The sequence below is a fragment of the Staurois parvus genome, unplaced genomic scaffold (assembly GCF_062004578.1).
Source record: "Staurois parvus isolate SC_StPar_1 unplaced genomic scaffold, SC_StPar_1.0 ptg000078l, whole genome shotgun sequence".
NCBI classification, from domain to species: Eukaryota; Metazoa; Chordata; class Amphibia; order Anura; family Ranidae; genus Staurois; species Staurois parvus.
Window position 1 is genome coordinate 11,155,629 of NW_028317874.1, and position 72,089 is coordinate 11,227,717.

The following is a 72,089-nucleotide window of genomic DNA, read 5'->3' on the forward strand; positions in this document are numbered from 1 at the left end:
CTCCTTGATCCCACTGCTCCCTGGCCTTGATCCTGTCCATGCTGTGATGCTGAATGGATCCTCTTGAGCCAGCCTGAGCCCAGCCTGGAGGCCAGCCCCTCCCTACTGTAGACCTAGGGGACCTCTGCCAGGCCACCAACAGTCTCCTCAGAACTCCATCTTCCACCCAACTTCCCTGCCAGCCTGACTATCCCATATTTATGGGTTGGTCTCACCAATCTACCAGGTTTCCAAACCTGGGGTTGATTAGACTCCCATAAACATGCAGATTAGTTCTCCACCTCTTCTGTCCACTGGCTTTGGGAACATTCTATGGTCTTCCAGAACCAGGTGGAAGTGATAGAGTCCCAAGCTGTTAAGCCATCCAGCTTGACCTGCAGTAACCTGACCTTAATCACAGACTCATACAGTTAGCATGAGTCATACACAATAGATTTACCTGCACTACACTAATAGCACACTAGAGGGTGCTACATTACAATATTGCTGACATGTAGGCAAATGGCTTGATCATTGTACGCAATGCTTTCTATGTATGATAGCTTGTGAGACCACCAGGGCAAGGACTAATTGTGAATTTAAAAAGTAGAGCTTACAATGTTTGAAAATCAGTCACAAGGATTTTGAATATTGGCATAATAATTTGTTTTAAAAAAAGTTTTTTCAGACAAAAACACTTCCATTTTAAGAGAAAAGCCAAATTAGATATTGGCCTGCTAGAAGATAGATAATGCAGAGCAGACTTGAGGGAGGGATGTGTGAATGAAAGGAGAAATAAAGAATAAAGAAATAGATGGAGAAGGCTAGGAGGGGAAGTAAGGACTTGATGGATGGAGAGATGAAAAAAGGAAGAGCAAGGTGCATGTAAAAATATTGGTTTTACAAAAAATTGCCTGGACTGTTCTATTCAAACCTATTGTCCTCATTATCAATTTCTACTTCTTTAGCATCACAGATGGTACCCTTAGTGGATAAATACAATATAAAAAAAATATTTAGAGTATTTACGCATTTCAGACTTCAAACCAACCCAAAGTATATCTAAAGCCAAAGCATTTTTTCAGTTTAAAATAAAGGTAGGAATAAACCCTCCTGTCTGTTTTTCTTCATGTCTGTAGCCTTACCATCTCTATCCAAAATTGTACAGTTGTTATTGGAACAGGAATACAGGGTAATATTCCACTGGGGACACCTGTTCCAATTACAACTTTCTAAGAGAGAATGTTCCCTCACTTTGGTGAATTTTTTTCTAATTTCCTTTGTGTCTCTGAGATAATTAAGATATAGAAAAAAACATATTTCTCCATTTACATGAAGGTCAGTTTAATATAACTGAACACAGGGTTCTCCTTTACAGTGTAAGGGGGAACTCTGTGGACCTTGATGTAAAAGGGTACATTGTGGACCCTGATGTAAGAAATTCATCACAGTCTTCTCATTACACAAGAGTCCACAGAGCTCCCCCTTAAATCACAGTCCACAGAGACTGCTGGCATGCTACAGGAGATGGTTGGAGACTGTAGGCATACTACAGTAGACATCCAGAGACTGCAGACATACTACAGGAGACAGTCATAGACTGCATACATGGCACAAGAGATGATCAGAGGCTGCATACATGGCACAAGAGATGATCAGAGACTGCGTACATGACACAAGAGATGATCAGAGACTGCGTACATGACACAAGAGATGATCAGAGACTGTGGACATAGCACAAGGGATGGTCAGAGACTGCAGACATGGCACAAGGGATGATCATAGACTGCAGACACAGCACAAGAGATGATTAGAAACTGCATACATGGTACGAGGGATGGTCAGAGACTGTGGACATGGTGCAAGAGATGATCAGAGACTGTGGACATTGCACAAGGGATGGTCAGAGACTGCGGACATAGCACAAGAGATGATTAGAGACTGCGGACATGATGCAAGGGATGGTCAGAGAATGCAAACATGACACAAGAGAAGATCAGAGACTTCGTACATTGCACAATATATGATCAGACACTGCGGACATGGCACAAGGGACATTTACAGACAGTTTGCAAGTTTCCTGAAATTTACAAACTGTCCTTAAAGTGTTACTAAACCCAGGACCCTGCATTCACTATATCTGGTCTCCCACAGTACACAGGACATGGAAGTGCAATTATTTTAGTAAATGTAAACTTATAAATATCTTTTCTCATTAGCAGTTAGAGCAGTCTTGTGACTTTTATCAGGATGCAGGAACCCTGACTTCTGTCTGGGTGGTGTTGATTGGCCCTGTGCTGATCATATGCACCCTCCCAAGAAAACAAAAACTTCTCTAGCAATAAACACCAAACTGAGCATGTGCAGAGTGACTCCACATGATATGTCTTATCAGGAGATAAGAGGGGGACACTTGAAGAAGGGGAGGATCAGAGAAGACGGGATCAAACAGCGTTTTTACACAATGCAGAGGATTAACGCCTTAGGTTCCACAGTGAGTATAACAAGCATGCTTTACTGCATATACAGACTGATTTTACTGTTGTGAGTTTAGTGACACTTTAAATTTACAGGTGGTCAGCAACCCTGGTACTAGATACAAGTTCTGCCTGACCCTAGTGCATCGGAAGTTAATATAGAAGAGTAGAGTCTTTATTTTGGAACAACTGACACTACTGTGGCAACTTTTTACATCTCCAGGCAAGCAAGGGCCACTATAATGTCTTGCAATTTTAGCTTGCACTGCAGCCTTCCCACCACTGCATGGCTCAACATTTGTCAGTGGTGTTGTCTTTAAGATTCTGTGCTAGTAGTGAGGTAAGGATTGAGCTATCACAGCTGTGGTTGGGATTTGGGATTCTTAATCGAGCACCTTAGATGTAAAAAAATACCAAGGTCCACCGTAAAACATGTAAGTATACATTCAGTCACCTCTATGGGTTTGCAATTCTAATATGCTGCACATGCAACACTTTTAATGTGACCAAAAGGTCGGCTTAATTATTAATAACCCTGACTTGCAAAGGAAAAAAAAATTTGGATAAATGTTTTTCACTTCTGCAACAGAAGTTTCAAATAAATAGTTTACTTTGTCCCTGGCTAAATGAACCTTTGAACAAATGTAAGTTATTTTAATAATGACTTTGCTGGCCTATTATATTGTCAAAGGTTTTTACTTATGCATTGCCATATAAATGCTGGAAATTAAAAATTAATCAACACAATTTATGTAACTAAAAGCTGCCATTTAATGGCATACTTTTTCAATACTAACACAGCAGTAATTATGCCAAAAAAATACTTGTTCCTGTAGTTTGAAAGATTATTGCAATTTCACAGTCAGATTCTAGTTCTGGGCAACAGTGATTAATATTATGATTATTAATGAGAAGTCATTCTGAACATGTTAGGGTGTTTAGGTGCCAATGACAGGAGAGCAATATTTAACATGTTAGAGAAGGACTAAGTAAGCATATTGATTTCTGAGCCTTTCTGGGATGTGAAAGGTCAATTAGACCTTGAGAAACAATGGAGATTTTCACAGCAGGTCTTATGATTTCACTGTGCTGACATATTTTTAACCATGTACAAAGTTCATTAACTGAGCAAAAGTAGTAAAATTGAATAAAGAAAGTGATTGGATCAAGGGTCACAAACTATGGCAAGCCAGTGGTTTCATGCAGTTTACACAGCAGGAGTTACACGTTGGTGAGAATTGTCTTTTTTCGGTTGCCCACTGATAGTGAAGTCATAAACAGCTCATAGGATTGTGTTAATTATACCGGATATTGAGAGCTTTGTTTAACATCAAGTTGCATTTCTGCTAATGAACTATCCAATATGCGTGCATAGAAGTGTTCATTGCTGACATTTTCCTTAATTGATGCTCTACAAATGTATTATTTCCCATGGGGGAACCAACTTGCAAGTGGTTGATTTGTAAATTAATTTATAGAGTAGTATCATTAAACACATAACTTATATCACAAAACAACTTAAGTCACATTATAAAGAGACTCATACCATACGAAATGACAAACCTTTTCTAACAAAGGATCCATTATAGTATATAAAAAAAAACCTTTTCTATTGCTTATTTTTCTTTTTACCACAAGAAGACTTATTACAGTTTTTTCTTGTGAGTGCAGCAAATTGAACCAGTATGTAGACAGGAAGTCTATCTTGCTAGTTTCCCCCTGGGGGGAAAGCCAGAGGTAGCTGGAGAACTTGTACATATTGGGGCTACTGCCAGACTCTGCCAGACTCTGGGACATGGGCCTCTCATTTTACCTCTGCTCTTTGGACTATAGTATATCTAACTTACATAATAAATTTGCTTACTCTGTACATTGCTACAATACTGTTTGGAACTGTAAATTGTATGCTACTGTCCAACATTGGGAGACTGGCCTGTATCTTGCTTACCCGAATTTAGTAGACGTTTGAAAAGAGACTTCATGTGTGAACTTCTTCCGCTAGTCTATACGGGGACATTTACTCTTCCTACGAATTAGGATCACAGTGGGGTCCATTGCTGGCAAAGCCTGTATTGGTACCAGAGAACTCCAGGAAGAACTGGTTAGGCAAGGTTGGGTTTCCCTGCAGGTGTTCCCTAAGCAACCTAAGCAACCAGTGCTGGGATTCTGGGCACCCCATGCTGATAGTACTCATTCATACCAGGGAAATCACCCAGACAAGGCCAGACAGGATTTGGTTAAAAAGTTGATGTACACTGTGCAACAGTCAGTATACACTAAGAAAACTACCCACCTTGCTTCCCTGTTTGACTTATATATACACCTTGTAATTTTTTAAAAACACCAAAGTACCTATAACATATTATAACAAACTATCCTTCCCTATAATCTAGTCATTTAAAAGAGTTTAAAACTGAATTTCAGTCAAGAAGCTAAATATAATTAGGATTTACGTGCTATAAATAAACATATTTATCTGGTAATAGATTTATAGATCCCTTTGGCAAGGTTTGTGATCCAGGTTCCTTTAAGTTATGATTTGTGGACACACAGCATGTAGTCTTCTAATGCTTGTGGACAGCTTAAAGCTGGCCATACATTGTTAGCTTTTTTTTAGCTCTTTTATTCAGCCCACTAACAGATTCCTCTATCCACATGAAAAAAGGTGGATGAAGGAATCCCCCCCACGGACACATCATATTCTGACAGTGGGACCTACAATATTTACACAGCTTTCACCTGAGATTCCCACATTTTCTCAACAGGATGCAATTAGAAAACTGAATTATGGGTGAAATTTGTGCAAACCTTGTATGAAATGATTTATAAATAAAACCCTATGTATTGGTTCCTGAACAATGTATCTTTCCAAAATAGGCACCCCAGTCTAGAAGACCAGTCTTTGATTTCAAAGAATGTTTTTCTAGGTGCAAAGATTTTCACACCTCAAAACAACTAAACAGAAATGTAGCGGGGAAGGATGTATAGTAATTATCTACTGGTAGCACTTACCCATCAGGTTACAAGGGTATCAGTAGGCTTCTGTGTGTCTTAATGAAAGTATCTACCCTATAAATATTCCTCCTAGACTGCCTGCCTTGGTTTGGGTCTCCCATTAATACCACTAGACTGTATCTACAGTTGCAAGAAAACGTATGTGAACCCCTTGGGATTACGTGGAGTTTTGCATGAATTGGGCATAAAATGTGCTCTGAACGTCATCTAAGTCACAACAATAGAAGAACACAGTCTGCTGAACAGAATACTACACAAACATTAGATGTTGCCTTGGTTTAATTGCACATAACATGTAAACATTCACAGTACAGGGAGGAAAAAGTATGTGGGGCCCTAGCTTAATGACTTCTCCCAGAGCTAATTGGAGCCAGGAGTGAGCCAACCTTGACTCCAATCAGTGTGATGATATTGGATGTGTTGCTGACAGCTGTCCTGCCCTTAAAAAACACACACCTGTTTTGGGTTTACTGGTTTCAAGAAGCACTGTCTGATGTGAACCATGCCTCGCAGAAAAGAGCTCTCAGAAGACCTACGATCAAGAATTGTTGACTTGCATGAAGCTGGAAAGGGTTACAAAAGTATCTCCAAAAGCCTTGATGTAGGTCTTTAGCTGACACTCTAGGATTCGTCTTTACCTCATGCAGCATTCTGCGCTGTGCTCTTGCAGTCATTTTTACAGGATGACCACGCCTAGGGAGATTAGCAACAGTGCTAAACTTTCTCCATTTGTAGACAGTCTGTCTTACCGTGGACACATGAACATCAAGGCTTTTGGAGATACTTTTGTTTTTCTTGTTACTACCATAGCCTACTACCAAAGAACAACCCCAAATACATTTTCCAGCTCTTTTTTTTCTAAACTGTTCTAAACACTTTTTCTGCACTGTGCCTTTTAGGGCCAGGCCTTTTGGCTAAGTCCAGGGCAATTTTTTGCTATGGGCCTCAGGGCCTAGCCAGTGCACAATTGCATGGCCACTTATTTATTGATTTATTTTTCTCCCACCGTTTTGTCACTTTTCACTTTTGTGTGTGTTTTTTCTCACTAGGATGAAGGGTGTTGGTCCTCGGGCCTGCCCTGAAGTCTAGGGGGAGGATGCTTGGCCATTAGATTCCTTCCTCACCTGTTCCTGGGGGGTCTCTGTTCGTGAAAGCTTCTTGACCTAGTACTTGGTGGTCGGCTTCGGTTAGCCCCAAGGAAAGGGGTCCACCAGGCCTTTTGGCTAGGTGGACCATGTGAAAACCTTTATCCCTGTCAGGAGCCTTGTGCCCCAGGGGATCAGGGTAGAGGTCTTACCCCTTCAGGGGGTGGATTAAAGCACACCCCTAAGTGCACTTTTTTGTGTTTTGCACTTTCACATTTTTTGTTCACTTACAGGTTTTTGTTGTTTTGCACCAGTATTTGTAGCTGCTGACCTTTAATTTTGTTTTTTTTTTTCGTTTTTGTTTTTTTTTGGGGGGGGGGGGGCAGAACTCTGCTTTAAGTTCTAGCATTGTCACTAAGTTCTGGGGAAAATTCCTTTGCAAAGTGCAACTTCCCTATTTGCCTCTAGTATGTCAATTCTTTAGAGTCAAAGTTCAAATATAAAAAGGAGAGATTAAAAAATAGGGAATAAGGTATAGAGTCAAGGTTAAAGCTGATTAAAAGTAAAGGATTTCTATAAATGAGCAGCTGCTCATATTAATATATGTGTCCCCACATAAATACAAATAATAATTAAAAAAATGTGGCACTTGCTCAATATTTACCAATACAATAAATGTAGTCAAAACATGTTAACTACGTATACTTGTATATTAGGTATTTATGATTCAGAATTCATAGTTTATGTATTGGTAAATATTAAGCAAGCGCCACCTTTTTGGGAATTATTAAAAGTTTAGAAATGTTCTCCAATACGGACACCTGTTCCAGTAATAACTTTGAAGATATTTCTTCTTACTTTCGGTTGTGTCCCTAGGACAGGTATTGAAGGGAAATCTCTAGAATGTGCAATAGACAGAAACAGCCCTTACAGGAGTTTTATTCATTTAACCATACCACCCTACCATACCAAAAAAAAAGGTTTAGCTGGGATATACTTTAGGTTATTTAGCCATGATTTTATTACAACACTAAACAATAAGGCTACACTACACCTGTTCTCCATAACTGCTTACTTACTTCCATTCCAGCACTGCAGCCTCCTCCAACCTGTCTGATGATAATCTGTTTGGTTCACTCTGTGCCTGTGCAATATGTTTGCACATGCTTGAATTGGTCATATAAGCAGTTATTTTGTTAGTTATAATTAACTGAGTAATGAGTCATGGTTAGCCTAACACTGTCATAACAGTTCCCTGCTCCACCACACCTGGAATACCTGCTTTGTAGTACACAGAATAAAGAAGGGAAAGCTGATGACATTGTTTGAGATTTCAGCTTCATGCACAGAAATGAATTGGTATCATGAATTTCTGACAGGACCAACAAGTAATTTTCTGTACTAGTAGAAAAATGTACTTACTCTCAAAACAATAGGAAAATGCAGCCACCACATCTAAGGACTGATAGGCTGCAATGTATTTACGTAAAGTGTAACTAATAATGGCATTGGTGTTTGCCAAAAAATATAATAAAACCCTATATGGTATAATTCGCCAGAGCTGTTAGGTATGAACAATTCCAGGGAGAGAAACTTTCAAATGTAATGACCCATTCAGACATTCATGTTTTGGTGCATTGTGTCCATGCATGTTAAAGTCTGTTGCATTTTTTAATTTGAATAAGCTGCCAACGTCCAGAATGTCCCTCCAAAAAAATGCAAAAAAAAAAATAAAAAGCCAGACATGCACCATTTTTCCTGACACAGATCACCACAAAGCACAGCATTTATTGTTGAACTAGTTCTTTTTAGTGGTCTTGAAGATGGATGGATGGATAGGTGTGAACAGGTCTTACAACTAGATTTAAATCTTTTACATTTGCACAGTTTATGTTTACCTTTGATATCAGTTGAAATCAGTTATTTGATGTCAATTGAAATCAATAGAAATACATAACAACGCACATTGCATCAAGTATGTTTTGAAGCATTTTCATTCATTTCAATGGATAATGGGGAAAAAGTATAGGTGTTAATACTGTAGGTCCTATGTCTTGGGGAAACCTTGGAAATGATACAGGTGGTAATCATCCACCTGCCAGTTAGATCCCAACTCACATGAAGCCCTCAACTATTTTCCTGCTTAAATACCACAAAATTCATTTTTATGGATCTGTTTTATTGTGCTCATTATTGGAATAATTTACTTAAGAAGTTATGTTAATATTAGGATATGCATATACTTGTACTTTTCTTTTCTCTATTATTTATTTTTTCTAACTTAGATTGTAAGCTCCAAGGAGACCTCCTAACCCTTTTGTATTGAACTGTATTGTTGCTGTATCTTCTCCCGTTATATTGTAAAGCGCTGAGCAAACTGTTGGCACTATATAAATCCTGTATAATAATAATAATATATAACACAATATATTTAACTGTCTCAGTGTTTTTCCAGTGGCCGCTGGCAATGGAGTTGCATCAGTTGACACCAGCCACTGCTATGAAGAGGGTTTTGTTACACCCACCCCAGGATTAAGTAGTGGCGGTTAATGGTTGTTTATGTCCTTTCAAAGCCTTGGATAATGTGCAGTAGCACAAAACAGTTTTTGAGTAAGGTAAAGGAATAGGCACTTTATGTGAAGTTTCTTTGATAAGTACTTTTAAAATCCAAGCTCTTTGCAAAGGTTTGGATTGTATGCATATTTGTGATGAATAAATGAGCAAACCAGTGTCTGACTCTTGTTCCTTCTTTGATATTGGCTATTTTTCCTGACTGCCCTGTAAAACCATTATTATGGCCCACCATAAAAAAAAAAAAATAAAGGACAACTCTTGTCTAAAAAAACATATAGTTCGGAATGCTTGCAGTAGTTTTCAATCAGCTTTATTATTACAGCACTTTCCGGCAAATCAACAGTGCTACAGTTTGTTCAAGAATAATAATACCATTTCTGTACTGTTACTAATGCATAAAAATGCCTTTACATTCTTTCAGGTTTTCAAAATGCCAGTTAGCATGAGGGAACAAGCAATGGTAATTATATACTTGAGTATGACTATTTTGCTTATAGTTCATCTAAATGACATTCATGCATTCTCTACTTTTTTCATTTTTGCTAAAAAAGAACTTAATGCAAAGTCTTTATGGAAAAACTGGCAGCTGATTGCTCGGAATTGTATGTGATTATTCCGTGATTCTGAAATTAGCTCTGAGCTTCACTGCAGTGCTAAAATATACAGATAGTCTCCAAAAGTTATTCTTTTTTAATGTTAGAAAAAAGCCCTCTCTTATTTCCTAATATGAGATGTAGAAAGTATGAATTTTCTAATAAAGAACAGAAAAATAAGTAGGAGTGAAAAGCTATTTATTTTTTAATTGGCACAATAAGTGTGAATTTATAATGCTGAGCATAGGGAGTCTTTATCAATAAATCAATAACAGGATTTTACCACTAAAAAGCCAAGTAAAAAAAAAGTGCAAAAATAATCGTTATCCCTTTCATGACCTACATTCTATAACACTTAATGGTTATGACCTATATTCTATAGCATTTAAATGGTCATTTTCTTCTAGGGTGACAATGGCATTGTAAAATCTGGCATCTGAAAGCTTGTCTTTGGTATTGATCACTTACGGGGTCGCTGGGTTTACTTCCGAACAAGATCACAATAAGCATGAAGTTGTATCTCCATTCTCAGTGCCATAGAATGATTCAAAGATTCTTGTGGAGATGGGTTGATATATAAAAAACAATGAATTAACCAGAGTTGAGTAACATTGTTGTCAAAGTGAGTGCCTGAAATTATGATCAAGATTTTATGTCTGTATTTGACAGCCATTATTAAAACAACCTCAACATAAAAATAAATGTGTTCTCTTATTTCCAGCAGTGGTAGCAAAGAATCTGGTCAGCAGAAAATGAAGTGAGTGCTAGTTGGGGGATGGAAGTTGAGCAAATACAAAGTTTGCAGTAGCAAAACAAAAGTGGCTACACTGAGAGAGGTCAGTATGCCTCTCAGGTCTCAGTCAGTTTCCTAAGGAATTGGAGAGAAATAGATTTCTGAGACAAGGCATGAGACCAATGGGTGAAATCATGTCTGTAGCTGTAGAGGAATAGGACTGAGCCTCAGAAATTCCTGTTGAAAGAGCTTGCTGTGACCTGATTCAATATTAAAACTTTACGAGACGTCTTTGCCTTGAGATCCCTACTCTTATTTAGAGACCTTCAGAATAAACTTAAGCTCCCTAGATGGATGTACTTCAGGTGCTTCCAGCTACAACTTGCAGCTAGAGCCAAGTTGCCAGTGCTCCCACAGTTAACCAATGACCCTATTGAGGATCTCCTGTCCCAGGACTCCCTCTCCAAACCACTTTCCTCCCTTTATTCAGCTTTATTCTGTGTGGACTCCCCCAAAATGGAGGCCCTCTGGGGGGCCTGGAAAGCAGATATCCCCACCCTAGATAGGGAGGACTTGGAGGACTGTTTTGAGGATATTTTGGAATTGGCGATCTCTTCTAGGGATGCATTGATCCAAATGAAATTCCTACACAGAGTGTATTATATGCCACAAAAGTTGCATAGGATATATCCCCTGAGGTCCTCAGACTGTCCTTGATGTCACATGTCCAAGGGCACTTGCTGCCATATGTTCTGGGATTGTCTGGAGGTATCCAGGTTCTGGGCAGCGTTGTTTGAGCTTGTCAATCGCTGCCTGCAGCTGACCTTGCTAGCCTTGCCAGCTTTGACACTGCTTGGTATCCAAGATAATAAGCAGAGGCCCATTTATCCTCTGCTCTTATGCTGTATTGTATTAGACCACCTGTATGTGATTCTAGTTGCATCACCTGTCTTTGTTTCAGACTTTTGAATGTCTACATACCTTGTGCCTCTGCCGTTCTTTTTCAATAGAGGAACATTTTGATTGTTATAAAAAAACCTACTGTGAGAGATGGCCTGGATCTGATGATAAGGATAGCCATACACACATAGATTGCTCCCAACAAGAGGAAATCAAAAGAATCCTTCATCCATGCTAACCAGCACAGAGAGAGGAATCTCCACTGCCAGCTATTGTATTCAGACAGCCACAGTTGCCTGAAGATCTTAACAGTGACCGGTATCCATGTTCAGCCAGGGCCCCATGGCTTGAAATTTGAACCATGTATGGCCCGCTTGACTGTTTAATGGTTCTTCCTTTTCTACACATTTGGTCATTCAGACTGGACATGGATATCTCCTACTCTCCAGATATAAGTCTGAACATACATGACCCCCTGCCAAACCAATAAAACAATTGTTGATTGTGAGAATGATTGTTACATGAGCAACTGGAGGTTGTACAAAGCACACATTGCAGACCAAGCTCAGTTTTTCTTGCCCTTTAGTTCCTCGTACTTTGTTTAAAATAAAGTTTAATGCAGTCTATGTGACATATACCTTGAAATGTTTTCTCCAAAGGAACAGTAGCATAAGAATTGGGACTGCAGTAGGTACAGATGCAACTGTGCACATACTCCCTGGAGATGGCAGGGCCTAGCCCTGTTGCTAGGCCATAATGGACTGACTGGAGATGCCAGATCCTGCTCAGAACCTGTATGGAAATTACATGGTCACCACCTCCTCAGACTCTTCCCCATATATCCCCTGCACTTGGTAATATGATATTAGATCCTGAGAAATTAAACATTACTGCATCCTGTACTGGCCCTGCAATTTCCCTGTGCAAATCTGCTAAGTGGAATTCAGCACGTCTAAAAGCACTTTGCTTGTAATTGCATTGCTTGGAGTGTGGATTTATGAACTAAAGAGACGTGGGATGCAAGAAGTTTACATGGACATTCAATGCACAGTGCATCCAGCAACTGAGGTATGCAAATTCTATCACTGAGGGGGTTATTTACTAAAACTAGACAGTGCAAAATCTGGTGCAGTTCTACATAGAAACCAATCAGCTTCCAGGTTTTATTGCCAAAGCTTAATTGAACAAGTTGAACTTAGATTTGCTACCATGCACAGCTGCAATAGATTCTAAGTGCACCTGTTTTAGTAAATCTTCCTTTGAGTATGCCCTCCTAATGAGAAGTGGTACTCATTTAGTTGGAGTGACCCAAATGTCACTTGCGATATATTAGGTGAAGAACAAATCTGCTGAGGATCGGTTTACCAAGAGTTTGCTTAGTCAAATAAAACATACATGAATTCAAAATCTATTGAAGTCAAAGCGAACTTGCACACAATATTGATGTTTGAACATTAGTATTTCTTGCAAGATTGGGCCATTTTCTCTTAAAATTAACATTTTTTGGCACCTTTCCTTTGCATCTTGCTTCTCCCTGTTCTTGGGAGTAATGTGTTAGCTACCTGCAATGTTTTCTAGTGGGTTGTTTTGTGGATATAAAACCCCTTTGATGATTTGATTGATTCAGCTATCCTGCTTTTCCTTTTGGGGAAGGTTGCAAAGCATTTGGAAGAGAATAAAAGACACAGTTTTCACTTCTGGGCACATCCTTTGATATCACAACATCTGCCACAGGGAGAGCTCGTAATGGGACAAAGGTTGCATGATGAACTCTTGTGGATCTTCCCATCAAGGAAGCCAGTGCTTGGAACTGCAGACCCTAGCCTGCCCCTTGTTGTTGATGAGGCCTTTGGACTTTAAGAAAATGTAACATGTCCCTATTGTGGACATGGATTATGCCATATTCAAAAGATATACAATTATTGGCTGAGCCGTGCCCATAGGATGAGCAAATGTGCTTTTGGGGTTTGTTCCTCAAAGTAGCTTGTTCTCATGTACACATTGCAATTGAATTTGGAGAGTGCCAAAAAGTAGTATTGGCTTACTGTGTGCTCTAAAATTTTGTGATTGAAAAAGAAAAACGGTCACCAGACACTGCACCCTTTCCACACAGCGAGGTGTATAATTTGTGCGCTTGAGGCACAAGAAAAGCATTTGCAAACTTCATTGTTTAAACAGAAGGACAACTTGCTTGGTATTGAGCACATCTAGACTTATTTTTGAAATGTTTATGTTTTGGACACTGGACCTCGCTCCTTTCCTCTTCTTTCCTCATAGCTCAGAGTTATTCACTGGGACACCCCCCCCCCCCACCCCTTGCCACCTTATCTCTCCAACTTCCCCACCCACCTTTATTTCCCCTTATCTTTGTCCTACTATCTTTTCCTTTTTTTCCTTTTCTCTATCTCTGCCCTTTTTTACCCCTCTCCTTCTTTTTTTCCTCTTTCTGGTCCACAATTTTCTTGTCTACCTGAGCCAAGGTATATGCCTTTAAATGATTGTGGATATGCAACTATTGAAATTTGTGGATTTGTAACTAATGTAGCCACCATATCTAAAGATTGTTAAGCTTCAATAAATTACATTTTTGGGTATGGATTAAGAACATGGTGCCAAAATCAAGCAAGCTTTTGCAATTGTGTCAGTAACATTACCAACATGTTCAACTAATTCAGGTAGTTCCTAATAACACCACGTTAAGAACATACACTATGTTGCCAAAAGTATTGGGATGCCTGCGTTTACAGGCACATGAACTTTGATAGCAACCCAGTCTTATTCCGTAGGGTTCAGTATTGAGTTGGCCCACCCTTTGCAACTATGACAGCTTCAACTCTTCTGGGAAGGCTGCCCACAAGGTTTAGGAGTGTGTCTATGGGAATGTTTGTCCATTCTTCCAGAAGCGCATTTGTGAGGTCAGGCCCTGATGTTGGAAGAGAAGGCCTGGCTTGCAGTCTCCGCTCTAATTCATCCCAAAGGTGTTCTATCTGGTTGAGGTCAGGACTCTGTGCAGGCCAATCAAAGTTCCTCCATCCAAAACTCACTCATGCATGTTTTTATAGACCTTGCTTTGTGCACTGGTATGCAGTCATGTTGGAACAGGAAGGGGCCATCCCCAAACTGTTCCCACAAAGTTGGGAGCATGAAATTACCCACAATGTCTTGGTATGGTATGGTATGTTGACGCCCTAAGAGTTCCCCTCACTGAAACAAAGGGTCCAAGCCCAACCCCTGAAAAACAACCCCACATCATAATCCATCCTCCACCAAACTTTACACTTGGCAAATGCAATCAGGCAGTAACTGCCAAACCCAGACATGTTCATTGGATTGCCAGACAGAGAAGCGTGATTTTTCCCTCCAGAGAACACGTCTCCACTGCTCTAGAGTCCAGTGGCAGCGTGCTTTACACCACTGCATCTGACGCTTTGCATTGCACTTGGTGATATAAGGCTTGGATGCAGCTGCTAGGCCATGGAAACCCATTCCATGAAGCTCTCTACGCACTGCTGTACTAATCTGAAGGCCACATGCAGTTTGGAGTTCTTTAGCTATTGACTCTGCAGACAGTTGGTGACTTCTGCACATTGTACGCTTCAGCATGAGCTGAACCCGCTTTGTCATTTTATGTGGCCTACTACGTCATGGCTGAGTTGCTGTTGTTCGCAGTTGCTTCCACTTTGTTATAATACCACTAGCAGTTGATCATGGAATATTTAGTAGCAAGGAAAGGATGGACTTATTGCACAGGTGGCAACCTATCACAGTACCATGCTTGAATTCACTGAGCTCCTGAAAGTGACCAATTATTTCACAAATGTTTGTAGAAGAAGTCTGTATGCCTAGATGCTTGATTTTATACATCTGTGGCCATGGAGGTGAGACAACTGAATTCAGTGATTCGGAGGGGTATCTCAATACTTTTGGCAATATAGTGTATTGCTATGACAGCACACTTTATGAATTCTGTTTTGCACTCTATGGTGGTGTTTCCAATTCTAGTAAAAAAATGGCCTATAGCATTTAAAAAAATGCAATATACAGAATAATGGGAGACATTTAAAGTGTTCACATTTTTTATTACAAACTCAGCAGCAACAACATGGCATAATATCAAGGAAAAGTAAACAAGCCATTTAAAATGTCCTAATAACAGAATAGCCAAACGTGCATATAATGGGAACATGAGGATTAAAACTGGACCATGGAACAATGAAAGAAGGTGTTCTGATATCATGGATTCAAGAATGGTTTGAGGAACACAACAATGAGGTTGAAGTGTTTACTTGGCCTCCAAATTCTCCAGATCTGAATCCAATCAAGCATGTGGGATGTGTTGGAAAAAGAAGTCTGATCCATGGAGGCAACTTACAGTATTAAGGATATGCAACTGCCAGCTTATTGCCTGATACCACAGTATACCTTCAGAGGACTACAGGAATCCATGCCTTAATGAGTTATGGTAGGTGGATATAATGTTATGGCAAAAAAATATTAATGGCCAAACTGGACCCCAAAAACATACAAAATGAACTTGGATAACCTTATACTTTTTTGGATGGCCTAAATATTTGGGAAAACTGGATCATGTAAGTTGCCAGGTACCTCAGGTGTCTGAGACAGGTCTACAGATAAGTGGGAGATTGACACATGAAGGTTGTGGTGGACAGGAGCTGGATTGAATGGAGTGTAGTGGGGATATTGTAGTTCTTGTTTATGTTGGGTTTAGGGTGAGTAGGCATTGAAAGGAGATGGAGGAAAGGCCAATAGGGGTGGGTAGGTCAATGGTTAATGCCATCTGCTGAAGTGGAAGATGTCTCTGTTCAGCTGTTCTGCAGGCCAGCTGCTTGGAGAGATCTTCAACATGGGCAGGATACTTCTACCCATCTATTCCTTGTATTGAGGAAAATATTAGCACTCACTAGACTGTCTGGATTTCATATCCTGAATAAATTTCAGGATTTCTGCATCCACAGGGGATGGTGTATGTTGCTGCTGGAAATGTTATTCATGTCATGCTGATGGTCTTAATGGGATGGGTGCCTCCTCTTCTACTCTATGTGGTATGGGTTTTCTGCTGCAGTATCCCAGTGGGATAAAACAGGAGATAAGGATATTAGGATAGCCATAATGAAAATTGATCCAGAGATAGACAGAGATAGACAGAGGGGAGGGCACCACAGGCACTCTGCTGGAAACCGATGCTACACCACTGCAGTCACACCCTGAAAAACAAAAATTAAAACCTCCCTTGTGCTATGGCAGGAGATTTGCTATTTCAGTCTGGTCAGTGAAAAATATCCAAAGTTAGCCAAAAACAAGAACAAGTGCAGCTAAATAAAAAATCTGTTTATTATTTACTGTCTGTACTCCATAGACATATTCAAAAATACTAGTTCATTTGCATAGGGATGCCTCTTTCTTTTTGGATTCTGTGCTGCAGCACCGCTTTGCACTAATTGGTCTTCTGTTACATTCTTCCTAAAGTGGTCTCACGGTGACTTGCAACGCATGGACAATGCATTCACTGAAAAAAAAAATGACCTAAGGGGATAGTCCATGAATATCCAGGATACTTGGACAGGGTCATGAAAAGGCTGAAATGGGAGCAAGTATCTGCAAGTGAACAGAAAAACAGAGGTACAGTAAGTGAATAGATTGTGGGTGGGGGTCAGGGCTAGACATACACAGGAGCAACCATACCTGAAATATAGCAAGTGCATTTTCCTAAGGTCATTGGTTGCTTTGGTCACCCATCATGCTTCACATATCTATAATATTTGCCAATGGAAAATATTGTAGGAAAGGAGATATCATCAAGATGGAGGTTCCTACATGACCGCTACAAGAAAGAAGTCCATGAAGCGAGGTCTGCAGAGAAAAGTGGAGCAGCTGCATCATGCCATAGACCAAACACTCATGCAGAGGCCTGCCATTTTTTAGGTGCACCACAGAGATGCAACCATAAGTTTGTTGTATTTTTTGCATCCAATAAAATGCAGATATTTACTAATCATAACTACCTTATTTTTTTCCCTGCTTCTGAATATTGTAATTCTGCATCACTCAAGTCCAGCATAGTATTCCTACAATCACTTAATATCCTAAAGGCATCTTACCTGTTTTTTGAATGTTCCATCACCTGTTTCTAGGGTGCAATTCTGTACTTTATGCTAGAACAGTGACAGGCTTTTTTAAAAAAAGGTGTATACCAAAACAACTATATGCTTGGAACAAAATATATTTGTGAATTCTGATTCTCAAAGTTCTACTCTAATGTTTACCTAGAACAGTCTCAAGCATTCCTGCAAGATCAAGGCATGCAAGTGTGTCTTCAGACAATGGAATCGAAGGAGAAACAAACCAAGCAACAAATGCAGAAACACTTCCTTCTTAGGAACATCAACCATCTACTCAAACAGCTGGGGTATGTTTCTTTCAAAATGTCAAAACTGTCATATCATAATCCAACTACTACAAACCACCCTGAACTTACAACTGGTATTGCTGACACCTTCATAAAAAAATGGCAGCTGGTGTGTTGGTGCTGTGTCTTATTTGTAGATAAGCATACTCTGTATTCTCATTTATTTATAATCAAATATCCATATAAGAGACCAGTCAAGTGTCACCACCCATCAAACACACCATCCTCAGAAGGAGTCCCACATTGAAAAATATTTTGATCACCTCCTTGAAGAATTAAAAAATCATTCATAATCTGCTTGTAACCGAAACCAAAAACTGAACCAAGTCTCATCCACTCCAAAATGGAAGCTATCAGTCAAGATTAAGTTCGTAAATTCGAGAAATTATGGCATCCCTGGATAAAACATTGCCTACCACTAATTTTGATGAATTGCTACTACTGCCTTCATAGATCAACCTTTGTGCCTTCCACTGGCTCTCCATTCCATGCTATTAGAGCTATTACGACCCCTGTGGATGTCTCTCTACTTAGTCCCCCATTCTGTTTTGCTTTCCCTCTCTTTCTTCCACTTTTTTTCCCCCTCACAACCCATTTTTCTCCTTTCTGACTTTCCTCTTCCGTCAGTAATGGTATTGTTCCCAACCAAGTGGTTTATCTCTAATTACCCCAGTTCATAACATCTGGTCTATCTATTGTGTTGGCTATGCAGACTGGCATTCTACAGCAACGTTTTTGCCTTTTTTTTTTTAGATAGCCCCTTCAGCAGCTTCGTAAATAGTAGCATTATGTTTGCTACATCCTGCTAGTATTGTCTTTGTACTCAAATTATGCTTTCCTCATTCTCTCACCCCTTCTCTGAGCTGATGTATGACTATGTCCATTTCTGTACCATTTACTGTACCAGAATTGGTTCTGTTATGTTTAACCACTTCAAATCCGGACACTTTTACACCCTTCCTGTTCAGGCCAATTTTCAGCTTTCAGCTATCACACTTTGAATGACAATTGCGCGTTCATGCAACACTGTACCCATATGAATTTTTTAGTATTTTTTGAGACAGATACAGGTGTATTTTGGTGGTATTTATTCGCCACTAGGATTTTTATTTTTTTTGCTATATAAATGAAAAAGTCCAAAAAGTCCAAAAATTTTGAAAAAAAGTGTTTTTGCAAAAAAATAATCTTTCTTCATAAATCTTGGACAAAATGTATTGTTATCTTTTTAGTAAAAAAAATAACCCATATTAGTTTATAACCAACAATTATAATTTTTAAAACAAATTTTGTACATTTTTATTTTATTTTTTTATATTATTATTTATTTATGTTTTTTTACATACTGTCACCCTAGCAGTACAGTGTCACCATGGTGACACTGTATAACTTGTGGGGGGTTATAAAGATTTTTTTTTTTTTTTTTTACACTGATTGCTTTTACACCCATAAAGGCTGTAAAAGCAATCATGTTTCCTTCTCTCTGGCTGCATTCTTGCAGCCATTGAGAAATACTGTGTGAGCTGTGATTGGTCACAGCTTGTCACATGGCACAAGGCTGTTGTGAATAGCCTTGTACCATGTGACCTCTGTGATCATTCACAGATTTCACACGTAGTAAGCAATGATGTCAAAAGTGACATCTTGCTTACTACTCTTCATGTGATCACTGATTGGCTAATCAGTGATCACATGATCGGGACCTCGCACAGTGGTGATCAGTGTTCCACTGTTTCCAGTTTATAAACAGCCGCCAGCCCCGGCACTGCCACCGTCTAGCCGTCTATATACAATGGCCAGCCGGGAAGTAGTTAAACAGCAATAAACAAGATTATCAAGAAAAAAAAAACATTTGCAAACCTCTACCTCAAAAGTTGCTGACAAATTCCACCTTATCTCAGACCCTGATGTGATGTTTTATATATATATATATATATATATATATATATATATATATATATATATATTATACACATGGTGGATAGAAAATGTCTACAAACCCGTTAAAAAGTCAGGTTTCTGTGATGCAAACAAATAAAGCAAAAATAAATAATTTTCAATTTTTTTCCACCTTTAATGCGACTTATAATCTGTACAACTCAATTGAAAAAGAAACTGAAATCTTTTTTTGGGGGGGAGTAAACATAAAAAACTAAAAAAATGTGGTTGCATAAGTGTGCACACCCTCTTATAACTGGGGATGTAGCTGTGTTCCGAATTAACCAATCACATTTAAAATCGTGTTATATAGGAGTCACCTGCCATCATTTAATGTGCCTCTGATTAACCCCAAATAAAATTCAGCTGTTCTAGTAGGTCTTTACTAACATTTTCTTAGTCACATCCTATAGCAAAATTGTCCGCAGGGAGCTTCCAAAGCATCAAAGGGATCTCATTGTTAAAAAGGTATCCATCAGGAGAAGGGTACAAAATAATTTCCAAGGCATTAGATATACCATGGAACACAGTGAAGACAGTCATCATCAAGTGGAGAAAATATGGCGCAACAGTGACATTACCAAGAACTGGACATCCCTCCAAAATGTATATAAAGACGAGAAGAAAACTGGTCTGGGAGGCTGCCAAGAGGCCTACAGCAACATTAAAGGAGCTGCAGGAATATCTGGCAAATACTGGCTGTGTGGTACATGTAACAGCAATCCCCCGTATTCTTCATGTCTCTGGGCTATGGGATAGAGTGGCAAGACGGAAGCCTTTTCTTACAAAGAAATTCATCCAAATTCATGCAAAATACATCCAAAACATCCAAATACATCCAAATCCAGCTAAATTTGCAAAAACACACCTGAAATCTCCCAAATGCATGTGGAAAAATGTTTTATGGTCTGACAAAGCCAAGGTTGAACTTTTTGGCCATAATTCCAAAAGATATGTTTGACGCAAAAACAACATCCACATCACCAAAAGAACACCATAACCACAGTGAAGCGTGGTGGCAGCATCATGCTTTGGGGTTGTTTTTCTGCAGCTGGAACTGGGGCCTTAATAAAAGTTGAGGGACTTTTGAACAGTTCCAAAAACAAGTCAATATTGGCACAAAACCTTCAGACCTCTGCTAGAAAGCTGAAGTCTTTCAGCATGACAATTACCCAAAGAATACATCCAAATCAACAAAGGAATGGCTTCACCAGAAGAAGATTGAAGTTTTGGAATGGCCCAGCCAGAGCCCAGACCTGAATCCGATCGAAAACCTGTGGGGTGATCTGAAGAGGGCTGTGCACATGAGATGCCTTTGCAATCTGACAGATTTGGAGTGTTTTTGCAAGGAAGAGTGGGCAAATATTGCCAAGTCACGATGTGCCATGCTGATAGACTCAAAAAGACTGAGTGCTGGAATAAAATCAAAAGGTGCTTTAATAAAGTATAAGTTTAAGGGTGTGCATACTTATGCAACCACCTAAAAGATTTCAGTTTGTTGTTCAACTGAGTTGTACAATTTATAAGTTACATTAAAGGTGGAAAAAGTTCTGAAATTATTTATCTTTGTCTCATTTTTTTACATCACAGAAACCTGACATTTTAACAAGGGGGTGTAGACTTTTTATATCCGATGTAAATGTGTATATATGATGTACATACAATAGTTTCCACTTGAAAAGAGCAACATCCATTTCCTAGATTTCAGCCCTGGGAATTGGGTTTTAATACACCTAGTGGCTCTATTACAAAATCACTCCCAAGACATTATTACTAGAGATGAGCAAAGTATTCAAAAATTCGATTCGGCTGATTCGGCGAATTCGAGGAATAAATTCGATTCGAGGCGAATATATTCGCTGCGAATTTAACTTTAAAAAGGGTGTTTCTAGGCTTCAGAGAGCCTTTATATTAGTGCAGAACACTGTACCTTTAATTTAAATGCCCTTGGAGTCTGCTGGGGAAGAGAAATAATACTGTCAGTCATTATGACATGCAGATGAGTGCCGTCGATCTTAAAATCACCGCACACTTCACTCATTTGGGCAGTCACGGGGCCAAAACCAGAGTGTGGAGCCACAGTGTGGAGGTGGAGGCAGCAGCAATGGGAGGCCATACAGCACCCAATGACAAAATGGAACCCACCAGCAGTGTGAGGAGACCTGAAAGTGGCACATGGCAGAGTGTGGCGATGGAGACAGCAGCAATGGGAGGCTGTACAGGGACCCATGAGACACTCTGGACCTGGCAGCAGCATGAGGAGGCGGTACAGGGGCCCATGACAGATTACGGGCCTGGCAGCAGCATGAGGAGTCGGTACGGGGGCCCATGGCAGATTACGGGCCTGGCAGCAGCAATGGGAGCCCGTAATCTGCCAGCACCCTATGACAAAATGGAACCCACCAGCAGTGTGAGGAGACCTGAAAGTGGCACATGGCAGAGTGTGGCGATGGAGACAGCAGCAATGGGAGGCCGTACAGGGACCCATGAGACACTCTGGACCTGGCAGCAGCATGAGGAGGCGGTACAGGGGCCCATGACAGATTACGGGCCTGGCAGCAGCATGAGGAGTCGGTACGGGGGCCCATGGCAGATTACGGGCCTGGCAGCAGCAATGGGAGGCCCGTAATCTGCCAGCACCCTATGACAAAATGGAACCCACCAGCAGTGTGAGGAGACCTGAAAGTGGCACATGGCAGAGTGTGGCGATGGAGACAGCAGCAATGGGAGGCCGTACAGGGACCCATGAGACACTCTGGATCTGGCAGCAGCATGAGGAGGCGGTACAGGGGCCCATGACAGATTACGGGCCTGGCAGCAGCATGAGGAGTCGGTACAGGGGCCCATGGCAGATTACGGGCCTGGCAGCAGCAATGGGAGGCCCGTAATCTGCCAGCACCCTATGACAAAATGGAACCCACCAGCAGTGTGAGGAGACCTGTAAGTGGCACATGGCAGAGTGTGGCGATGGAGACAGCAGCAATGGGAGGCCGTACAGGGACCCATGACACACTCTGGACCTGGCAGCAGCAAGAGGAGGCGGTAAAGGGGCCCATGGCAGAGTGGCGAAGCGTAAGCAGCTTAAATTGAAGGCCATATAGAGGCCTATGTTAAAAATAATAACATGTTTGGGGCATGATTCATGGCGGATTTAGTCAGTTGTGTCAGGAACTGGTGGTTTGAAATCCAGACTAATCCACGCCTGATTCATTTTCACAAACGTGAGTCTCTCCACACTTTGGGTGGACAGCCGTGTCCTCCGCGGAGTTACAATACCTCCTGCCGCACTAAACACGCGCTCCGATGCCACGCTACTGGCCGGGCATGACAGCCTTTCAAGGGCAAATTCAGCTAGTTGGGGTCAAAGGTCAAGTTTCGTTGCCCAGTAGTCAAGGGGATTGTCTACCTCGGTTGGCAGGGTGCTGTCCAAGTAGGCCCAAGCCTGTTGTTTGAGGTCCTGCTCCAGGTCCACCTGATGCTGCTGCTGCTGCGGCTGGTTAGTAGTTTCCTCACTGCGCTGGTGAAGAAAGCTACTCATCATCGACTGCAGACTGAGGCAGCCGCTGCTGGTGGAGCTGCCACTGCTCCTACCACCCCACCCCTCCCCTGCTGCCATGGCAACGGAACGCGAGCGCACAGGGCCCACAGTGTCTGAGGATGGACGTTGGCGCAGAAAGGCAGAGACCAACTGACTACATAGGTGGTTTTTATAGTACGTTATTTTGGCCTCCCTCTCAGCAGGTGTGAAAAAGGCCACCATTTTTGAACGGTAGCGAGGGTCCAACAAGGTGGACAGCCAAAAGTCATCCCTCTGTCTGATGGTTATTATTCGGCTGTCTCTACGCAAGCAACCGAGCATGCTATGGGCCATTTGTGCCAAGGAATGCGAGGGACTCCCTGCCTCCATCTCCACAGCATACTGCCACGGTGCGTCTGGGTCCTCTGTCTCCTCCTCCTCCTCCTCTACCAGATGCTCCTGCTCCTCCACTCCTGTTCGCTGAGTGGAAAAACCACCAATTTCACTCAATAATTCCTGAGTACCAATGTCCTCCTCTACCTCCTCCTCTTCTTCCTGTCCTGCCCCCACAGGGGTCATGTGGCGTTGAGATCTGTGCGCCACGTCTACCGCACCCTGACCAGCCATTGTTAACAGCATTTGTTCCAGGACGTGCAACAGAGGAATGACGTCGTTCATCCCATAGTCCTGCCGACTCACGAATAGCGTGGCCTCCTCAAAGGGCCTGAGCAAGCGGCAGGTGTAACGCATGAGCTGCCAATGGCTGACATCTAAGTTACACAGGGGAGTACCTTTATCCGCTTGTAACATCAGGAAATCGGTGATGGCCTTTCGCTGTTCGTAAAGGCGGTTAACATATGTAGGGTTGAATTCCACCTTGTTGCAACGTCACAGCATGAGGAGTCGGTACGGGGGCCCATGGCAGATTACGGGCCTGGCAGCAGCAATGGGAGGCCCGTAATCTGCCAGCACCCTATGACAAAATGGAACCCACCAGCAGTGTGAGGAGACCTGAAAGTGGCACATGGCAGAGTGTGGCGATGGAGACAGCAGCAATGGGAGGCCGTACAGGGACCCATGACAGATTACGGGCCTGGCAGCAGCATGAGGAGGTGGTACGGGGGCCCATGGCAGATTACGGGCCTGGCAGCAGCAATGGGAGGCCCGTAATCTGCCAGCACCCTATGACAAAATGGAACCCACCAGCAGTGTGAGGAGACCTGAAAGTGGCACATGGCAGAGTGTGGCGATGGAGACAGCAGCAATGGGAGGCCGTACAGGGACCCATGAGAGACTCTGGACCTGGCAGCAGCATGAGGAGGTGGTACAGGGGCCCATGGCAGATTACGGGCCTGGCAGCAGCAATGGGAGGCCCGTAATCTGCCAGCACCCTATGACAAAATGGAAACCAACAGCAGTGTGAGGAGACCTGAAAGTGGCACATGGCAGAGTGTGGCGATGGAGACAGCAGCAATGGGAGGCCGTACAGGGACCCATGAGACACTCTGGACCTGGCAGCAGCATGAGGAGGCGGTACAGGGGCCCATGGCAGATTACGGGCCTGGCAGCAGCAATGGGAGGCCCGTAATCTGCCAGCACCCTATGACAAAATGGAACCCACCAGCAGTGTGAGGAGACCTGAAAGTGGCACATGGCAGAGTGTGGCGATGGAGACAGCAGCAATGGGAGGCCGTATAGGGACCCATGAGAGACTCTGGACCTGGCAGCAGCATGAGGAGGCGGTACAGGGGCCCATGGCAGATTACGGGCCTGGCAGCAGCAATGGGAGGCCCGTAATCTGCCAGCACCCTATGACAAAATGGAACCCACCAGCAGTGTGAAGAGACCTGAAAGTGGCACATGGCAGAGTGTGGCGATGGAGACAGCAGCAATGGGAGGCCGTACAGGGACCCATGAGACACTCTGGACCTGGCAGCAGCATGAGGAGGCGGTACAGGGGCCCATGGCAGATTACGGGCCTGGCAGCAGCAATGGGAGGCCCGTAATCTGCCAGCACCCTATGACAAAATGGAACCCACCAGCAGTGTGAGGAGACCTGAAAGTGTCACATGGCAGAGTGTGGCGATGGAGACAGCAGCAATAGGAGGCCGTACAGGGACCCATGACAGATTACGGGCCTGGCAGCAGCATGAGGAGGGGGTACGGGGGCCCATGGCAGATTACGGGCCTGGCAGCAGCAATGGGAGGCCCGTAATCTGCCAGCACCCTATGACAAAATGGAAACCAACAGCAGTGTGAGGAGACCTGAAAGTGGCACATGGCAGAGTGTGGCGATGGAGACAGCAGCAAAGGGAGGCCGTACAGGGACCCATGAGACACTCTGGACCTGGCAGCAGCATGAGGAGGCGGTACAGGGGCCCATGGCAGATTACGGGCCTGGCAGCAGCAATGGGAGGCCCGTAATCTGCCAGCACCCTATGACAAAATGGAACCCACCAGCAGTGTGAGGAGACCTGAAAGTGGCACATGGCAGAGTGTGGCGATGGAGACAGCAGCAATGGGAGGCCGTACAGGGACCCATGAGACACTCTGGACCTGGCAGCAGCATGAGGAGGCAGTACGGGGGCCCATGGCAGATTACGGGCCTGGCAGCAGCAATGGGAGGCCCGTAATCTGCCAGCACCCTATGACAAAATGGAACCCACCAGCAGTGTGAGGAGACCTGAAAGTGGCACATGGCAGAGTGTGGCGATGGAGACAGCAGCAATGGGAGGCCCTACAGGGACCCACACTCTGGACCTGGCAGCAGCATGAGGAGGCGGTACAGGGGCCCATGGCAGATTACGGGCCTGGCAGCAGCAATGGGAGGCCCGTAATCTGCCAGCACCCTATGACAAAATGGAACCCACCAGCAGTGTGAGGAGACCTGAAAGTGGCACATGGCAGAGTGTGGCGATGGAGACAGCAGCAATGGGAGGCCGTACAGGGACCCATGACAGATTACGGGCCTGACAGCAGCATGAGGAGGCGGTACGGGGGCCCATGGCAGATTACGGGCCTGGCAGCAGCAATGGGAGGCCCGAAATCTACCAGCACCCTATGACAAAATGGAAACCAACAGCAGTGTGAGGAGACCTGAAAGTGGCACATGGCAGAGTGTGGCGATGGAGACAGCAGCAATGGGAGGCCGTACAGGGACCCATGACAGATTACGGGCCTGGCAGCAGCATGAGGAGGCGGTACGGGGGCCCATGGCAGATTACGGGCCTGGCAGCAGCAATGGGAGGCCCGTAATCTGCCAGCACCCTATGACAAAATGGAAACCAACAGCAGTGTGAGGAGACCTGAAAGTGGCACATGGCAGAGTGTGGCGATGGAGACAGCAGCAAAGGGAGGCCGTACAGGGACCCATGAGACACTCTGGACCTGGCAGCAGCATGAGGAGGCGGTACAGGGGCCCATGGCAGATTATAGGCCTGGCAGCAGCAATGGGAGGCCCGTAATCTGCCAGCACCCTATGACAAAAAATGGAACCCACCAGCAGTGTGAGGAGACCTGAAAGTGGCACATGGCAGAGTGTGGCGATGGAGACAGCACCAATGGGAGGCCCTACAGGGACCCACACTCTGGACCTGGCAGCAGCATGAGGAGGCGGTACAGGGGCCCATGGCAGATTACGGGCCTGGCAGCAGCAATGGGAGGCCCGTAATCTGCCAGCACCCTATGACAAAATGGAACCCACCAGCAGTGTGAGGAGACCTGAAAGTGGCACATGGCAGAGTGTGGCGATGGAGACAGCAGCAATAGGAGGCCGTACAGGGACCCATGACAGATTACGGGCCTGGCAGCAGCATGAGGAGGGGGTACGGGGGCCCATGGCAGATTACGGGCCTGGCAGCAGCAATGGGAGGCCCGTAATCTGCCAGCACCCTATGACAAAATGGAAACCAACAGCTGTGTGAGGAGACCTGAAAGTGGCACATGGCAGAGTGTGGCGATGGAGACAGCAGCAAAGGGAGGCCTTACAGGGACCCATGAGACACTCTGGACCTTGCAGCAGCATGAGGAGGCGGTACAGGGGCCCATGGCAGATTACGGGCCTGGCAGCAGCAATGGGAGGCCCGTAATCTGCCAGCACCCTATGACAAAATGGAACCCACCAGCAGTGTGAGGAGACCTGAAAGTGGCACATGGCAGAGTGTGGCGATGGAGACAGCAGCAATGGGAGGCCGTACAGGGACCCATGAGACACTCTGGACCTGGCAGCAGCATGAGGAGGCAGTACGGGGGCCCATGGCAGATTACGGGCCTGGCAGCAGCAATGGGAGGCCCGTAATCTGCCAGCACCCTATGACAAAATGGAACCCACCAGCAGTGTGAGGAGACCTGAAAGTGGCACATGGCAGAGTGTGGCGATGGAGACAGCAGCAATGGGAGGCCCTACAGGGACCCACACTCTGGACCTGGCAGCAGCATGAGGAGGCGGTACAGGGGCCCATGGCAGATTATGGGACTGGCAGCAGCAATGGGAGGCCCGAAATCTGCCAGCACCCTATGACAAAATGGAACCCACCAGCAGTGTGAGGAGACCTGAAAGTGGCACATGGCAGAGTGTGGCGATGGAGACAGCAGCAATGGGAGGCCGTACAGGGACCCATGACAGATTACGGGCCTGACAGCAGCATGAGGAGGCGGTACGGGGGCCCATGGCAGATTACGGGCCTGACGGCAGCAATGGTAGGCCCGAAATCTACCAGCACCCTATGACAAAATGGAAACCAACAGCAGTGTGAGGAGACCTGAAAGTGGCACATGGCAGAGTGTGGCGATGGAGACAGCAGCAATGGGAGGCCGTACAGGGACCCATGACAGATTACGGGCCTGGCAGCAGCATGAGGAGGCGGTACGGGGGCCCATGGCAGATTACGGGCCTGGCAGCAGCAATGGGAGGCCCGTAATCTGCCAGCACCCTATGACAAAATGGAAACCAACAGCAGTGTGAGGAGACCTGAAAGTGGCACATGGCAGAGTTTGGCGATGGAGACAGCAGCAAAGGGAGGCCGTACAGGGACCCATGAGACACTCTGGACCTGGCAGCAGCATGAGGAGGCGGTACAGGGGCCCATGGCAGATTACGGGCCTGGCAGCAGCAATGGGAGGCCCGTAATCTGCCTGCACCCTATGACAAAAAATGGAACACACCAGCAGTGTGAGGAGACCTGAAAGTGGCACATGGCAGCGTGTGGCGATGGAGACAGCAGCAATGGGAGGCCGTACAGGGACCCATGAGAGACTCTGGACCTGGCAGCAGCATGAGGAGGCGGTACAGGGGCCCATGGCAGATTACGGGCCTGGCAGCAGCAATGGGAGGCCCGTAATCTGCCAGCACCCTATGACAAAAAATGGAACACACCAGTAGTGTGAGGAGACCTGAAAGTGGCACATGGCAGAGTGTGGCGATGGAGACAGCAGCAATGGGAGGCCGTACAGGGACCCATGAGAGACTCTGGACCTGGCAGCAGCATGAGGAGGCGGTACAGAGGCCCATGGCAGATTATGGGCCTGGCAGCAGCAATGGGAGGCCCAAAATCTGCCAGCACCCTATGACAAAATGGAAACCAACAGCAGTGTGAGGAGACCTGAAAGTGGCACATGGCAGAGTGTGGCGATGGAGACAGCATCAATGGGAGGCCGTACAGGGACCCATGAGACACTCTGGACCTGGCAGCAGCATGAGGAGGCGGTACAGGGGCCCATGACACATTACGGGCCTGGCAGCAGCATGAGGAGTTGGTACGGGGGCCCATGGCAGATTACGGGCCTGGCAGCAGCAATGGGAGGCCCGTAATCTGCCAGCACCCTATGACAAAATGGAACCCACCAGCAGTGTGAGGAGACCTGAAAGTGGCACATGGCAGAGTGTGGCGATGGAGACAGCAGCAATGGGAGGCCGTACAGGGACCCATGAGACACTCTGGACCTGGCAGCAGCATGAGGAGGCGGTACAGGGGCCCATGGCAGATTACGGGCCTGGCAGCAGCAATGGGAGGCCCGTAATCTGCCAGCACCCTTTGACAAAATGGAACCCACCAGCAGTGTGAGGAGACCTGAAAGTGGCACATGGCAGAGTGTGGCGATGGAGACAGCAGCAATGGGAGGCCGTACAGGGACCCATGAGACACTCTGGACCTGGCAGCAGCATGAGGAGGCGGTACAGGGGCCCATGGCAGATTACGGGCCTGGCAGCAGCAATGGGAGGCCCGTAATCTGCCAGCACCCTATGACAAAATGGAACCCACCAGCAGTGTGAGGAGACCTGTAAGTGGCACATGGCAGAGTGTGGCGATGCAGACAGCAGCAATGGGAGGCCGTACAGGGACCCATGACACACTCTGGACCTGGCAGCAGCAAGAGGAGGCGGTAAAGGGGCCCATGGCAGAGTGGCGAAGCATAAGCAGCTTAAATTGAAGGCCATACAGAGGCCTATGTTAAAAATAATAACATGTTTGGGGCATGATTCATGGCGGATTTAGTCAGTTGTGTCAGGAACTGGTGGTTTGAAATCCAGACTAATCCACGCCTGATTCATTTTCACAAACGTGAGTCTATCCACACTTTGGGTGGACAGCCGTGTCCTCTGCGGAGTTACAATACCTCCTGCCGCACTAAACACGCGCTCCGATGCCACTCTACTGGCCGGGCATGACAGCCTTTCAAGGAAAATTCAGCTAGTTGGGGTCAAAGGTCAAGTTTCATTGCCCAGTAGTCAAGGGGATTGTCTACCTCGGTTGACAGGGTGCTGTCCAAGTAGGCCCAAGCCTGTTGTTTGAGGTCCTGCTCCAGGTCCACCTGATGCTGCTGCTGCTGCGGCTGGTTAGTAGTTTCCTCACTGCGCTGGTGAAGAAAGCTACTCATCATCGACTGCAGACTGAGGCAGCCGCTGCTGGTGGAGCTGCCACTGCTCCTACCACCCCACCCCTCCCCTGCTGCCATGGCAATGGAACGCGAGCGCACAGGGCCCACAGTGTCTGAGGATGGACGTTGGCGCAGAAAGGCAGAGACCAACTGACTACATAGGTGGTTTTTATAGTACGTTATTTTGGCCTCCCTCTCAGCAGGTGTGAAAAAGGCCACCATTTTTGAACGGTAGCGAGGGTCCAACAAGGTGGACAGCCAAAAGTCATCCCTCTGTCTGATGGTTATTATTCGGCTGTCTCTACGCAAGCAACCGAGCATGCTATGGGCCATTTGTGCCAAGGAATGCGAGGGACTCCCTGCCTCCATCTCCACAGCATACTGCCACGGTGCGTCTGGGTCCTCTGTCTCCTCCTCCTCTACCAGATGCTCCTGCTCCTCCACTCCTGTTCGCTGAGTGGAAAAACCACCAATTTCACTCAATAATTCCTGAGTACCAATGTCCTCCTCTACCTCCTCCTCTTCTTCCTGTCCTGCCCCCACAGGGGTCATGTGGCGTTGAGATCTGTGCGCCACGTCTACCGCACCCTGACCAGCCATTGTTAACAGCATTTGTTCCAGGACGTGCAACAGAGGAATGACGTCGTTCATCCCATAGTCCTGCCGACTCACGAATAGCGTGGCCTCCTCAAAGGGCCTGAGCAAGCGGCAGGTGTAACGCATGAGCTGCCAATGGCTGACATCTAAGTTACACAGGGGAGTACCTTTATCCGCTTGTAACATCAGGAAATCGGTGATGGCCTTTCGCTGTTCGTAAAGGCGGTTAACATATGTAGGGTTGAATTCCACCTTGTTGCAACGTCACAGCATGAGGAGTCGGTACGGGGGCCCATGGCAGATTACGGGCCTGGCAGCAGCAATGGGAGGCCCGTAATCTGCCAGCACCCTATGACAAAATGGAACCCACCAGCAGTGTGAGGAGACCTGAAAGTGGCACATGGCAGAGTGTGGCGATGGAGACAGCAGCAATGGGAGGCCGTACAGGGACCCATGACAGATTACGGGCCTGGCAGCAGCATGAGGAGGTGGTACGGGGGCCCATGGCAGATTACGGGCCTGGCAGCAGCAATGGGAGGCCCGTAATCTGCCAGCACCCTATGACAAAATGGAACCCACCAGCAGTGTGAGGAGACCTGAAAGTGGCACATGGCAGAGTGTGGCGATGGAGACAGCAGCAATGGGAGGCCGTACAGGGACCCATAAGAGACTCTAGACCTGGCAGCAGCATGAGGAGGCGGTACAGGGGCCCATGGCAGATTACGGGCCTGGCAGCAGCAATGGGAGGCCCGTAATCTGCCAGCACCCTATGACAAAATGGAAACCAACAGCAGTGTGAGGAGACCTGAAAGTGGCACATGGCAGAGTGTGGCGATGGAGACAGCAGCAATGGGAGGCCGTATAGGGACCCATGAGAGACTCTGGACCTGGCAGCAGCATGAGGAGGCGGTACAGGGGCCCATGGCAGATTACGGGCCTGGCAGCAGCAATGGGAGGCCCATAATCTGCCAGCACCCTATGACAAAATGGAACCCACCAGCAGTGTGAGGAGACCTGAAAGTGGCACATGGCAGAGTGTGGCGATGGAGACAGCAGCAATGGGAGGCCGTACAGGGATCCATGACAGATTACGGGCCTGGCAGCAGCATGAGGACGCGGTACGGGGCCCATGGCAGATTACGGGCCTGGCAGCAGCAATGGAAGGCCCGTAATCTGCCAGCACCCTATGACAAAATGGAAACCAACAGCAGTGTGAGGAGACCTGAAAGTGGCACATGGCAGAGTGTGGCGATGGAGACAGCAGCAAAGGGAGGCCGTACAGGGACCCATGAGACACTCTGGACCTGGCAGCAGCATGAGGAGGCGGTACAGGGGCCCATGGCAGATTACGGGCCTGGCAGCAGCAATGGGAGGCCCGTAATCTGCCAGCACCCTATGACAAAATGGAACCCACCAGCAGTGTGAGGAGACCTGAAAGTGGCACATGGCAGGTGTGGCGATGGAGACAGCAGCAATGGGAGGCCGTACAGGGACCCATGAGACACTCTGGACCTGGCAGCAGCATGAGGAGGCGGTACGGGGGCCCATGGCAGATTACGGGCCTGGCATCAGCAATGGGAGGCCCGTAATCTGCCAGCACCCTATGACAAAATGGAACCCACCAGCAATGTGAGGAGACCTGAAAGTGGCACATGGCAGAGTGTGGCGATGGAGACAGCAGCAATGGGAGGCCGTACAGGGACCCATGAGACACTCTGGACCTGGCAGCAGCATGAGGAGGCGGTACAGGGGCCCATGGCAGATTACGGGCCTGGCAGCAGCAATGGGAGGCCCGTAATCTGCCAGCACCCTATGACAAAATGGAACCCACCAGCAGTGTGAGGAGACCTGAAAGTGGCACATGGCAGAGTGTGGCGATGGAGACAGCAGCAATGGGAGGCCGTACAGGGACCCATGACAGATTACGGGCCTGGGAGCAGCATGAGGAGGCGGTACGGGGGCCCATGGCAGATTACGGGCCTGGCAGCAGCAATGGGAGGCCCGAAATCTGCCAGCACCCTATGACAAAATGGAAACCAACAGCAGTGTGAGGAGACCTGAAAGTGGCACATGGCAGAGTGTGGCGATGGAGACAGCAGCAATGGGAGGCCGTACAGGGACCCATGACAGATTACGGGCCTGGCAGCAGCATGAGGAGGCGGTACGGGGGCCCATGGCAGATTACGGGCCTGGCAGCAGCAATGGGAGGCCCGTAATCTGCCAGCACCCTATGACAAAATGGAAACCAACAGCAGTGTGAGGAGACCTGAAAGTGGCACATGGCAGAGTGTAGCGATGGAGACAGCAGCAATGGGAGGCCGTACAGGGACCCATGAGAGACTCTGGACCTGGCAGCAGCATGAGGAGGCGGTACAGGGGCCCATGGCAGATTACGGGCCTGGCAGCAGCAATGGGAGGCCCGTAATCTGCCAGCACCCTATGACAAAAAATGGAACACACCAGTAGTGTGAGGAGACCTGAAAGTGGCACATGGCAGAGTGTGGCGATGGAGAAAGCAGCAATGGGAGGCCGTACAGGGACCCATGAGAGACTCTGGACCTGGCAGCAGCATGAGGAGGCGGTACAGGGGCCCATGGCAGATTATGGGCCTGGCAGCAGCAATGGGAGGCCCGAAATCTGCCAGCACCCTATGACAAAATGGAAACCAACAGCAGTGTGAGGAGACCTGAAAGTGGCACATGGCAGAGTGTGGCGATGGAGACAGCAGCAATGGGAGGCCGTACAGGGAATCATGAGACACTCTGGACCTGGCAGCAGCATGAGGAGGCGGTACAGGGGCCCATGGCAGATTACGGGCCTGGCAGCAGCAATGGGAGGTCCGTAATCTGCCAGAACCCTATGACAAAATGGAACCCACCTGCAGTGTGAGGAGACCTGAAAGTGGCACATGGCAGAGTGTGGCGATGGAGACAGCAGCAATTGGAGGCCGTACAGGGACCCATGAGAGACTCTGGACCTGGCAGCAGCATGAGGAGGCGGTACAGGGGCCCATGGCAGATTACGGGCCTGGCAGCAGCAATGGGAGGCCCGTAATCTGCCAGCACCCTATGACAAAATGGAACCCACCAGCAGTGTGAGGAGACCTGAAAGTGGCACATGGCAGAGTGTGGCGATGGAGACAGCAGCAATGGGAGGCCGTACAGGGACCCATGACAGATTACGGGCCTGGCAGCAGCATGAGGAGGCGGTACAGGGGCCCATGGCAGATTGCGGGCCTGGCAGCAGCAATGGGAGGCCCGTAATCTGCCAGCACCCTATGACAAAATGGAAACCAACAGCAGTGTGAGGAGACCTGAAAGTGGCACATGGCAGAGTGTGGCGATGGAGACAGCAGCAATGAGAGGCCGTACAGGGACCCATGAGACACTCTGGACCTGGCAGCAGCATGAGGAGGCGGTACAGGGGCCCATGGCAGATTACGGGCCTGGCAGCAGCAATGGGAGGCCCGTAATCTGCCAGCACCCTATGACAAAATGGAACCCACCAGCAGTGTGAGGAGACCTGAAAGTGGCACATGGCAGAGTGTGGCGATGGAGACAGCAGCAATGGGAGGCCGTACAGGGACCCATGAGACACTCTGGACCTGGCAGCAGCATGAGGAGGCGGTACAGGGGCCCATGGCAGATTACGGGCCTGGCAGCAGCAATGGGAGGCCTGTAATCTGCCAGCACCCTATGACAAAATGGAACCCACCAGCAGTGTGAGGAGACCTGAAAGTGGCACATGGCAGAGTGTGGCGATGGAGACAGCAGCAATGGGAGGCCGTACAGGGACCCATGAGACACTCTGGACCTGGCAGCAGCATGAGGAGGCGGTACAGGGGCCCATGGCAGATTACGGGCCTGGCAGCAGCAATGGGAGGCCCGTAATCTGCCAGCACCCTATGACAAAATGGAAACCAAAAGCAGTGTGAGGAGACCTGAAAGTGGCACATGGCAGAGTGTGGCGATGGAGACAGCAGCAATGGGAGGCCGTACAGGGACCCATGACAGATTACGGGCCTGGCAGCAGCATGAGGAGGCGGTACGGGGGCCCATGGCAGATTACGGGCCTGGCAGCAGCAATGGGAGGCCCGTAATCTGCCAGCACACTATGAAAAAATGGAACCCACCAGCAGTGTGAGGAGACCTGAAAGTGGCACATGGCAGAGTGTGGCGATGGAGACAGCAGCAATGGGAGGCCGTACAGGGACCCATGACAGATTACGGGCCTGGCAGCAGCATGAGGAGGCGGTACGGGGGCCCATGGCAGATTATGGGCCTGACAGCAGCAATGGGAGGCCCATAATCTGCCAGCACCCTATGACAAAATGGAACCCACCAGCAGTGTGAGGAGACCTGAAAGTGGCACATGGCAGAGTGTGGCGATGGAGACATGGGCCCCCTGGCCACGCTTGACTTTCTGGCCACATAGTCGACATACGGCTACGTTTACTTCCTCGGGCGGCTTGACGAAAAATTGCCACACCGCCGAGTAGGAAACTTTGCCTCCGCTACTCCTCACTGGCTGACTGCTACTTCCTCCGTGCACACCGGCACCACTACTGGCCGTGGTGGTAGCCTGCAGTGGAGCTGGTGCTCTACTCCGTGGCCGTTTGCCTCCACTGACACTGCTGCGACCCTGCTGCCTCCTGGGCAACCCACCGACTGTTTTGCTCGCTGCCAAGCTGGCACCCTCTTCTCCTGATGATGCGGAAGCAATAGCCTGATGACGACGAGGCTGCCAAGTGCGATCAGCCTCATCATCATCAATTAGGGTCTCCGCCTCACTACTAGCCCCCTCGGCTGCGTGTGGGTCAGGAGACAGACCTGTCTCTAGACCGGCTACCGAGCCACTCTCCTCGCCAGTACTTCTTCGCCTTGCTGCTGAAGAGGCGGATGTCTCCCCCCGTTCCTGACCGCCCTCTGTTAGCTCTTCCTCACTGTACAGTGGGGCTGAGCCCACAGCATGCGATACTTCGCTTGGTGAGGGAACACCAAAGGACAGGGGCAGGTAACACCAAAGGACAGGGGCAGGTAGAGGACACGTGATTTCAGTGGGCTTGCTCCCGGGCCATGCCAACTAACGGTTGTGTCTGATGTACCCACCGACCGTTGGCTGTAGGTGTCAGAGGTGACCTGGGAAGAGGAAGACGACCGAGCCAACCAATCGATGACGGCAGGGTTGTCGGTGGAGACACGACCGCTGGATGACACCGGGAGCACTGGCCTCTGGCTGCGACTAGTGCTGCCTCGACCCCTTCCTCTGCTGCCACGTCTGCTCGCTCCTAAAACATGGCCTCCTCTGACACTCCTCTGCGTGTTGTCTGACATACTCTTTAATTCAATGATTCTGTGTCCCTGAGTAACGATTCTGTGTCCCTGAGTAACAGTTCTGTGTCCCTGAGTAACAATTCTGTGTCCCTGAGTAACAGTTCTGTGTCCCTGAGTAACAATTCTGTGTCCCTGAGTAACAATTCTGTGTCCCTGAGTAACAATTCTGTGTCCCTCAGTAACAATTCTGTGTCTGTCCCTGAGTAACAATTCTGTGTCCCTCAGTAACAATTCTGTGTCCCTCAGTAACAATTCTGTGTCTGTCCCTGAGTAACAGTTCTGTGTCCCTGAGTAACAATTCTGTGTCCCTGAGTAACAGTTCTGTGTCCCTGAGTAACAATTCTCTGTCCCTGAGTAACAATTCTGTGTCCCTCAGTAACAATTCTGTGTCCCTCAGTAACAATTCTGTGTCCCTCAGTAACAATTCTGTGTCTGTCCCTCAGTAACAATTCTGTGTCCCTGAGTAACAGTTCTGTGTCCCTGAGTAACAGTTCTGTGTCCCTGAGTAACAATTCTGTGTCCCTGAGTAACAATTCTGTGTCCCTGAGTAACAATTCTGTGTCCCTCAGTAATAATTCTGTGTCCCTCAGTAACAATTCTGTGTCTGTCCCTGAGTAACAATTCTGTGTCCCTGAGTAACAGTTCTGTGTCCCTGAGTAACAATTCTGTGTCCCTGAGTAACAATTCTGTGTCCCTCAGTAACTATTCTGTGTCCCTCAGTAACAATTCTGTGTCTGTCCCTCAGTAACAATTCTGTGTCCCTCAGTAACAATTCTGTGTCCCTCAGTAACAATTCTGTGTCTGTCCCTGAGTAACAATTCTGTGTCCCTGAGTAACAGTTCTGTGTCCCTGAGTAACAATTCTGTGTCCCTGAGTAACAGTTCTGTGTCCCTGAGTAACAATTCTGTGTCCCTGAGTAAAAATTCTGTGTCCCTCAGTAACAATTCTGTGTCCCTCCGTATCAATTCTGTGTCCCTCAGTAACAATTCTGTGTCCCTCAGTAAGAATTCTGTGTCTGTCCCTCAGTAACAATTCTGTGTCCCTGAGTAACAGTTCTGTGTCCCTGAGTAACAATTCTGTGTCCCTGAGTAACAGTTCTGTGTCCCTGAGTAACAATTCTGTGTCCCTGAGTAACAATTCTGTGTCCCTCAGTAACAATTCTGTGTCCCTCAGTAACAATTCTGTGTCCCTCAGTAACAATTCTGTGTCTGTCCCTGAGTAACAATTCTGTGTCCCTCAGTAACAATTCTGTGTCCCTCAGTAACAATTCTGTGTCTGTCCCTGAGTAACAATTCTGTGTCCCTCAGTAACAATTCTGTGTCCCTCAGTAACAATTCTGTGTCTGTCCCTGAGTAACAATTCTGTGTCCCTGAGTAACAGTTCTGTGTCCCTGAGTAACAATTCTGTGTCCCTGAGTAACAGTTCTGTGTCCCTGAGTAACAATTCTGTGTCCCTGAGTAAAAATTCTGTGTCCCTCAGTAACAATTCTGTGTCCCTCCGTAACAATTCTGTGTCCCTCAGTAACAATTCTGTGTCCCTCAGTAACAATTCTGTGTCTGTCCCTCAGTAACAATTCTGTGTCCCTGAGTAACAGTTCTGTGTCCCTGAGTAACAATTCTGTGTCCCTGAGTAACAGTTCTGTGTCCCTGAGTAACAATTCTGTGTCCCTGAGTAACAATTCTGTGTCCCTCAGTAACAATTCTGTGTCCCTCAGTAACAATTCTGTGTCCCTCAGTAACAATTCTGTGTCTGTCCCTGAGTAACAATTCTGTGTCCCTCAGTAACAATTCTGTGTCCCTCAGTAACAATTCTGTGTCTGTCCCTGAGTAACAATTCTGTGTCCCTCAGTAACAATTCTGTGTCCCTCAGTAACAATTCTGTGTCTGTCCCTGAGTAACAATTCTGTGTCCCTGAGTAACAGTTCTGTGTCCCTGAGTAACAATTCTGTGTCCCTGAGTAACAGTTCTGTGTCCCTGAGTAACAATTCTGTGTCCCTGAGTAACAATTCTGTGTCCCTCAGTAACAATTCTGTGTCCCTCAGTAACAATTCTGTGTCCCTCAGTAACAATTCTGTGTCTGTCCCTGAGTAACAATTCTGTGTCCCTGAGTATCAGTTCTGTGTCCCTGAGTAACAATTCTGTGTCCCTGAGTAACAATTCTGTGTCCCTCAGTAACAATTCTGTGTCCCTCAGTAATAATTCTGTGTCCCTCAGTAACAATTCTGTGTCTGTCCCTGAGTAACAATTCTGTGTCCCTGAGTAACAGTTCTGTGTCCCTGAGTAACAATTCTTTGTCCCTCAGTAACAATTCTGTGTCCCTCAGTAACAATTCTGTGTCTGTCCCTCAGTAACAATTCTGTGTCCCTCAGTAACAATTCTGTGTCCCTCAGTAACAATTCTGTGTCTGTCCCTGAGTAACAATTCTGTGTCCCTGAGTAAGAGTTCTGTGTCCCTGAGTAACAATTCTGTGTCCCTGAGTAACAGTTCTGTGTCCCTGAGTAACAATTCTCTGTCCCTGAGTAACAATTCTGTGTCCCTCAGTAACAATTCTGTGTCCCTCAGTAACAATTCTGTGTCCCTCAGTAACAATTCTGTGTCTGTCCCTGAGTAACAATTCTGTGTCCCTCAGTAACAATTCTGTGTCCCTCAGTAACAATTCTGTGTCCCTGAGTAACAATTCTGTGTCCCTCAGTAACAATTCTGTGTCTGTCCCTCAGTAACAATTCTGTGTCCCTGAGTAACAGTTCTGTGTCCCTGAGTAACAATTCTGTGTCCCTGAGTAACAGTTCTGTGTCCCTGAGTAACAATTCTGTGTCCCTGAGTAACAATTCTGTGTCCCTGAGTAACAATTCTGTGTCCCTCAGTAACAATTCTGTGTCCCTCAGTAACAATTCTGTGTCTGTCCCTGAGTAACAATTCTGTGTCCCTGAGTAACAGTTCTGTGTCCCTGAGTAACAATTCTGTGTCCCTGAGTAACAGTTCTGTGTCCCTGAGTAACAATTCTGTGTCCCTCAGTAACAATTCTGTGTCCCTCAGTAACAATTCTGTGTCCCTCAGTAACAATTCTGTGTCTGTCCCTGAGTAACAATTCTGTGTCCCTGAGTAACAGTTCTGTGTCCCTGAGTAACAATTCTGTGTCCCTGAGTAACAATTCTGTGTCCCTCAGTAACAATTCTGTGTCCCTCAGTAATAATTCTGTGTCCCTCAGTAACAATTCTGTGTCTGTCCCTGAGTAACAATTCTGTGTCCCTGAGTAACAGTTCTGTGTCCCTGAGTAACAATTCTGTGTCCCTCAGTAACAATTCTGTGTCCCTCAGTAACAATTCTGTGTCTGTCCCTCAGTAACAATTCTGTGTCCCTCAGTAACAATTCTGTGTCCCTCAGTAACAATTCTGTGTCTGTCCCTGAGTAACAATTCTGTGTCCCTGAGTAAGAGTTCTGTGTCCCTGAGTAACAATTCTGTGTCCCTGAGTAACAGTTCTGTGTCCCTGAGTAACAATTCTCTGTCCCTGAGTAACAATTCTGTGTCCCTCAGTAACAATTCTGTGTCCCTCAGTAACAATTCTGTGTCCCTCAGTAACAATTCTGTGTCTGTCCCTGAGTAACAATTCTGTGTCCCTCAGTAACAATTCTGTGTCCCTCCGTAACAATTCTGTGTCCCTGAGTAACAATTCTGTGTCCCTCAGTAACAATTCTGTGTCTGTCCCTCAGTAACAATTCTGTGTCCCTGAGTAACAGTTCTGTGTCCCTGAGTAACAATTCTGTGTCCCTGAGTAACAGTTCTGTGTCCCTGAGTAACAATTCTGTGTCCCTGAGTAACAATTCTGTGTCCCTCAGTAACAATTCTGTGTCCCTGAGTAACAATTCTGTGTCCCTCAGTAACAATTCTGTGTCCCTCAGTAACAATTCTGTGTCCCTCAGTAACAATTCTGTGTCTGTCCCTGAGTAACAATTCTGTGTCCCTCAGTAACAATTCTGTGTCCCTCAGTAACAATTCTGTGTCTGTCCCTGAGTAACAATTCTGTGTCCCTCAGTAACAATTCTGTGTCCCTCAGTAACAATTCTGTGTCTGTCCCTGAGTAACAATTCTGTGTCCCTGAGTAACAGTTCTGTGTCCCTGAGTAACAATTCTGTGTCCCTGAGTTAAAATTCTGTGTCCCTCAGTAACAATTCTGTGTCCCTCCGTAACAATTCTGTGTCCCTCAGTAACAATTCTGTGTCCCTCAGTAACAATTCTGTGTCTGTCCCTCAGTAACAATTCTGTGTCCCTGAGTAACAGTTCTGTGTCCCTGAGTAACAATTCTGTGTCCCTGAGTAACAGTTCTGTGTCCCTGAGTAACAATTCTGTGTCCCTGAGTAACAATTCTGTGTCCCTCAGTAACAATTCTGTGTCCCTCAGTAACAATTCTGTGTCCCTCAGTAACAATTCTGTGTCTGTCCCTGAGTAACAATTCTGTGTCCCTCAGTAACAATTCTGTGTCCCTCAGTAACAATTCTGTGTCTGTCCCTGAGTAACAATTCTGTGTCCCTCAGTAACAATTCTGTGTCCCTCAGTAATAATTCTGTGTCCCTCAGTAACAATTCTGTGTCTGTCCCTGAGTAACAATTCTGTGTCCCTGAGTAACAGTTCTGTGTCCCTGAGTAACAATTCTTTGTCCCTCAGTAACAATTCTGTGTCCCTCAGTAACAATTCTGTGTCTGTCCCTCAGTAACAATTCTGTGTCCCTCAGTAACAATTCTGTGTCCCTCAGTAACAATTCTGTGTCTGTCCCTGAGTAACAATTCTGTGTCCCTGAGTAAGAGTTCTGTGTCCCTGAGTAACAATTCTGTGTCCCTGAGTAACAGTTCTGTGTCCCTGAGTAACAATTCTCTGTCCCTGAGTAACAATTCTGTGTCCCTCAGTAACAATTCTGTGTCCCTCAGTAACAATTCTGTGTCCCTCAGTAACAATTCTGTGTCTGTCCCTGAGTAACAATTCTGTGTCCCTCAGTAACAATTCTGTGTCCCTCAGTAACAATTCTGTGTCCCTGAGTAACAATTCTGTGTCCCTCAGTAACAATTCTGTGTCTGTCCCTCAGTAACAATTCTGTGTCCCTGAGTAACAGTTCTGTGTCCCTGAGTAACAATTCTGTGTCCCTGAGTAACAGTTCTGTGTCCCTGAGTAACAATTCTGTGTCCCTGAGTAACAATTCTGTGTCCCTCAGTAACAATTCTGTGTCCCTCAGTAACAATTCTGTGTCTGTCCCTGAGTAACAATTCTGTGTCCCTGAGTAACAGTTCTGTGTCCCTGAGTAACAATTCTGTGTCCCTGAGTAACAGTTCTGTGTCCCTGAGTAACAATTCTGTGTCCCTCAGTAACAATTCTGTGTCCCTCAGTAACAATTCTGTGTCCCTCAGTAACAATTCTGTGTCTGTCCCTGAGTAACAATTCTGTGTCCCTGAGTAACAGTTCTGTGTCCCTGAGTAACAATTCTGTGTCCCTGAGTAACAATTCTGTGTCCCTCAGTAACAATTCTGTGTCCCTCAGTAATAATTCTGTGTCCCTCAGTAACAATTCTGTGTCTGTCCCTGAGTAACAATTCTGTGTCCCTGAGTAACAGTTCTGTGTCCCTGAGTAACAATTCTGTGTCCCTCAGTAACAATTCTGTGTCCCTCAGTAACAATTCTGTGTCTGTCCCTCAGTAACAATTCTGTGTCCCTCAGTAACAATTCTGTGTCCCTCAGTAACAATTCTGTGTCTGTCCCTGAGTAACAATTCTGTGTCCCTGAGTAAGAGTTCTGTGTCCCTGAGTAACAATTCTGTGTCCCTGAGTAACAGTTCTGTGTCCCTGAGTAACAATTCTCTGTCCCTGAGTAACAATTCTGTGTCCCTCAGTAACAATTCTGTGTCCCTCAGTAACAATTCTGTGTCCCTCAGTAACAATTCTGTGTCTGTCCCTGAGTAACAATTCTGTGTCCCTCAGTAACAATTCTGTGTCCCTCCGTAACAATTCTGTGTCCCTGAGTAACAATTCTGTGTCCCTCAGTAACAATTCTGTGTCTGTCCCTCAGTAACAATTCTGTGTCCCTGAGTAACAGTTCTGTGTCCCTGAGTAACAATTCTGTGTCCCTGAGTAACAGTTCTGTGTCCCTGAGTAACAATTCTGTGTCCCTGAGTAACAATTCTGTGTCCCTCAGTAACAATTCTGTGTCCCTCAGTAACAATTCTGTGTCCCTCAGTAACAATTCTGTGTCTGTCCCTGAGTAACAATTCTGTGTCCCTCAGTAACAATTCTGTGTCCCTCAGTAACAATTCTGTGTCTGTCCCTGAGTAACAATTCTGTGTCCCTGAGTAACAGTTCTGTGTCCCTGAGTAACAATTCTGTGTCCCTGAGTAACAATTCTGTGTCCCTCAGTAACAATTCTGTGTCCCTCAGTAACAATTCTGTGTCTGTCCCTGAGTAACAATTCTGTGTCCCTGAGTAACAGTTCTGTGTCCCTGAGTAACAATTCTGTGTCCCTGAGTAACAGTTCTGTGTCCCTGAGTAACAATTCTGTGTCCCTGAGTAACTATTCTGTGTCCCTCAGTAACAATTCTGTGTCCCTCAGTAACAATTCTGTGTCCCTCAGTAACAATTCTGTGTCTGTCCCTTAGTAACAATTCTGTGTCCCTCAGTAACAATTCTGTGTCCCTCAGTAACAATTCTGTGTCTGTCCCTGAGTAACAATTCTGTGTCCCCGAGTAACAGTTCTGTGTCCCTGAGTAACAGTTCTGTGTCCCTCAGTAACAATTCTGTGTCTGTCCCTGAGTAACAATTCTGTGTCCCTCAGTAACAATTCTGTGTCCCTCAGTAACAATTCTGTGTCCCTCAGTAACAATTCTGTGTCTGTCCCTGAGTAACAGTTCTGTGTCCCTGAGTAACAGTTCTGTGTCCCTGAGTTTCAATTCTGTGTCCCTCAGTAACAATTCTGTGTCCCTGAGTAACAATTCTGTGTCCCTCAGTAACAATTCTGTGTCTGTCCCTGAGTAACAGTTCTGTGTCCCTGAGTAACAGTTCTGTGTCCCTGAGTAACGATTCTGTGTCCCTGAGTATCAGTTCTGTGTCCCTGAGTAACAATTCTGTGTCCCTGAGTAACAATTCTGTGTCCCTCAGTAACAATTCTGTGTCCCTCAGTAATAATTCTGTGTCCCTCAGTAACAATTCTGTGTCTGTCCCTGAGTAACAATTCTGTGTCCCTGAGTAACAGTTCTGTGTCCCTGAGTAACAATTCTTTGTCCCTCAGTAACAATTCTGTGTCCCTCAGTAACAATTCTGTGTCTGTCCCTCAGTAACAATTCTGTGTCCCTCAGTAACAATTCTGTGTCCCTCAGTAACAATTCTGTGTCTGTCCCTGAGTAACAATTCTGTGTCCCTGAGTAAGAGTTCTGTGTCCCTGAGTAACAATTCTGTGTCCCTGATTAACAGTTCTGTGTCCCTGAGTAACAATTCTCTGTCCCTGAGTAACAATTCTGTGTCCCTCAGTAACAATTCTGTGTCCCTCAGTAACAATTCTGTGTCCCTCAGTAACAATTCTGTGTCTGTCCCTGAGTAACAATTCTGTGTCCCTCAGTAACAATTCTGTGTCCCTCCGTAACAATTCTGTGTCCCTGAGTAACAATTCTGTGTCCCTCAGTAACAATTCTGTGTCTGTCCCTCAGTAACAATTCTGTGTCCCTGAGTAACAGTTCTGTGTCCCTGAGTAACAATTCTGTGTCCCTGAGTAACAGTTCTGTGTCCCTGAGTAACAATTCTGTGTCCCTGAGTAACAATTCTGTGTCCCTGAGTAACAATTCTGTGTCCCTCAGTAACAATTCTGTGTCCCTCAGTAACAATTCTGTGTCTGTCCCTGAGTAACAATTCTGTGTCCCTGAGTAACAGTTCTGTGTCCCTGAGTAACAATTCTGTGTCCCTGAGTAACAGTTCTGTGTCCCTGAGTAACAATTCTGTGTCCCTCAGTAACAATTCTGTGTCCCTCAGTAACAATTCTGTGTCCCTCAGTAACAATTCTGTGTCTGTCCCTGAGTAACAATTCTGTGTCCCTGAGTAACAGTTCTGTGTCCCTGAGTAACAATTCTGTGTCCCTGAGTAACAATTCTGTGTCCCTCAGTAACAATTCTGTGTCCCTCAGTAATAATTCTGTGTCCCTCAGTAACAATTCTGTGTCTGTCCCTGAGTAACAATTCTGTGTCCCTGAGTAACAGTTCTGTGTCCCTGAGTAACAATTCTGTGTCCCTCAGTAACAATTCTGTGTCCCTCAGTAACAATTCTGTGTCTGTCCCTCAGTAACAATTCTGTGTCCCTCAGTAACAATTCTGTGTCCCTCAGTAACAATTCTGTGTCTGTCCCTGAGTAACAATTCTGTGTCCCTGAGTAAGAGTTCTGTGTCCCTGAGTAACAATTCTGTGTCCCTGAGTAACAGTTCTGTGTCCCTGAGTAACAATTCTCTGTCCCTGAGTAACAATTCTGTGTCCCTCAGTAACAATTCTGTGTCCCTCAGTAACAATTCTGTGTCCCTCAGTAACAATTCTGTGTCTGTCCCTGAGTAACAATTCTGTGTCCCTCAGTAACAATTCTGTGTCCCTCCGTAACAATTCTGTGTCCCTGAGTAACAATTCTGTGTCCCTCAGTAACAATTCTGTGTCTGTCCCTCAGTAACAATTCTGTGTCCCTGAGTAACAGTTCTGTGTCCCTGAGTAACAATTCTGTGTCCCTGAGTAACAGTTCTGTGTCCCTGAGTAACAATTCTGTGTCCCTGAGTAACAATTCTGTGTCCCTCAGTAACAATTCTGTGTCCCTCAGTAACAATTCTGTGTCCCTCAGTAACAATTCTGTGTCTGTCCCTGAGTAACAATTCTGTGTCCCTCAGTAACAATTCTGTGTCCCTCAGTAACAATTCTGTGTCTGTCCCTGAGTAACAATTCTGTGTCCCTGAGTAACAGTTCTGTGTCCCTGAGTAACAATTCTGTGTCCCTGAGTAACAATTCTGTGTCCCTCAGTAACAATTCTGTGTCCCTCAGTAACAATTCTGTGTCCCTCAGTAACAATTCTGTGTCTGTCCCTGAGTAACAATTCTGTGTCCCTGAGTAACAGTTCTGTGTCCCTGAGTAACAATTCTGTGTCCCTGAGTAACTATTCTGTGTCCCTCAGTAACAATTCTGTGTCCCTCAGTAACAATTCTGTGTCCCTCAGTAACAATTCTGTGTCTGTCCCTTAGTAACAATTCTGTGTCCCTCAGTAACAATTCTGTGTCCCTCAGTAACAATTCTGTGTCCCTCAGTAACAATTCTGTGTCCCCGAGTAACAGTTCTGTGTCCCTGAGTAACAGTTCTGTGTCCCTCAGTAACAATTCTGTGTCTGTCCCTGAGTAACAATTCTGTGTCCCTCAGTAACAATTCTGTGTCCCTCAGTAACAATTCTGTGTCCCTCAGTAACAATTCTGTGTCTGTCCCTGAGTAACAGTTCTGTGTCCCTGAGTAACAGTTCTGTGTCCCTGAGTTTCAATTCTGTGTCCCTCAGTAACAATTCTGTGTCCCTGAGTAACAATTCTGTGTCCCTCAGTAACAATTCTGTGTCTGTCCCTGAGTAACAGTTCTGTGTCCCTGAGTAACAGTTCTGTGTCCCTGAGTAACGATTCTGTGTCCCTAAAGTATCTGTGGCCCTAACTCTGTCCCTAATACAGAGAGGTCTGTCTCTCTTGAATGACCGGAGGCAAATGGAGAATTGTAAGATGGCCGCAATTTATAGCTCGACCATTACACAGTGCTGGCTGGCTGGCTGCTGATTGGCTAATGCGATCACATGTCATGAATGAATGCATTATGGGTCAGCGCGCCTTGTCTGCGCGCCTTCCCAGAGATCCCCGCTCCGTCGCCACACATGTCGCCGCCATTTTTGGAAAAATTTAGATTCGCGCATCCGAAGTCTGCTAATTTTCGGATTCGGCGCGAATCGAATTTTTTCTAATATTCGAAACGAATTCCACTTCGCCAAGTTCGATTCGCTCATCTCTAATTATTACCATAACTCTACCCCAGCCATGAACTAGCATTTTTCAGTACCCTCATCAATGTACCCACCTTACACTTCACATTAGGGTTTTCAAAGAATGCATGACCAGCCAAACCTAAGCCCACCTCCCTCATCTTTATCTTCCCATTCTGAATCACCCATAGGTGTCAGCAGAGGCCATGCTTCCTTACATGCTTCCCCATTTCCTGTTTATGAAAATTTGTAAATTTTAAGTTTTGTTTACTGCTCTAACTTATAGTTATTTACCTCCCTAGCAGTCTGAATATGTCAGTATTTCTGTGCTCAAAGCAGTACATTGTAATCCCGAGTGTAGCTCAGGGTTACTGCTTCTGGTACAGAACGTTAACCCCAAGCTACACTCGGGAATACCGTCGGGGGGGTTAAATATCTTTTTTTTTTTAAATTGGGGTTTACTCTGTCAAATAATTTTGCTGTATTAACTTTGCTTATTGAGTCTCAGCAGAACTATAAAAAAATATGTTTTATAGTTGAAGAAATGGGGTCCAGAGTTGGGTGGCTTGATCATAAGGACATGTTTCCCATCTAATGCTCTAATGCAATTTAGGAAGTTAGTTTTCTCCCAAAACTCATCAGCTATTTCTACCCACAAACTGGCTGTTGGTTATGGCATGATTGATTTTTTCAGTTCTTCCCAGAGTGCGAAAAAGTTCATGCACTCCTAGAGATTCCAAATAAAATGATGGTATAGTGAGGTGAAACTGGCACCAGTGGCAAGTTACCTGCAATACAAATTACACTGGCAAGTTACACAAAATTGAAAAAAAAATGTAAAAAAAATCAACACAGGGAAAAAAAATTGGCATGTTATCAAAGACCTACCTTAACCGCCTCATGCCCGCCATATAGTAATATGACGGACGCAAGGCGGTTCTCTCATTCTGGGAGGACATCATATGACGTCCTCCCATTCTAACCGTGCATGCGTGGCTCCCGGAGCGTGCAGCAAGGCGATCGGCGGTGTGCTGTGTCCCTCGGACACAGCGGATCACCGATCCACGGAAAGAGCGGGAGAGGTCGGCTAGGTTATGTGATCAGCTGTTTCCAATCACAGCTGATCACATGTAAACAAGGAAATGCCGGTAATCGGCATTTCTCTCCTCAGAGCTGTCACGCTGACAGCTCGTGAGGAGAGGAGAGCCAGTAATCGACATTCCTCGGAGGGGACTGATGATCAGTGTGGCCTGATGATCTGTGTAGCCCCAGCAGCGCCACCTGTCAGTGTCCATCAGTGCCAGCTCTGAGTGCTCATCCATGCCACCTGCCAGTGCCTATCAGTGCCACATCAGTGCCACATGTCAGTGCCCATCTGAGCTGCCTTTCAGTGTCACCCATCAGTGCTACCTATCAATGCCAGTCAGTGCCACCTTTCAGTGCTGCCAATCAGTGCCAGTCAGTGCCGCCTATCAGTGTGCATCAGTGCCCTCTATCAGTGCCGCCTAACAGTGCCAGTCAGTGCCAGCTAACAGTGCCAGTCAGTGCCACCTATCAGTGCCAGTCAGTGCTGCCTCTCAGTGCCATCTATCAGTGCCATCTATCAGTGCTATATATGAGTTCTGCCTTTCAGTGCCCATCAGTGATGCCTGTCAATGCCCATCAGCACCACCTACCAGTGCCTCCTCATCAGTGCCCATCAGTGCCACCTATCAGTGTCCATCAGTGCAGCCTATCAGTGCCCATCAGTGCAGCCTCAATAGCGCACATCAGTGAGGGAGAAAAATCACTTATTTACAAAATGTTATAACAAAAACTAAGAAAAAACATTTTTTTCAAAATTTTCAGTGGTTTTTGGTTTGTTTAAGAAAAAATAAAAAACCCAGATGTGATTAAATACCACTAAAATAAAGCTCTATCTTTCACAAAAAAATGATAAAAATTTCATATGGGTACAGTGTTTCATGACCGCGCAATTGTCATTCAAAGTGCAACAGTGCTGAAAGCTGGAAATTGGCCTGGGCAGGAAGGGGGTATAAGTGCCCTGTAGGCTAGTGGTTAAAGGAACTAACAGTTGTTCTTCAGTGCTAAAGCTCCATATCATGTTGGGCATTCATCTCAGATGTCCTCTTACAAGGTCTAATAATTGATCAAAGGTTGCCACCGATGTCCTTGTAAAATTGTTGAACTTTTTTAGGTGACTACGCATTTCTCCAAACATAAGGTAGACAATAGATGGACACTTGGAGGACAAGGGATGCAAGCAATAGATACAATGTCTCCTCTGCTGGATCAGTTCCATCTGTCTCTTTATTATCATTCTTATAAGCAGCTAAATCAGCATAGCAATCAGATATCTTCTGTATTCCATTTTCAATTATCACACTTCGGCAAAGGTTAAAGTCATCCCACTGAACAAAAACACAGGTACTGAACAAAGACACAGGAAATAGGAGGGCAAAAATGCACTATGGCTAGTCAAGGGACCAAAAAAACCCACAGTTACTATAGCAATGGCAAGAATGTACCATGTCAGCTAAACACTGCAGCATGTAAATGCAAATAATCACTGTTAATCACAATGTACAACCACAAGTGATCACTGTGCCAGTCCTGGAATTTCATAATAACAAAACATGTATCTGCAATTTAAAATATGGAATAGCCAAATTTTAATGGGCTGCCTCCAGAAAGCATGAACACTCCATGGTGCCATTGCAGCAGTGAATGATGTGTTTAGAGCTGGCTGTCTCGTTCCACCCATACGAATTGCATTACAGTGCAAGTCATATCACATCCAATGTTCTCAGTCCTGAGGAATAGGGAGGCATTTCCCTCAACATATGTTGGATTTACCTCATGCACTCTCTCAATAAACATTTAAATAGACCCCTAAGTGTTTTGGAATTTTGTACTGGGTGCTCTTCAACACACAACCACTGGAACATACAACCCCAATTCCCCCAAAAAGTTTGGTGGAATGGTGGTGCATTAATGTGTATGGAATGAGCAGCTTGTACATTTGGAAAGGCACCATCAATGCTGAAAGATATATTCAGATTTGAAAGCAAAATTCCCAAAACTCCAGCATCTGGTCTCCTTAGTTCCCAGATGTTTACAGAGTGTTGTAAGGGATGTTACACCATGGTAAAAATGGCCTGTCCCAAGGGAAACTGGAATTGGGGTTGTTTTATGCCAGCTTTTTGTTGCCCTGTCCCAAGTTTTTTGAAACATGTTGCTGACATCAATTTAAAAACAAACTTATTTTTTCAATAAATAGTTAATTTTCTCAGTTTAAACATTTGATATATTTTTTTATTGTTAATAAAATATGAATTTTTGAGAGTTGCAAATTGTTGCATTTTGTTTTTATGTACAATTTTACATAGCATCCCAACTTTTTTTGGAATTGTGGGTTGTATATGGCTATGTAACTTTGGATGGAAATAACAGTGGCTTAGCTAATTTAGTAAGTATAGCCTGTCACAGCTATGCCAGCATATAGGATAAGATGTATAGGGTTCTTATAGAGAATGCTAGGACCGTAATTACTCAACTGGGGCCCTGTATATTTTCCTTTTAGTTTATGTAGGCACTGTTTAAATTTTTATACAAGATAATTTGAATTCAACATATAATTAATTGCTAGTAATGGAATTAGATATTTCTCAGTGCATTTATCCATCTTATGTATTTACTTGGTAACTGCATAGTGAGCAGTTCTGTTTTTTAACTCAAACTAGTGATATGTTCAGCTTTACAGCTTTTCTTTCTTACTTCAATATCTGACAAACAAAAGTATTACTTTGTAAATCCCCAAGCCACACATTTTAATTTGTGTCATTTTAAATCCATTTTGTATAATTTTAAAGTGATTACGTTTAGTGTTTGTGTCCCCACTAGCTGAAATACTTTGCCTGGAGCTCAAATTATATCCTGGCACTGCCAACCACAAAGAAGTCCACCCATGTCAGTCTTTCAAACCTGACAAGTCAATAAAAAAATAATTTCATGTTTGCTTTCTTGAACGTTTGACTGCCTCTGCTTAGCTCTTCTGCTAAATGTTAGTAAATAGATTACAGGATTTTAAATACTGTAAAGCAGATAACTTTTTGACACAAGTTGGTAAATAAAATTTGCCTTTAAAGAATATGTAAACCCAACATTTACTGTTCCTGATATGTGCCTGCTGTACCATGTACATGTATGAAAAGTATCCTGTTCTTTTTGTATTGCTTCCTATGTGTGAAAACACCTGGCGACAATGCCAGTCCTTCTGCTTGGCTATTTAAAAACTGACTACACTAGGCACAGGGGTTGATTGACTAAAGGCAAATAGACCTTGCACTTTGCAAAGTGCAGTTGCACTCTGCAAGTGCAGTTACTCAAGAGCTAAATGAGGTACAGCTTCACTTTGCAAAGAATACCCAATCACGTTCAGGGAAAACAAAGAACTTCTGCTCATTTACTAAGATCTGGAGCAACTGCTCTTGCAGAGTGCAATTGAGCTTTGCAAAGTGCACAGCCTTTAGTAAGTCAACCCTACAGTGTGGTCAGTTTTCTAGCTAAGCTGGGAACTCACCTTGCTCTCCTCCAACGATCAGTCTGGTGCTGACAGACCCCACCTACACAGCCATTCACTAGAAAGATCAGTGTACTGCTGTTTCTCCTCCACTAGGTCTCTGAGCAGCTTATGCAGCTGGGAACAAAGGGTATGCGATCAATTATAAAAAGGGGAAAAGGCATTTGTAATGGTTTTTTTTATATGTATACACAAACATTTTGCCTTTCATTCCTATTTGAAACTGAATGGGTTGTTTTACAAGGTGAGGGTTTATATATCCTTTAAAGTTGAACTCTAGGCAAAAGCTTCATATAAATAAGAAACATATATATGGGAGCTGCTTTATCAGACAGAATATGAGTTTCTGTCAATACAGTTCTGAGATTTACACAGCTGTGCCATACAACACAGCCCTGTCTGGCAGAACGGGAGCCCTGACTTTTCTGTGTTGCAATTTAGTGAATGAGACCAGTGACTAAGAAGCATTGATGGGCTTATCTCTTTGTAACTCTGCTCTCTTCTCCTGTCAGCAAGTTCCTTGATAGCATTACAGAATGACTGAATCCATGTGCTGTTTCTTCCTCCCTCAGTCTGAGCCCTACTGTGCAAGGATTGCAAGATGTCAGTAACACATCAAATTCAGGAACTTATGCAGCTTTCATTAAAATACATCTAATGATGTATTGATAAATACAGAGCTGCGTCTTTTATATCTGGCTGGTTACACTGTTCAACAGGTAAAAAGTTTTGGGCATAAAATTAGCTAATCTTACATAATTTTGGGGTGCTGAAAACGAAAATGACCCTAAAAAATGTTGATTGGCTCTAGTTTCCATGATATATTCACCCATCTAATGACGTAAGCCATTCAAAATTATGATGCAACTTCAGCTGCATATTGCGCAATTGATACTGGTGACCAATAGAAAATTGCATGTATACTGAGATGATGCAATATTAGCCTTTAATTGCATCACTTCACTGCATAAAAGCTGCAGTATCTGTAGCTGATTGTAGTTCGACAGCGTCTTTACATTTCGTTTTATGCTTATATAGGCTACTCAGTAATGCCTCGAACTTGTGTGAATAAAGCAGATAATTTCTGCTATATCTGCGGTGAAATAACTTTTATCTCACAAAAAAGGAGGATAACAGGAATGATTAAGAAAGCCTACAACTTGTATTTTGGCTGCAAGATAGGAGACCAGGACAAGAGCTGGGCACCACATATATGCTGCAATTCTTGTGGGACGGCACTGGAGCAATGGTTGAATGGAAAAAAGGCATCTATGCCTTTCGCTGTGCCAATGATTTGGAGAGAGCCAACAGATCATGTTAGTAATTGTTACTTTTGTATGGTGCCTCCAATTGTAAAAGGGCTAAATAAGAAGAAAAAGTTATCTGTGCACTATCCAAATATTCCATCGGCAATACGTCCAGTTCCTCATGGAGAGGGGCTACCAATTCCTAAAGCACCAGAATCCTTCGTGGTTGAGTCAAGTGAGGAAGAACCTGAAGCGTGTAGTCACGTGCAGTTGTAAGAGATAGCCCTTTCCTCGAATACAAGAGAAAAGCCAAGAGAAGCAAAACCGACACAAACTGAAGACAAAACTAGTGAGAATCCTAAGTATTAAAATGATTCAACTTAGCTTATGGCTATAATTTTTCTTGGTAATCCTATGCAATATATTATGCCATTTAGGCTTTGTTATGTAGTCAATATCACTTGCTTTATATTTGTGGAAAGACATCTATCTATATAATTATTGTGCATTATGTAGTCATTACGCCTATAGGAGAAAACTTTCCGTTTACAGAAAAACTAGAGCCAATTGACAAATTTCATTGTTATATTTGAACTCAGAATGTGAAATTCATTAAGAAATGGATCCTTTTGTTTCCAAAACTGGCAAAAAATAAAAATTTGTTGAACAGTGTTATCAACTCTAAAGTGAAACTGTCAGGCCCTACAAAATGTTTAAATTGGTAAAGTGCATTAATTGTGGTTATTTGAGTGTACCTATATCTCTCTCTGTGAAGGCTTACATTTTTTCTGGTCATAGTCACATTCAGAATGAAATGAAAACGAGAAGTGCACCAACCTTGCGCATTACCTCAGTAACCAAGATTTATTAATTGTAAAAAATATACTCACAAATAGCGAATTAAATCAGCCATGTAAGTCCTCACAGGGACTTGAAGATAGCGTGAGTCCCATCAAGGGAATGGGTGTTCAGTATAGCTGACGGGTTTCAAAGGGGGTCCCTTCTTCATCAGAGCTAACTGGACTGTGAGTGCTCCCTCCTATATATACTCCTGGACTGAACATAGGCCCATTCCCTTGATGGGACTCACGCTATCTTCAAGTCCCTGTGAGGACTTACATGCCTGATTTCATTCGCTGTTTGTGAGTATATTTTTTACAATTAATAAATTTTGGTTACTGAGGTAATGTGCAAGGTTGGTGCGCTTCTCGTTTTCATTTCATTCTGCAGTATTGATCGGGCTTCCCCAGCTTTGTTTTGGAGCCGCACAGCCCTTTATGCATTGGTGGACGATTTCTCCAGGCCTGGTTCCATCTATTCGCCACCTGTCTGAGTCCTAGAGTGCAGGAGAATTCGTGTTTGATTTACCATAGTCACATTCAGTTTTTCCTGGTAGCCCCTTCCTTTTTAAAGGTGCAGAAACAGACCAGAAGCCCAGACTTGCACAATGACAGCCGACGACCTCCAGTGCATATCGGTATTAAATCCAACAACCAAAGTAAAAATGGCAACCATTAAGTTTACTTTATACCTAGCATGATGTGGGAAGGGTTAGATGTCACCCAGGGTTCTAACTTATGCAGGCTGTGAAGCCCTGTCTGTTGTGGATGTCTGTTCTGAGTTGAGGAAACAGGTTTTGTAGTTTTTTTCTAGGTTTGGTAACACCTGGATTGGGTTCACATTTTACAGGAGACCAGCATGCTGATCATGCAAGTGTGCAAAGGCCTGTCAAGGGGCTGTCTATGGTTCAGGGTTCCTTCCCCTGTTGATAAACTGTGCAGGAACTGTATGTGTGAAGAGGCATGGGCAGAGTGTCTAAGTTGGCCTCAGGGAGAGGCCATCTAATATGACCAGGCTGTTGCTTGCAGAGGTACTAAGAGACGGTGTGCAACTAAGCTGAATGTAATAATGTGGTGAGTCTATGTGAAGGCAATGTCAGGAACTACAGAGTCCGGAAAGCCAGGAGGCTGGAAAATTTCTGTTTTGTCATTGTAATGCTGAAAACCCCTGCAAGGGTAACACGGTGTGAGTTTTGGAACCTAATTTTTAAATAAAAGTGGGCAAAAAGCCCTGAAATGTAGCTCACTGGCGGATATGAAGTTGATGAATCACTACATTTGAGTGAACCCCCTACAATAGGAAGTGATCTGTGTGGGTGCCATTTTTATTTTGCGATCCCAGCCCTCGTTCATAAATTGTTACAGGGGGACCCGTATTTTTCAAGCAAGTCCTTTTTTGCTGATATGTGTAAATAAACAGTAATGTGCATTTTGCTGTTTTGGGTAGTGTTTCTATGAGTTTGACATCTACACTTATATGGGTATGACTTGGTATATTGTTGTTATACATAGTGTCTGCTATCTGCTTTTTTTATATATATGTCAGTGTGACACAGTACCGTTTCTGTATGCTATGTATAATTCCCAATATTTGTTCCTACTCTGTATGTATGGACAATGCACAATAGTATGCTCTACAGTATATAATTTTCAGTATTTGTTCTTTTGAGCATATGAGTGAATGTTGCACTGTACAAATTCTCTTGGAAGTCCACAGTATAATAAGGCCATGGTCACATGAGAATGAAAGACCTCTTCTCCTAAAGGCTTTGATGACATGAGAGAACCTAATCAACTGATGCCCCCATGTAGTGTGAATGGAGAAATCTCCACTGCCAGTTATTGTATTCAGTTTTGTGCTGGAGACCATGCTGGACTGGCTTTATTGGTCATTGGTAGTTGATGGGTGGCTTCATGGGAAGAATGTAAGGGATCACTTCCAATGGGTTACACCCAATGGTGGATGGTGGTAGTGGATTGCTGTCTCAGCAAAGAACTTGGGTGAGGAGGGAGGAGTGCCCAATGTATCGAATAATGCAACTCTTGGTGTAAAATTGAAATTGTTTATTTGAGGTGTTAAACATACAGATAGAACCAATGCATTTTGAGCTTGTAGTTCTGCAGGGGCCCTTGAAGCACCAGCAGCACTACAAGCCAGCACTCTGCTGACATAAGAAATGTAGAATCCTTTTTGGAGTTTAACTTTCTCCAAAAGTAGGCACTAACAGTTCTAAAAAAGGGGAGGTAATTTCCCTCAAAATGCATTTGCTTGATCGGTATGATTTACACCTCTAATTAACAATTTCAATTTTACACCAAGAGTTGCATTATTCTGGACGCCTGGCACTCCTTCCTCCTCACCCAAGCTATTGTATTCAAGCAGCCACAGAACCTACAGTTTCCTGAGTAAGGTGGCACTGCTGAACAGTGACTGCATTTGAATGGATGCAATAACTGTTCCACCGATAATATTCCACCCGGCTTTTAAATCGACTTTTGTTGATCCAGGTTGTGCTTGCAAGGCCATCCACAGCTCAAATTGTAGCCAGTCCAGCAAGAATCAGCTGCAGTTTGTTCTGCCTATAGTTTTGAGTCCTGGAACCAGGAGGATTTGTAGAGCTGGTTGGAAATAGACCTTTCTTTTCCTTTTGTTAAGCCAGGTGCTGCTTGCAGGGCCACCCAAAGGTCAAATTGCAGCCGATTCAGAGGGAATTGGCTGAAATTTGTGCTGCCTATAGTTTTAAGTCCTGGAAGCAGGAGGTTTTCTATGGCTGGGTTGAAATAAGCCTTCTTTTCTGAGGTTCACATCTTACCTGGCAACCATACCTCATTAGCCTTATATACGGTATATGTTAAATGACTTATGCTCAATGCTCTCTCTCTTTCCCTCCCTTTTGTTAGAGCTTGCTGCTGGGTGAAAAGACTTACTACTGACATACCGTATTTTTCGCCGTATAAAACGCACTTTTTCTTCCCCAAAACTGGGGGGGAAATGTCAGTGCGTCTTATAAGGCGAATATGGAGCGGCCGGTCCGGTATTTCCACCGCGGCCGTGTCAGAATACCGGGCCGGGCCGCTCAGCTCTGCAGCGGGACCTTACCTGTTCCTCTATCCAGCGGCGTGCTGTCTTCCCGGCTTCTGTAGTGTGGGCACTGGGCATGACAGCCGGGTGCCAAGTGCGCATGCGCAAAAAATGGTGCTTTTTGTGAATGGTAAGGCGGGCGGTACCTGGGACACATGACAGATCCCAGAAGCCGCCGGACCAATCACAAAGCGCAAGTGCTTCTCGCTCATGCGCACTGGGCACCCGGCTGTCATGCCGAGCGCCATTACAGAAGCCGGGAAGACAGCGCGTGGCTGGATCGAGGAACAGGTAAGATCAAACAAAAACTCTGCGGAAGTAAGAGCAGGTACCTGTCAAATTCAGGTACCCGCTCCCCACCTCCCCAAAGGTCAGCAGTCATCTGTACTGTCCGCAGTCTCTGGTCATCCCTGTGCTGTCCGCAGTCTCTGGTCATCCCTGTGCTGTCCGCAGTCTCTGGTCATCCCTGTGCTGTCCGCAGTCTCTGGTCATCCCTGTGCTGTCCGCAGTCTCTGGTCATCCCTGTGCTGTCCGCAGTCTCTGGTCATCTCCTGTACTGTGTCTGCAGTCCATTAGTTCAGAATTTTTTTTTCCTGTTTTCTGCCTCTAAAACCTAGGTGCGTCTTATGGTCAGGTGCGTCTTATACGGCGAAAAATACGATAACACTAAAAAGGTACAAAAGCTGCTGGTTTGTTTTGGGGAACCCACTGGGAAGCATCCTGTTGGTCACAAACTGACATGACTTTAGTTAGTGGTTCAGATGAACAGATGTTTTGTTGGTTTTATGTTAACAATTTGCTGTACAAAGCCCTCCTGCCTTGAAACTGTTTGCTGCTTTGATGATAAAAAGTGCAGAACAAACTTACTTTTGACTTTTGACTGTTCCTGTTTTATATTGATTTGCTGTGTCTTGGGAGAATGTGGTCTGTCTAGCCCCACAAAGAACATTTTGACAAGAACCCATGCTACCTACTTACAGTAAGAGAGTCTTGGATGCTTGCTTTTAAGTAATGAACAAGGAATATAGTACTTTAGAAGAATAAATTATTTTTTACATGGCTAAACATTGGTATCACTAGCAGATGTGATCCATTCGGATACATACCAGGTGTTAAAATAGATAATATTTGTATAACACGAAAACATATCAATGTTTTATAAGTTTATATATTTGTGTGTATAAAATATCAGATCTGGGTTAATGTCATGCCATGCAAAGTAGATGTTGGCACATCCTAACTGTATTTAAAAAAAAAAACATTCTTTCATTTTCCTTTCTATTATGCATATGAGTTAATCAATATTACTCTATTGACTGCCATATGTCACATAGCAATTTTCTACACATATTGAAGTGTTTTACTGTGCTGGTGTGATTAATAAGGAAAAAAAAATCATTAATGCTTGCTTTTAGTGCTATAAATACATTGAAAAATAGGTTTAAAAAAAACATTAAAAAAGGTTTAATCTAGCCATATGCCGAATTTTGTGCATGTTGAAGCAAGAAAATGGATGCTTTTTGTCATTTCCAAAATATTGTGATCATCCACTAACCATAAGTATATTCTTACTAATATTTAAGTGATATTAAAATGTCTAGAAATGCTTGTTAGATGGATGTCGTGGAAGGAGAAGTTGTTTAAGTGAAAGTTACTGCTGTTCAGGCCTAACATCAAAAGTTCTGAATACAGTTTCAATGTATTTTTACTTTAATACATAACAGCTCACTTCTGCATTACCCCAATTTTATGGTACTACCTGCTAGTATTGCCTCAAGCCTCATTTATTTTTTGAAGTTTGCCCCAGCAGGACCTTCCAGCATTGACACCAGTGTAATACATGCTTTTCTAATACACTAGCCATCAAATCTGCTAGTTGACCTCAGTGGCAACAATTGTTGAATTCATAGATTTTGTGTTGGCTAACCCAATGCATGAAAATGTAGCCAGGTGCTGGCTATATAATTATGCCATTCAGGGACATTTACAGATGAGACTATGGTTAATTCTTTTTGCCCTTAGTGTCCAGTACTGAGACTGCTACATCACTTCATGTTAACAGAGTGGATTCAGTTTTTCTGACAGCAAAGGATCTTGTGACATATAGACCTATAACCAGTACATACTGTACTCCTGAATGCTGATTGAACTACAACTACCAGATAAATGGGGAACGAGAAAGATGCTGGGAAAGCAGATATATTCTACAGCAAGGGACTGGCTGGCTCCCTTGTCATAGGATTCTGAGCTGAACACAGGGGGGCTGCCTTATACTTCCAGAGTGCCAGCCTACTGCTGTGGCAGCGGGACTCTGCATATCTGTTCAGCACAGCACTGATGCCAATCACCATACCAGGATCACATCAGCTTCTCTGTATCGGGACTGTCACTATTAGGTCTTCACACAGACATCTTTGCTCACCGCAGTGACAGTCCATCAGGCAGCAACTCTGCACTTCCTTGCAAGCAGTCAAGAGTCTGGGCAGGAACTCTTGTTCCTAGGAGACCATACTATCCAAAGGATTGGTCAGTGGGCAGATGCCCAACCTCTTTCTGTCATCATACTAGAGACACTGCATGCAGACACCTTTACACGTCAGTTACCGGGACACCTTTGTTTTGAGTAGTACCATGGCTTATCCGTTTAACGTCATTGAATTACCAGTGTTCACTAATGCTTATGGGCCCTACCATTGCTAGCAGAAGACGGCGGATACCACCATACCAGGAGCTTTAAACATTGCAGAACTCAAGTTGCAATCTTCTAAGACCACTGTTATTCAATTTAGGTTATATATATTTCTTTATGCCAGAGTATACATTTACATAATTCTCTACATGATCTGTTGCGGCACCAATGACACAAAGGGGGCTGATAAGTCAACAAGCCTTTTCTTCTCCCTCTTGCAGCTGGTGTTGCAATTAAAAACTTGAAGCTTACTACTCGTGACTGTATAACCTTTTAAATTTGCTAATTGATTATTTCTATTTTACTAGCGCTCTGATTTCATGCGTTAACTGGGGTTGTACATCCTAAATAGAGATAAGCGAATTATTCAAAAATTCGATTCGGCTGATTCGCCGAATTTGTGGAATAAATTTGATTCGATGCAAATTTATTTGCTGCGAATTTAACTTATAAAAAGGGTGTTTCTAGGCTTCAGAGAGCCTTTATATTAGTGCAGAACACTGTACCTTTAATTTAAATGCCCTTGGAGTCTGCTGGGGAAGAGAAATAATACTGTCAGTCAGTATGACATGCAGATGAGTGCCGTCGATCTTAGAATCACCGCACACTTCACTCATTTGGGCAGTCACGGGGCCAAAACCAGAGTGTGGAGCCACAGTGTGGCGGTGGAGGCAGCAGCAATGGGAGGCCATACAGCACCCTATGACAAAATGGAACCCACCAGCAGTGTGAGGAGACCTGAAAGTGGCACATGGCAGAGTGTGGCGATGGAGACAGCAGCAATGGGAGGCCGTACAGGGACCCATGACACACTCTGGACCTGGCAGCAGCATGAGGAGGCGGTACAGGGGCCCATGGCAAGAAGAAGAAGAAGAAGAAGAAGATGAGTATGAGGATGAAGAAGAAGAAGAAGAAGAAGAAGGATGATGAGGATGAAGAAGAAGAAGAAGTAGGATGAGGATGAAGAAGAAGAAGAAGAAGTAGGATGAGGATGAAGAAGAAGATGAAGTAGGATGAGGATGAAGAAGAAGAAGTAGGATGAGGATGAAGAAGAAGAAGTAGGATGAGGATGAAGAAGAAGAAGTAGGATGAGGATGAAGAAGAAGTAGGATGAGGATGAAGAAGAAGAAGAAGTAGGATGAGGATGAAGAAGAAGAAGAATAATAAGAATAAGAAGTAGGATGAGGATGAAGAAGAAGAAGTAGGATGAGGATGAAGAAGAAGAAGAAGAAGTAGGATGAGGATGAAGAAGAAGAAGAATAATAAGAAGAAGAAGTAGGATGAGGATGAAGAAGAAGAAGTAGGATGAGGATGAAGAAGAAGAAGAAGAAGAAGTAGGATGAGGATGAAGAAGAAGAAGAAGAAGGATGAGGATGAAGAAGAAGAAGAAGAAGAAGAAGGATGAGGATGAAGAAGAAGAAGAAGTAGGATGAGGATGAAGAAGAAGAAGAAGAAGAAGAAGAAGAAGAAGTAGGATGAGGATGAAGAAGAAGTAGGATGAAGAAGAAGAAGAAGAAGAAGTAGGATGAGGATGAAGAAGAAGAAGAAGAAGAAGTAGGATGAGGAAGAAGAAGAAGAAGTAGGATGAGGAAGAAGAAGAAGAAGAAGAAGAAGTAGGATGAGGATGAAGAAGAAGAAGAAGAAGTAGGATGAGGATGAAGAAGAAGAAGTAGGATGAGGATGAAGAAGAAGAAGAAGTAGGGTGAGGATGAAGAAGAAGAAGAAGTAGGGTGAGGATGAAGAAGAAGAAGAAGAAGTAGGATGAGGATGAAGAAGAAGAAGAAGAAGCAGGATGAGGATGAAGAAGAAGAAGTAGAAGAGGAAGAAGGATGAGGATGAAGAAGAAGAAGAAGAAGTAGGCTGAGGATGAGGATGAAGAAGAAGTAGGATGAGGATGAAGAAGAAGAAGAAGAAGAAGAAGAAGTAGGATGAGGATGAAGAAGAAGAAGAAGAAGCAGGATGAGGATGAAGAAGAAGAAGTAGGATGAGGATGAAGAAGAAGAAGAATAAGAAGTAGGATGAGGATGAAGAAGAAGAAGAAGAAGTAGGATCAGGATGAAGAAGAAGAAGAAGAAGTAGGATGAGGATGAAGAAGAAGAAGAAGAAGGATGAGGATGAAGAAGTAGAAATAGAAGAAGAAGAAGTAGGATGAGGATGAAGAAGAGGAAGAAGAAGTAGGATGAGGATGAAGAAGAATTCCATTCCAGCAAAAAGTGTATCTGCAGAGAGCTCCGCTATTTCTGACAGTTCTCTGACAGTTCCTTCACATTTACAGCGGTTGAAACATTGTATCTATTTGTTTCCGAATAAAACATCTGTATCCTAAATGGAAACAAATAGATACAATGTTTCAACTGCTGTAAATGTGAAGGAACTGTCAGAGAACTGTCAGAAATAGCGGAGCTCTCTGCAGGGACACTTTTTGCCGGCTGTAGAAGGGATGAAAATCGGCCGATCGGGAAAAATTCGATTCGTGCATCCGAAGTTTGCTAATATTCGGATTCGGCGCGAATCGAATTTTTCCTAATATTCGAAACGAATTCCACTTCGCCAGGTTCGATTCGCTCATCTCTAATCCTAAACCCATTAATTCTAATATATAGAGGTGTCCTTAAAGAATTGTGTCCCTTGCATTATTATTCTATACTGTTGATATATGTCTGAGTGTCAGAGGTGTTGGGAGGCTTGCAGGGTCAGAGCAACCACTGGGGACAATAAGACAATTGTCAGCGCACAGAAATGTTATATAATCCCTCCTGACTATAAATTATATCAGTGAGTGCATATGGAGTCTCTCAATGTCCATGTGATATTAAATAGCACAAGAGATAGCCATCCCAGAACAAGCCAACTCTGTACAACATAAAACAAAGGAGAAAGTGAAGCGCCTTCTCAGTGGAGTATGTAAGTAAACGTTATTCAGCCACAGTTAAAAACACTCACAGGATATGGAGAAGTATATCGCTCATCAAGGTGTAATGACCCTGATGAGCGATTTTTTTCTCCATAACTTGTGAGTATTTTTAACTGTGGTTGCAGGTGTGGGAATCGCATTGATTCCCGCAAACAGCCGGCAACATGCGGGCAAGTGTAAACCTAGCCTTAAAGCATTGTAAAAGCACATCTATTCCAGTCCCTACATACACACTAAATGGCTCAGTTTATGTTTTACTTCTGTTTCCAATGGATACAGGTTGGGCATCAAATATCTATGCACACAATAACTCTTTGTGCTGACTTACATTTTTTGTTAAAAGTCCGTCTAAGTAACAAACATGACATTTTTAGATGGATCAGTGATCAGCGAAGTTGTACAAATGAAGAAAATCATACATTATGCCTAAATGGGCTTTCCAGGTATATGTTATACTTATCCTATAAATAAAAGCTTACATGTTTCTCTTGTCATAAGAATCTTGTTAAAGTTATTTGTATTTTTCACATTCTGTAGTGGGTGATGAACTAAAAGAGTTTATTTTTTACTTTGTCAAGAAAAGCTGTGGTGACACTGAACATCATATTATGTGCAGATGATCTGAAAAAAAAAAAGGAATTTCCCTTGCACTTAATTAGGTAACTGAAGTACAGGTTCACTGAGCTGAGTATAACTATATCCCTAGATTAAGTCAAATCTTTCATGTACACATTACCTATTACCTATGTCATTAACATTTGTGTTAAGGATGCTTAATATAGTTGAGCTTTGGGTTCAGGACTAAACTCGTGTTTAGTCTGAGTTGCACATGTTCAGTGGTTCAGCAATTGACCAAATTAAATGGGTATTTGGCTGAGCTGAACCCTGGCTGCAATGGGAAGTGAAACATGTACTACGCCCACCGCTGTCTTAACAGCCATTGAGTAATCCCTGCCTGGCCCATTCAGCTGTTAGCTGGGATCAACCCCAAAATCCATATTAGATCTACTGTATATCAGAGCATGCAGGCTGGTTGCCCTTACCCCCACCCCCTCCTGAACCATGCCAGGACACATACCCTCAACATGGGTAGGGTATCTTGCCGGGGGGGACTTTGAAGATACTGATTGCTATGAAGTGCTGTTTTGAGTAAGTGGACTGCAGTTGTCCCCACACTGACTGAGTTGGAAAGCAACACTGTAACCTTTAGATTGCTGTTCTGCCTTGAACTCTATAACTCAGATACCACTAGAAACTCATTTGTCAAGGAGACATTTTTTAAGCTTAAGAGACCAGGATGTATACTTTTTTTGGTGAATGACCAAAAAGGTTACAAAATGCATACAGTAGCCCAAATCAACAGGTATTCAGTGCTTTCTCCACCCTTCTTCCTTATTTTTACATTTTGGACAGAGGAAGGAAGGGTTATGACCCATCCATTTTTTGTTTTTTTCTGTAATAATGGTTAGCAAGACACATAGATGTTGATTTACTTAGACTTGAGAGTGCAAAATCTGGTGCAGCTGTTCAATCAAGCTTTAAAGGATAAGTTCACCTTTTGGAAAAAAATAATAAATGCACTTTTTTTGCAAGTGAAAAAATGTGCATTTATTATTTTTGTCCAGAGGAGCCTGTAAAGCATTGCACCATTGATCAGTAGATCGCTGATGCCATGCAGGTCTCCTGCAGACCTGTCAGAATATCTGCTTGCCATATGGAATGTACGAGAAAGCAGATATACTGACAGGAAGCTTCAATGAACTACCACAGCACTCCACCGCTAAGGCTGACGGGACTTGTAGGCACTCATTCATAGAACTCTGTGAATGAGTGACACAGCTGTGTGAGCGGAGCCCCACACAGCCACACTGTTTTCAAATCTGACAGATAGTATGGGGAAACTTCTCGTATTATCTGTCAGAGGTTGAGGGGGGCAATGGGCGTGGCTGCGGGAACATGTTACATGTTCCGCCCTAAAAATGTGTGGAACATGTTACATGTTCCAAAGGTGAACTTATCCTTTAATAAGAAAAAATGGAAACTGATAGCACCAGATTTTGCACTCTCCAATTTTATTAAATCAACCACAATGTGTTTTTCTGTCCAGAAACACCTGATCTCACCTGTGTGTAGTGTAGGGATGAAGACTGTTTGGAAGGGATAAGATGGATTGAGTGGTTCCCTGACTCAAAGTCATGGAGGTTGATTTACTAAAGGCAAATAGACTGTTCACTTAGCAAGTGAAGTTGCACTCTTCAAGAGAATTTTCCTGCTAGTGAATGTGATGAAAGCTCACTTTGCAAAGAATAACCAATCGTGTTCAATTTAAAAAAGCAATTTTTGATTGCACACGACTGGATGATGGAATTCAGCAGCGCTTCACTTCATTCACTAGGCTCTGGTAAAAATTCGGACCAGATTTTGCACTGTTCCATTTTAGTAAATCAACTCCAATGAGTGAATCCTCCCTAATATTGATGCAGAAACAATAAAAAAAAAGTATAATAAAATGCTCTAATCCCTCTCCACTCTATATAACCCCCCCCAAAAAAAAATGTTTTGCCTTTAGTCACACCTTAACTAAAGCAAATGACAACTATCGTTCTGAACATCCAGAGAAAAGAATTACTCCTGGATTTTATTTGTCAAATAAGTTGGCCAAGGACATTCACAATGTATTTAATAGTAAGCTGAAGGTCAATTTTTGCTCACATCTATTGATGATCAGTCAAAATAGCACTATACACAGTATATATATATATATATATATATATATATATATATATATATATATATATGTGTGTGTGTGTGTGGTTGTTTGTATTTCTTAAATAATATATTTTTTTATCTATATGAAGTACCATGAACTTTAACTAGGATTTGGTCAATACATTAAAGCCTGCTTCTGTTTTTCTGTATCCTGATATGTGACTGTCATTTCCTTTGACTTTAACAGTTGAGTGAAATAAAGGGAAAGACAAGTGGTCTGCACATTCAGCATTCAGAAGAAAGCATTTCTGTGTAGGGTTTGTTAACCGTTGTCCTCTGATATCAGTAACCCATGTTATGTAGGGCACAGGCCTGACATCCTCAAAAGATCTCCCTGAAGGGAAGTGAAATATCTACTCTGAAGTTTCCAAACTTCCCTGAACTGTATCTACAGTCTCACACCAGGAGGGGAGACTGCAGCTTTGAAAAAAAAAATAACACCTTTGTTATTCCAAGTGTTAGAGATGAAGCAGAGTTTGCAGATGGCCTCAAGGATTTTGCACCCTTCACCAAACACAGATGGAAAGTAGACTCTTTGAACTGCTCTGAAAATCTGTTAGCAAGCAATGCAGCAGACTATGAAACCACCATATTTTTAGTCCACTCTGTTTTAGATTTTATGACTATGTAACAAGAAAGAATGCGGCGGTTTGATGTTGTCACCTTTTCAGTTCTGTTTGGTAGCACGTGAAGTAAGTGTAGAGAAAAGTATGTCAGACCTACCAAATTCAGTAAGTGTAGTTCCCATCTGAATGTGTGCTGTTGATGAGTGATACTGTTTATCCAGAAGAGCTGGAAACAAGAGAGAAGTGTTCAATCCATTCGGTTATGGACGAGTCAGCAGTCAGTATTTCCAGATGTATTTATTCACATCAAAACAAAGATGAAAACCTCATATGACTTTAAACTGTTTTATAAAATGTCTGTGGTGTGATAACTGGTAAAGAGTGGAGTGCTTTAAAAAAATTGTCAGTGAAGTCATTTCAAATTGTAGAATGCAATATGCTTTGTTTTCTGTTTTTTTTTGTTTACAAACGGTTTTATTGTATAAAAGTAGACTGTAAAACAACAGTACATTTTCAAATGATATTTACAGCAAAAACAAGGCACTTTTGAAAAGCAAAATACAGAAAAGTATATTAATGTAAGAAAGAGAAGAAAAAGAAAAGAGCAGATTGCAAGTACATGAAATACGTAAATGATAAGGTAGGTTGAATGATGCATCTGTCAACAGTATATGCCAGACAACTTTCAGAGGAAATGTTGTTAATCATGCAATAAATGTCTATAATCCTTCCATGACTCCCATTTTTTATCAAATAAGTGCATCTTATCCAGTAGGGTATAATGAATGCGTTCCATAAGCATTACAGAGTCAATTTTATGTACAACGGAGGCCAAGGGTACAGCATTGGACCTCCAATGTAAGGCAATAGACCATAAAGTGGCAATACCTATAGTATGTATCAATCTGATAATGGCATCAGAGACCCCTGGGATATGAGCCCCCAATAGACAGCTCTGTATAGATAATCGTACCGGGGTACCCGCCAGTGAGGTAGCCACCTCAGATATCTTGCACCAAATCAAAGATATGGTCGGCCAAAATATATGAACCAAAGTACCTGTGAGGCCACAGCCCTGGAAACATAAAGGGGACATTTGTGGAAATAATACATGTAGTCTTGATGGGGTATAACACCATCTGGTTAAAACCTTAAGGGCCGTCTCATGAACAGAGAGAGATCTAGAACACTTACATATGTTATCCACCATGGAATCCCAATCCTCATCCGAAAAAGTGATACCACTATCCTCCTCCCATTTTTGTCTGTATAAAGGGGTTGTATGAAAAAGACAGATCAAAGATTGGTGATAAAGATCAGAAATAAGACCCTTACCCCTAGGAGAGTCACAGCTGGTACGTTCAAAAAAGGATATTGGAGAAGATGGTATAAGGCCAAAGTGTGAATTAAAAAAGTGTCTAATCTTTCGGTAACAATGGTCCTCATGAAGAGGAACATCAAAAAGCACAGGTGGCGCACACACCTAGTGCATTATCCAAGGTTTATTGTAAAGAGTAAAAAATAATAAAAACATACTCACAAACGAAGCATGTATCTAAAAAGCATAGAAAAATGACGATGGCCACAACGGCAGGCAAGGTATCCTCACTGTCAGTGCGGTCAAATGGCTGACGCATTTCGGGGAAGAATCCCTTTCCTCAGAGCTAATGACCAGCCTCTGATGCAGATGTGTAATGGATGAAAAGTGGGAGCCTTGCTGGTGATGCCTCTTTCTCTTTATCCATATCAAAGGTAATGTAAGATCCTCCTCCATGGGATCTGAGAGTTAATAGTTGCCCATTGTGATAGTTGCGCAAAACCGAGAGGTAATATAGGCAAAAATTGGGAGACCGAGACCTCCCGTCTGTTGTGTCCGGTACAAAATAGATGAAGCAAAACGTGGACGCTTATTACCCCAGATAAAGTTGTTAATAGTCCGCTGAAAGTGGTCTAAAAACATTTTAGAGACCGGAACTGGAAGTGCTCTAAAAAGATAAAGTAGTTTAGGCAATATATTCATTTTAACCGCTGTGACTCTACCCAGAAAGGAAATAGGGTAACCATGCCAAATCTTCAATAGAGTAGAGAGACGTGATACACATGGTGGATAATTAGCAGTAAACATATCCGAGTATCTGGGAGTGAGATTAATACCTAAATAGGATATCCGATCCATGACCCAACAAAATGGAAAAGAACTACGGAGAGATGCACTTAGGGAATTAGGAACATTAACAGGCATAACCACCGATTTGGTAAAATTAACAGTAAGACCTGACGCTATAGCAAAATCGTTCAATAGGGCACATAAATTAAGCAATGAAGTTAATGGGTTAGTGAGAAAAAGCATAACATCATCAGCATACATGCTTATTTTGAAATGTGAAACTAGTAATGGATAGCCAGAAATATCCAAATGTGATCTGATCGCTACTGCCAAAGGTTCCAACACCAGCGCAAATAAAAGGGGTGAAAGAGGACAGCCCTGGCGGGTACCTCTACCCAATGTAAAGAAGTCAGAGTTACAGCCAGGAAGCCTTATTCTCGTTTTAGGAGAGTCGTATAGGGCGTGTATACCAGCTAAAAACTCGTCACTGAAGCCCATTTTCTGTAGCAAGGAAAATAAATAGGGCCAAAGAACACTGTCAAAGGCCTTGTTTATGTCTAGACTCATCAACAAAACCTCTTTAGAATGTAAATTGGCATCTTTAATAACATTTAGCGTGAGGCAAATGTTATCAGTAATGAATCTGTCAGGAATAAAACCCGATTAGTCCGGAGAGACCAGAGAGGAGATAATAGGGGCCAACCTGTCTGACAAAATACGGCTAAATATTTTCAGATCGTTATTCATTACTGAGATTGGTCTATAGTTTTGTGGCAAACAGTGGTCTTTCTGTGGTTTGGGTATTAAAGACATATTAGCCAATAGCATCTCCTCAGGGAACTTACCCCCCTGCAGAACATCATTAAATAAAGTTATTAAATAGGGAGCCAACGTAGAGGCAAAATGTTTGTAGTAACTAGCGGTGAATCCATCAGGACCTGGTGCAGTAGAACTTTTTAGCGAGCTAATCACACGAGTTATTTCCTCCAAAGTACAGGGGGCATTAAGAGAGGCAATCTGAGAAGGTGTAAGAGCAGGGAGGGGTATAGAATCCAGCCATGAGTCGGATGGTGGAACAGAATCTGACTGTGGAGGAGCTAATAGGTTAGAATAAAAGTTTTCAAAAATACCCAAAACTTCCTGAGGTAAAGATGAGATAGCGCCCGAGTTAGTGCGTAACTTATGAACATGTGGGGGGCACAGAGAGTGGTTCAATTTCCTTGCAAACATAGTGGATACTGAGTTGATATGTAACAAGAACGAGGCCTTCGACCAGCGGAGAGCTTTTTCAGTCTTTTGGGAAAGAGTATTCAATTCTAAACGCTTTTGTAACTGTTTATTAACAAGAGATGGATTAGCAACATGACTTTTATAATGTGCTTCTAATTCTCGGGTAAGAAGTAGAATTTGCTGCCATCGTTTTCTATTTCTGGATGAAGCCATAGAGATAAGGCGGCCAAGTAGGACCACCTTATGGGCTACCCATAGTGTGGCTGAAGATATATCAGAAATCGAGTTAGACTGAAAATATTCCTGAATAGATGTAACCACCTTTTGGCGAGAGTCAATATCAGTAAGCATAGAGTCATTAAGTCTTCAAGAGAAGGGAGTAGGTGGTAATCCTATAAACGTGATAGATAAGGCCACAATATCATGATCCAACCAGGGGCTCAAGTGGATGCAAGCCATCCTAGAATTAGCTAGTAAAATAGGGGTACAATAGATATAGTCTAATCTAGCATAAGAGTCATGTGGGTGAGAATAAAATGAATAATCCCTGGCCCCCGTATTGTGCACCCTCCAGGCGTCCAACTGGAGGGCATCTAGTTTTTTAGTAAGGGATTTTGGGAAAGCCTGGAAAGAGTGCGAGGAGGAGCTGCGGTCCAAAAGAGGGTTTGCTACCAGGTTAAAATCACCACCCACCAATAGATGGGGGGACAAAAACCTATCCAGAACATCAAAAAATTTTGATAAAAAGGAAGCTTGTGCCGAATTCGGTGCATAGACATTAGCAATCGTAAGTTCTCGACCTCAAAGGGTGCCTTTAAGAATGATAAACCTACTGTCTGGATCACGATACACATGTTGAACCTCAAAGGGGAATGAGTTATGTAGAAAGATGGCTACTCCTCTACTTTTGGAGGAATGTAAGGTATAATACCCCTGCCTATAGGATTTATGAAAATATGTAGGGTGTTTTGCAGCTGCAAAATGTGTTTCCTGTAATAAAATAATTTTAGCCCCTAGTCGCTTATATTGAAGAAAGGCTGTTTTGCACTTATTTGGTGAATTGAAACCCTGGACATTATGCGAAATACATGGAATCACCATAGTATACAAAAGTTATAGCTATCAGCATAAAAATACATATTGAAAAGACATCTCCTAGAATTATTTGGCTGGACATAAGGACCCGCAAGTCCACATCAGACAGATTTACAGGCAGTAGTACCAGCCTAGGGGACATCCAGACCCCAATATGGGGGTCGTGACGTCCACAAACCGGCACAAAACCAACATCATGCACTAAAGCTTTGAAAAGAGAAAAGACAAAAAACAATAGAAGTGAAGCTGTAATAGCTCCTACAATTAAGAGGGTAACTGAAAAACATGGATCAGGTAGGCAATTTGCCATACCTGAAAAAACAAAAAATTCAAACATCAAAGGGCCAAATGGGCCCAAACCCTGTCTCCGTAAAACATGGAAAACGGAGCTGCCACCCCACAATCGGGGAAGCGACACCTCCGGCCATGTCAGGTAGCAGGGTAGGGTAACGTGTTCAAGAGTTTTGAAACCATGAATTAATGGGCGGTATTAAGAGGGTCCACAGACCTTTGTTAAGCCTTAACACATCCAGCTATCAATAAGAAAGTATACATAGTTCTCAGAAACACAGAAATATCACAGCAGTGACCACAAAAATGCACATCCTGAAGATGTAAGAAATACAAACGAGCAAAATCCCTGTATCTCGGTTCTTGTCTCAGTCATAGAAAACTGTGGACCAGGACTAAGGACTATCAAAACAATGGGTAATAGGCAAGTGAGCATGGTCCTGTCAACCCGGTTCTTGTCGGACTCTCCTTCTATCCCTCCGTGGAGATGGAGTATGCCAAATGGGAGAGACACGAGGAGTGGAGGGTGGACGTTGAGGTGATGGGGCGTCCGCTAGGCCCAATTTGGCCAAGATTTCTCTACCTTCGGGAAGGGATGTAGCTACAGTATATATGTGCTCCCATTGTGTGGAACTATCAGCTTAAAAGGGAAGCTCCATCTATCGCGGATACGAGCTGAGAGAAGGGCAGTTGTAACTTCTTTCATTTTTCTACATTTCTCCAACGTAGCCGGAGAAACATCTGGAAAGATTTGTAAAACTGAGCCTTCGAAGGAGATCGTTGGGGTATTGCAAGCAGCTCTAAGTATGTCTTCTTTGGTCAGGAAATCCTTCATACATAGGACAATGTCCCTAGGCGGTTTATCATTAGGAGGTTTAGAGCGCAGGGCTCTGTGGATGCAGTCACAAGCAAAGGACCCAGGGTCATGATCCGGAAGGAGTGACTTGAATAACTTGGTTATGGTTTGTGAAAGATCAAACACAGACTCCGGAATTCCCCTGACTCGCAGATTATTCCGGCGATTGCGATTATCAAGGTCCTCAACCTGCGCCTGCAATTGTGAAAAGGCCGTTTGTAGATGATCGTGTTCTCTGGAAAGTTCACCATAGGCCAGGCTAAGTTCATCATGTTTGGTTTCTAAGCGGTCGGTCCTGGAGCCCAATGTGGCTATTTCCTGAGAGAGAACATTAGTGCTTTTATGCAGTTCTGATTGGAATTTAGCGGCCAGCTTGGTGTACATAGTTTCCAAGCAAGATTCCAGGTCCCCCTTTGTGAGTTGCTGTGTATATTCACTGACCAGAGCTAATGAAGGAGCTGTGATATCCTGCGTGGAATCGGACAGCGATGCTCATTCTGTATTATCTGGAGACATGCTGCAAATCTCGTGTGTCTTAAGTAGGTATGTTGTGAGGAACTTTTGAGCTTGTCCCCTTTTTTTCTTGGTGGACGGCATACAGGGAGTCTCCTGGGGGTGATCAACTGGAAATTGGATAACCAAAGGAGATAATAACCCCAGGGGATCTATAACGCCCAAAACAGGTTTAAGGTTGTAGTTACATAGATGCTATCAGGGTTATCTGCAAAAATTTTATATTGTAAAAATATTTAGCAAACCAGGAGGGCGTAGAGAGCACATAGGCTGTGGTAAACACCATTAATAACTCCCAGGAGCAAGATGATGGCTCCAACTCCCACCTTAGGGTCTGAGAGGGACGAGGGGCACGTGTGGAACAGAGGTCCCCCTATGATGATCTCAGGGCCCTCCAGGGCAGATCCAGGGAGCCCCGGCACTCCACCGGAGCAGTATATAGGCCTGAGTAGGCCTCTGGGCCCAACAGGGGCTGTGGCCACAGAGGAAGGCGGTTTCTGAGGCAGTAAATAGGAGCCCCATTCTCTGAATCACTGGAGGGGGACCCGATGACCAGTAGCCGCCAGCCCCCTTGCCTCCTATACTCACTGTGGCCCGGATGAGAGGAGGTCCATATCGGGTGGAGTAGGCCGCAGGTGTCCGCCGCCACGGGGAGTGGCAATACACAGCAGCGCCCCTCTCCCAGACTGAGGAGATGCAGAGGGAGCCTCCGATGTCCCGGAATGATCCACCGCCGCCCGGATGGCAGTGGCCGCAAGTACAAGGCGCCGGAGCCCCGGATTATGCGGCCGCGCCAGGCCGCGGATGTCCGCCGCTACAGAGGGCGGAAATATCGCCCGGAGCCCGTCTCCCAGATACCGGAGATGCCAACAGGAGCCTCCGCTGCTATGGTCCGCAGCTGCACGGATGGCAGCAGATTGTGTAGGTTGGCGCCGGAGCTCTTGATTATGCGGCCGCTCCGGTCACCATCTTGGACACGCCCCTTGTTTTCTGTTTTTAACATTGTATTACAACATTAGTATTACAGATATGCTTTGATAGGATGATACACTTTTACCACCAAACAGGTCTTTCATAAGCAAAAAATTGTTTATAAATAGAATATATACAGGAGTTAAACAAAAATGGAAACTCTGATTTGCAGGTGTGAAAGAAAGTGATGACATGTTTTGCATTGAAAGATGAAGTGGTGTAACATGTTTTTGCTTCCGCTGTGTGATGAGACATCTAGATAATGGGCGGGAAGGTTCACTTTTGTCATAGTGTTA